A 72,089-nucleotide genomic window follows, 5' to 3' on the forward strand; every position below is an offset into this window, starting at 1 on the left:
GTCAGATTTTAGAGATAAGGTCCCAAGATAGAGTTCTTTCTCTTTTGACTTGAATTACTCTGAAACTATGACAAAGCCTATGTGTTAAAGCAGGCTCTTGGGAAGAGACAGAGCTGGAACAATTTTGAGAAAGCTTTTGATTCTTGCATTTACAAATTTGTGGCAGATCGAGTAGAGCAGAGAGGTACAGCTGTTCTTCATTTCAGAATTATTTCTGTACCATCTCTTTATAACTGACAGAAGAAAATAAACACAAACAAAAATAATTTTTCAAAAATTCCAGAGATCTTAAGTAAAACTTCCTTCATGCCATTTAAATCTAAATGTACTTAGATAATTATTTAAAGCTGTATGAGTCCATTCTTTGCGGCTGCTCTTTAGTTGAAGTCACAATCTGCTGCTCTTTAGTTAAAACATGACTAGTTTTAGTATCTATGGCTGCTTTGATTCCCTCCATGAATTCCTAATACTAAGGACCTCTGAAAAGAAAAACATTTTCCTGTGAAATTCCACATCTGATAAAGGAGAGTCATCTGACTTACTCAGTCGACTGAACCTGGAGATTAAAACATTTTTCATGTTCTGTATAAATCAGTCATCATTCCTTAAACTTCCAGCTACATTGTGTAAGAAGTTCTAGGGTTTGTTTTCTACTTGTGTCTTTAACAATCCACTGTTACTGAAGGTGCTGGCTCTGACTGAGGAGCAGGAATTCAGGCAGGTTTCAGTCAGTGTCAAGCCTTCTACCCTGTCTACACTTTCAGCACAAGAGACTGCAAGCAAATCAGGCCCAACATGTCAAGTCCACTAGGTTTGCATCTGTATTTCTGCTGATTTGAGCAACCTTTAGTAATCTACATTATTGCAGAGGAATGAGGGATGAAAACCCCCACAAATCTCATTTCCCCATCTGCAGCTCCAATGAAACCTAAATTAGCAAGCACTCAATATGTGAAGTGCACTCAAAGAGCAGCCATGGAGCCTGACATTCCAGCCAGCCCTTTCCGGGATGAGCCTTCTGCCAAGCCCTTGGAAAATCTACCACCACATTCATTTTGGCTTTTTTTCAGCTGTTTTCCCATATCTGTTCAGTTCCACTCTGACAAGGCACTTTAGAAGACTAATTTCTTGCAGGATGCAGAAGTGGGTCGGCAACAATATTTACATATGCAAGGACAAAAAGAGAGTAATCTTGCAGAGGATAAGGAGTAGTTGAGTACAAGGATTTTGGCAACTTTCCTAAAGCGTATGCACTAAATGAACTAAGAATAGTTATTATTTTTATAGTATTTAGGAGTTTTTCAGATGTTTCACAGAATAAAGATGTGGGGAAACATCTCAAATGTGGAAAGCTGATGTAAATTTAAGGATAGGGATTATGTGTGCTCTGCATTTCAAGCATGGGTTCAAGCCCACAGATGGAAGCCACTCTCCCACTGATGGGACACATGACTGTACTCAGTCACAAGTTTGAGACGATCTTTAGGAACCATTAGAAAAAATCTTTGGCCTACCTTTAATCCTCCTCTCAGAGGCCAAAGGTGTCCCCACGTGCAGCATGGGTGGCCCAGTAGTGGCCTGCTGACCCCTACCCTGTCTCAGCTGTAGCCCTTCTCTCTGCAGAAGATGACACAGAGGTGACAGAGCCCTTCCCCACAGACAGGAGGCACAAGCAGCATGAATTTAACTCCACAGAAGCAGTGCAGACAACTGCAGCCAGCCTGCTGGCATTCTTCTGGACCAGGGGAGTGATGCCCTGACATTGGGCATTGTTGGCTTCTTGGGCAGGGGCCAAGGAGAATGAATGGGTGGGGAAATCACATGGGTCCTGTTTCCCAAACTGGAGAGGGCACTAGCAAGTGGGATCTGAAGCTGGTAGAGGGAGAAGGCAGAAAAGGAAAGAGTGGCAGCAGTAATTAGGCCTGTGCTGCAGACAGACTGTATTGACCTGCATGGAAGTGATTGCAATGTCATTGTTTGTCTGAACCAAGACGACCCTTTACTGCCTGGACGGAAGCTGAAGAGATGTGGATTCAGAGCAGGAGCACAGAGTGGAAACAAGGTGCCTGGCCTGGACCATCAGGTTAGCATAGATACAACGTGTGCAAACAATACACTGAACAAGGGAACGTGTAGGAGGCAATGCAAGCCAAACAAAAGACAGCCAAATAAATGAGAAACCATACAGTGTGTCAGGTGATGGGTAGAGAAATCATTCATGTCCTTCCATGCATTGCCTTACAAGTCTCAACCCAAACTGTTTTGAACTAAACACAGACCTACCGTCAAAGTAGATATGCATTTTGTATTCTTTAGAAGTGTAAGCCTGCAAAATTTCCTAGTATTTGGTTATTCCTTTTAGAATTGTAGAATAAAGTTTGTTACATTTTGCATTTCCATATCCTGTGTTCTGCACAATGTTTTCCCTGATCAGATCTTTCGTGCAGCTGCTACTCTGTCTCAGAGCTTCCTGAGATTTATTTTCCCCCGCTATAAAGGTACTGGGGAAGTAGCAGTTAGAAAGTAGTATTTTCCATTGAGGCCTAATTAACCTGCAACTGTTGTTCAGTTGTAAAATGTAAAGTAGTGAAAATCATAAGAGGAATTTTTAGCACTTCCCAAAAGTCAGCTACAAAACTCAGTACTGTTACCCCGGCCACATTTGATCTTACTGTCTCTTCTTTGCAGGAAAAGAATTACATTCTTTGCATCCATGTTTTTCCACTGGGAGAACTGCTGGTTGACACAATAAGTATGTATGACTTTTGTCAGTGAAGGCTTGGTGAAGGCTTGGCTTAGGCCAGCTTCCAGACTAGTCAGAGCATGAATTGGATGGTAAGAACAAAAAGCTAATACAGCCCCATTTGTTTGGGGTTTTTTAATTAACTAGGAAAGGATGATGAAAGACACATAACTGGTCTTCATAGGAAATCTGTAAAACAAGCATGGCTTGATCAAAATGAGAAGCTATGAGAAGTTAGCAAAATTAATCTTGCTGCAAGAAATATTATTTTGTCAATTTATCAAAACCATCCTCTCAAGATATATACTTTCTATTTCACTAAGCAACAGACATACAGCCAGCAGGGTCAAGTCTGCTGCTCTGCTAATGGCAGGGGTAAGCATGTCAAAGCTGCCATTGATTTTTTCTAAATGCAGCTAGACTGAACTAAAATTACTTTTAGAATACCAGATACAAAATAACTAATGAAGGTATGGCCAAGCAGCTATGCTGCTAAACCTATTTTGACCTGTCTCAGTCATAACCTATTATATGGTCAGCATAAGCTACTCTTAGATAACTCCTGAAAAAGTTGTTTGTCCTGAAAAGGTATTTTAAAAGTTAAAAAAAAAAAGTGTTGAAAAAGTATTTTAAAAACCTTACTTGTCTAAATTTCCTTATTTGTATACAGGAAGTTGTCTTTTGACCACAATTTGTCCACAAATGGACAAATATGATATAATAGGTCTATCAGACCCTAAGTGAGCGAATATTTGTGATGTCTACTTTCAACATGTAAGCCCCCTCCACCCCCCAACCAGTCCTATTTAAAACAACAGGAGATAACTTTGACTGAATACTAATCTTTTAATGAGGAGGGTTCCTCCTTACATCAGCAGTTCAAAGACTAACAAGGGTTCAGCAAAGACCTCATGGGAGACTTGACAGAAGTGAAAATTATTTTCATATACCCACAGAGCCAGTTCAAATCTTTTATTTCAAATCCCCATTGAATCACTAAAGCCTACAGCTGCAGTCCTTATTCCCATTAAGTAGACCTCACTCAGAGAAGTAGCATTCAGTGAAGTAAATGGGACTATCTGTGTGAAAGACAGATACTCCACAAGATAGGTTGCAGATTCAGGCTGGGAGACAACTGTGAATTATCATGAAAGCAAGAGAAGACTTCTTTTTAGAATATGACTGGCAAGGGCCTTACAAACCTTCTATTGCATGACCCAGTGGTGTGACAAGGCCTAGAGAAATCTGGCTTGGTTCTGATTTTAGCATCCAACCTAGCTGCAGCAGGCAGAAAATCAGACAATCAAATGCATCTTACATATCTTCTTGAAAGCAACTTCTGACAGACAGTCTCTTTTGCAATATTTCTTTTAGGATCTTTCAATTTTGTCACTTTCTGTGATGCAGCCATTAAGCATGACAAGCAGTAAATAAATGTTGGACACGGTGTTCATACCTGCAGAAATCTCCATCTTACTCAGATTCAGCTTTATCTGTGGTATCTTCACGCTGTCTCCATGTTGCTGTCACTTCAAGGCTAGGCTGCATCACCTCTTAGTCTGGAATTGCATCTGGTTCAACACAGATGTTGAACCAATGAGAATGACTTTTATGGACTAGATATAATGAAGATCATGGCTGAAGACACAGTTTCTCTCACAGGCTGGAATCCATGTATTAAGAATAAACTCTTTTTTAGTTCAGAGAAAATTTCTCATGAGACTGATCAAAAACAGTGCTGTGAGCTTCCCCAGGAACTAAGGGCTATTTATATTTCTTGGTACAAGTTACACTAGCAAATAAAACCATGTAAACTGGGTTATAATATTTCTCCTCTATCTGGAACTTACTGAATTCCAACAGAGATAGGAACTTTTGTCAGTGAAATAAATATTTTTTTGTCTGTCACATAGAAATTCATGTTTTGCTTTAATATGGGAAATGAAAGACTGTTTCCAAACGGGTTTAGTGCCATAGACCTGGTTCTTTCACAGAAGCATCTCTCTTATCTACAGAATATTAGTATGGACTTACTAAATTCAGGTTACATCTGCCTACATAATATATTTTATTATATTTATATTCTTCAGGAATTCAGGAGAACAGGGGAGGAAAAAAAAACACAAAAAAGCAACCCTGCATACAATCTTAATCTTAGCTCCCCACTCTCTGTTTCCTTCTGTGACCTTGGAGTTTTTTGTGGTATTGATTTGTAACATTTCCTAAAGTATTAGTTATTTTCTAAAGGTTTTGCTGTCCTTTGGCTATTTTTTTTGGAAAGAAAAAGAAGTTTGTTTTAGTAATAATGAATGATTCATAGGTCCTGCAGATCATTCAGGGACACCATTCATAGTTAATGATTAAAATGCAGTAATAAAACATGAAATGTTTGAAAGCCAACAGTGATGCCTTGGAAGGTAGATCTTTGACAGAAATTGCTGACAGCACCAGAAAATCTCCCTCTATAAATATATATCCAAACATATAAATTTTGCTCTTATTTTTTTTTCTCCTTTTGTCTTCTCTTCCTTTCAGGCACTTTTTAATGTGCAGTTTCAGGTCGATATTTTAGCAAGACAGCAGTTTGTCCATAATTAAATTTAGTATTTTTCTCTCTTCATTTAAATTTTTACTCATTTTTAGCCTGCAATGATGATTTGCATGCAAAGAAATTCTCTTCAAAGTCTATTTTTAGCCTGATAGATCGGATTAGAAATGTAAGCCAATCATCCAATGAGGTTAATTTTAAAGCCTGTGGAAATTGTACCACTCTATTCAGTTTTCTCAGCACTGGCACCCATCTTGTGTGAGGTCATATAACCTTTAACTCCCATGTCAAATGTAATTTCCCACCAAAAGGAGTACATGCAATCCCCTTAAGACAGTAAATTTAGAATTTATAAGAAGACTGAGCAGCAGCCTTTTTTTCTAAGCTGATGAACTGAGGACTGTGATTGTGTTTTAGATTATGCAAAGAATGAACAATAATGTCAAGATAAAAAAGCAGAAACTTGTGCTCATTCTACTTTTCCTACCACAAGCAGTATTCACCAATTCTTACTTAGTTCAGGGTCACCCACCAGCATTGGTAGACCTCCATTTTAGCCAGTGCTGTACTTATTACATTTAGTCAACATTAATATGAGTTAATATTATTTTTAAGTTCTACATCTGCCTTAACTGCTGCTTTCTAGCTCAGTTTGTGCCCATCCTGCCCCTCAAAAAAGCCAAACATTTTGGACTTTTTTTAATAATACTGCGGTTTTCTTGGCAGTGATTGTCTAGGGATGACTATCACATTCATCATCTCCATCAAATCTATTTATATCTATTGGTTAAAATCCAGCTTGTGATCACTGAGCTGCAGATGGAGCTCCCTGAACAGCCAAGGAGTACATGCATCCGTGCCAGGAACACTTGGAGTCACTGTGGAGAAGGGGCTGAGAGGATCTGTCATTACAGTCTTTATCCCATCAGCCTAAGGGAGGTGGCAAAAAAAAGGCAAAGACTGCTACCTTACCTATGTATTAGTGTCGGGACTTTCAGCAGGATTTGGGGCTTTTTTTCAAGGTAACATGAATTTTACAAGTAATTAAAGACAATATAGGGAGTAGATGTGATGTCAAACTTCCAATGAACTATTAACAAAGTATTAAATAGATGTACTTTTAAAGTATGGGAAATGCAAGGTAGGAGTTCTTTTTAAAACATATTTTTCCAGCACAGCTTGTTAAAAGATCAAGGCAGTTCTAACCTATAAACTTCTGGATGATCTGCAACACGGATATTTTTGTTTTCTAGGGCATGAGCTTGCGTGAATATTTCATTCCTCAAAGTGCATGAACAGGATCTGAAGAAAGGGTTTTAGAAAAGAAGGAAGACAGTCAGAATGCTCTCCTTCAAGGCCATGAGCCATAGAGGAGGGTCCCATTCCTGTGCAGAGCTGCACTGGTTTCAAAAGGGCTTCACTCCAGGTGGACATCAGGGTGTCTCCTCATGGAGCGCTGCAGAATTAGGCTAAACCAAACATATTTAATATGATCTCAGAGAGCTAAGCTGCTTATCGCTGTGTGACAGATAATATATTATACAGCTGAGTGGCTAATAGATTAAACAGAGAAAGGCTGATGGCAGGGCATTTTCACTTCCTTTGGCTTACATTCTCCCCCTAGGAACAACTCTGTGAACTTGGAAGGTGCAGGAAAGATTCTCGGCTTCCTCAGTTTCTCCAGAAAACCTGCTTAAAAATATGTATTAATTAAATACTGTCTTCTGTATGTGAAAAAGTGAGCAATCCTTAAAGTCGTGTTCCACAAACCTTGATATGAATGGATCTTACACAGGAATAAGGAATTAGTAAATAGCTAAATGCATTATTACAAATGTTAAGAACTCTTTAGTTTGGTTCTGAAATCTCAGTTTCAAAAAGAGGTTTCAATCTACAAAAGTACAAAGGGAATATCTCTGCTAATTAAAAGATATCTGTATTTAGTTGTACAAGCCACTGATGACCCCTGTCCAGAACACAGCCTGAGAAGGATCAGGATTTCACATTTGTAACTATTGTCATAAATCAGATGAACAGAATGAATGAGCTAACAGCACTTGCACAAAAATAAAGAGGTGATTTTATTTTCTGAATTTCTATTTTAGGAAACTGTGTTTATTAACTCAAACTATTTCAGAACTGTAACTCTGTCTCCTTCCCTGTGAAGATGTGACCACAGCCAGTGCCATGGCATTCGTGGTTCAGCTAGCACTCTCCACAGTGATCCTTGTGTATGCTCTGGGAGGCAGCACAGGCCAGGGCACACTCCTGGCTTGGAAACAGCAACACAGTTTCAGAATCACTGCATTACAGACTAACGTCGTTAGAAGGGACTTCTGGAGGATATCAATCAGACAAGCTGCTCAAAGTAGAGGTAACTATGTAGGGTTGGCTGAGGCTGCATCCAGTTAAGGTCTTAATATCTCCAAAGCTGAAGACTCCAAAACTTTTCCAGGCATCCTTCTTCAGTGTTTGACCACCCTCGTGGCAAACAATGTTTTCCTACCTTCTGGTCAGAATTCCCCGTGTTGCAATGTGCATTCAGCTGCCTCTCATCCTTCCACTGGGCACCTTGAGAAGAGTGGGGATAAATCTTCACGGAATTCACAGAATCACTCGGTTGGAAGAGACCTTCAAGATCATCAAATCCAACCCATGCCCTAACACCTCAACTAGACTATGGCACCAAGTGCCACATCCAGTCTTTTTTTAAACACATCCAGGGATGGTGACTCCACCACTGCCCCGGGCAGACAATTCCAGTACTTTATCACTCTTTCTGTAAAAACCTTTTTCTTAATATCCAACCTCTTTTTCCCTTGACACAACTTGAGACTGTATCCTGTGTTCTCAGTTGCTGCATGGTGAAAGAGACTGACCCCCACCTGACTACAGCCACCTTTCAGGGAGTTGTAGACAGTGATAAGGACACCCCTGAGTCTGCTTTTCTCCAGGCTAAACAACCCCAGCTTCCTCAGTCATTCCTCACAGGGTTTGTGTTCCAAGCCCCTCACCAGCCTCGTTGCCTCCTCTGGACACACTCAAGTGTCTCAATGTCCTTCCTAAACTGAGGGGACAGAACTGGATACAGCACTCAAGGTGTGACCTCACCAGTGTCAAGTACAGGGGAAGAATGACATCCTTGCTCCGGCTGGCCACACCATTCCTGATACAGGCCAGGATGCCATTGGCCTTCTTGGCCACCAAGGCATACATCTTCCCCACACCTTCCCAGCAGGTAACAGCAGATAGCACGAAGTTCACCCTGAAGCATCTCTTCTGCAGGCTGAGCAAACCCAGCAGCCTCAGCCTCCCCTTGAATATCCTGAGTTCCAGATCCTCATTGGCTTGGTGGTCCTTTACAGGATTCAATCCAGGTTTTAAATGTTTGTTATTTTCTTTTGTACTGGAGATCCCAAGGCACATTGCTGAGTCATGTAGCCCTAGGCTCCCAGGGCTTTTTCTGGAGAACTGCATCCTGGCCCATAGTTGCCGCATGGGTTACTCTGTCCCCAAGGGTGACAGTGGGGACTGCAGAGTCCCACTGGCTGAGGCCAGCGCTGCAGCGCCTGCCGAGCCAGCGGGGCCGGGCTGAGGAGGCGATGGGGTCAGCCCAGACCCCGCGGCCACCGGGCTGCCTGTGCATGAGCCTAAGTCCCATCTGCAGGGCACTGCCCTTGGCACAGGACATGCAGCTGAAAGCAGCTGCCGATGGCAAGGGCTGGCCTCCCTGCACGCCCTCCACAGCACTTTGGAGACCTCCCCCGTTCTTGACTGCACAATCACGGAACGAGCCCCCAGCCCAAGAGCCAAACCTCAGGAGAGGGAATATTTACCCAAAGTCCCAACAAACTCCAGCCCTTGGCCAGCTCAATAATAAAGACATTAAACAATACTGGCTCTAACTTCCATCCTTGAGGGATGCCTCTAGTTACTAGCAAGCCCCTGTGAAAAAAAAGGCAATTGGATGAAAGGAAGAGGGGCTAATTTAAAGGCGGGGCTACGCTTTTTCCAGCCCCTCCAGCGCCTTTCAGGACCGCTTTTATTCGCTGCCTCTGCCGGTGCTGAAGCCCCATCTAGAGCATCGCCGCGCTATTGCGCCCGCCGCCCCGCCGGGACCGGGCACCCGCGGCTCCGGACGGGGAGCCAGGGCGAGCCACAAAAACCTTCCGTCGCCTTTAAGGAACTGGAGAAGGGTTAAAAACCCGAAGACAAAATGGCCTGCTCGGCAATGCAGTGCTTCTGCTGTCAGGGCCCTTGGCAATGGCACAGCGGTAATTTGAATTTCAGACCTTGTATAGAAAAAGTTGATGTTGAACCTGCCTTTTCAGGCAATAAATATAATCACTTGGGTAACTACAGACAGCTTCAGCTAGCAAGTGTCATCAAGCAAACGAATAGAAATGCTGATAAGGGATACTAATGAAGGAATTAACGGATTACGGGTTTATTAACGTCAGTCGACACAATTTCCCAGGAACCCAGACTGTCAAACAAATTTGATACTGTTTTAATGAGATTAAGCATTAGACTGATAATGAAGATTGTGGCCGAAATAGTGTCTTTGCCAAATATTTGACATAATCTTGCATTAAAAAACAGCTATAAACAAAATCAATGTAGCATATTACATGCTAATTTTTAAAACTGGTTAACAACTAGGTCATAAAAATACACTATAGCTGAAATGTTTTCATTTCAAGCAATTGCATATTTTTCAAACTTATGGAAGAATCTTTTGGGTATGAATTTTTCCAATACATTTATCAATGCCCTTGATGAGAACTGCATCACAGTACATAAAATTTGCAATATGACACAGAAATTGCTGTTAATGTGAAAAAACAAAAAAGGTAACAGTTCTATTATACAGACTGACTGATCAATTGTTGAGATAAAAAAATCATCCAGTTTTGTTAATTCAGATGTGATCACAAAGGCAAGCTCATGCACCTAAACCAAAACTAGAACCAAATATCTAGCTAGATCTGGGACTGGGTCCTAAAATGCAATGGGGCATGCCAAAAGAAGCTCATAAGAAGTAAAGGGGTTAATCAACAGCAGTTGACTGTTGATGCCACACTAAAAGTCCTAATCAAAACATGCATACATGAGATATGCAAACATGAGGATTTAAATGACACAGTGCCTTAGTAGTAAATGATGCTCAGTAGGACCAGTGTCATCAGCTCCAGCATTCCTTGTCCATAACACGTATTCCACTACTGCAGAACCATAGAATGTCTGAGGTCCCAGGGACCTCTCAATATTGTCTGAGCCAATACCCACCTGCTCAAGCAGGGTCAGCTAGGGACCATGTCAGGACCATGACCAACTGGGATCCAGTTAAAACCATGAGGTTAGCTAATTTCATCCTGCCTCTGAGAACCCCTCCAGCCTGCTTACTTGCAATTATTTCACCAGCTGACAGGTAGTCAGTGTCAACCAAGTTACAGGTTGTACTCTCAGAGCATTGAGGACACAACCCATCAGCTCTGGCAAAACATTATCATTATAAAATTCCCGCTTCCCTGGAACAGCACCTACAGTCACAAGTGAAGATGAGTTTGACTCAAAAAAACAGATTTAGCCCAGAATACCTTAGATACAGCCACTCACCTCCTGTAGGCTCTCATAAGAGCAGGCAGCTGGAGTCTTAAAACTTGACTTAAACATAAAATGACTTAAAACTCCCACATCTCTCCCATTCAATTCATCTGGGTAGAAGCACTTCCTTCCACTACTAAAATATCTGCATTTTCTAGTGTAGTGGTTTTAATTCAGCAATTTGAGATTTTCTTGCTTGGAACTAGTTCCAGCTTCTCACCACTAAGGTTTTGCATCTTTTTACTTCTGGACTAAAAGTCCTCTACCAAGAGGAGCAATAGAGCTCTGCCAAACAATCTCTCAACCTTTATTGGTATTGAATCTTCACTTGGGTATTTCTCCCTGTAACACGGAGTTCTATGGACCCCTGGTGATTCTTGAAGTGTGTTTATGAAGCCTTTTTAGTTTTTCAACACCTTTCTCCAAGTGGGGACACCACAACCGCCTACCTTATTTCAGCTGACAGGTTTCACTTGAGGCACAGAGAGATATGATGCCACTTTTCTCTCCAAACTGTTATCTCCTGGCAGTATCCAGGGAATGAACTGGACTAAATCTACAACAATCAATACTTCTTATCGGTTTTTTATTACTTTAACCATATAGTGACCAGAAAAAGATAAAGCAAGTGAGAATAAAGCCTATTTCACTCCCTTTGTTTGGATGGACACATCTCCTTTTTCACTGATGATATGAGCTGTCAGAGGACTAGACCCTCGAACCCAGCATTAGCTTTTGTAAGCATCCCTAGTGCAGTCCTTCAATCTATCTGAGCAGACTCAGAATTCTCCTTTGACTATATGAAACATCCCTCTCCTGCAGTCCAGGTTAGTTCAGTCACTGTCCTTGCTTTTCTGACAATTACACAGTGACTGATCCCATTAATTACTAGGTTTTAGAAGAGGATGGACAGTTTTGGTTATAAAACAGAAGGGGGGAAAAAAACATCCAGAAAGCAGTCTTCATCAATCTAAGCATGCTTGAAGCAGAGTATGGAACAGTATGGAGGCACAACACGAACAGTATCATATTCTAGCATCTGAGAGGCGGGGAGGAGGAGGCAGGGGAATTAAACTACTTTGAATCCTGAGAAGACAAAAAGGATGTTCATAGAATCATAGAATATCCTGACGTTGGAAGGGACTCACAAGGATGACTGAAGCCAGTGTTATATGGTATTAATAAGAATTCCAGTAAGCTGATGAATACATTGGAAGCGTTTATGCACTGCAAGCTATAAAGGCACCCTACATAGGATTTTAACAAATCAAGGATATGAAGTCAAAAATGCTGTCACCAAGCTGCTGTCCTACTCAGTGGTGCCCAAAGTGCCTAAGGCACATGTTTGGCTCAGAGGCATCTATGCTTTCACGGCAACGGGCAGCTCTGGTCATATATCATGGATAATTTCAGTCTCCCTACACAAATACGTTTGACTTGGGGCACATCCAAAAAGGACCCAAGTTTCAACTCTCTCCTATGAATGGGTTAAAAAATCCCTACCTCCTACTTTCCCAGAGTCTATGATGCACAAGACTGTGGGCTGAGATACTGGGCACTTCTTCCTCATGGAAAGCATTCAGTTTTGCATTAAAAAAAAACCAAAGAAAATGTGATGACATGATTAGGTGTCTAGAAGTGGTGTGAGTTGTTCAGATCTCTTTCTGGGTTAAACACTACTAATTAAGATGTGTCTGCATTCTAAGTAAAGATTTTTTTTTTTAAGGGGACAATTTTTCTGTGTAACTGAAGCAATAAAACTGTTTCCAAAGCAGTTCACAACGAACACTTAGCCAAATTTATTTTGATATAACATCCATTCGTTTTGCTGATATCAAAGATGCATTTGACCTCATTCTTCTACAACATAATGTATATCACAAAACTACAGAAAAAAATTAATTTTCTATCCTAGCAATATAAATTAATTTTGAAGCCAAAAGAGATGGATAGTCAGAAGCAACATACATTGGTTATGATTAAAGAATTTGTCAAAATTATTTGGTCACTGCTTTTTTTTTTTCTTTTTGTCAAAGACTAATATACATATTGTGAATATGAAATGGCAGAATACGAAAAAGGCAGCAGAAACAAGTCCACAGATGTCATGTTTGTCCTTCAAAAAGTGGTCTTCTGGAAAAATGTTACTAAAACCTTCCAAGAACAAATGCAGCATTTAACATAAAACTGCCAGATCCTGAATAATATGTGTGAAATTTTCCTCCCAGTAGCACATGTCTTCCAGAGAAAGATGTCTTTAACTGAAATGTCTCCTTCAAATAGTATTTTTTTCCTAATCAAACATTCAATACTTGTTTGCTCAGCATCTTCGCCACCTTCCCAGGCTTTACTGGGCTTTTATGTAATTTAAATTGCTTATAAAACACTTGTTGCTAGACCATTGGCAATAATTACCTTGTTTTAATTTGTGTCCCTGCTAAAACACATCTATATTCACAACATGAGCAGTTCACATTACAGTAATGGAGCACCTTATTTTATTATGTGGAAGTGTTAACATTGTCATCACATTGTAAATTGTATTCCTGTGATTCACCAACAATCACTTTATGTTATTCATTTAATATTTCTCCACAAGGCAGCTGTGAGCTCAAAATCCAAACAGGTAGACTAACACATAGAATTCTGATAAATTTGTAAAACCTCTGAAATCAACTAGTGCTGTGAAGTATATATAAATGTTTCTTTCATTGCACTATATCTGCCTTTTAATATTTCAATATTTCACAGCCTTGGAAGTTTGTATTGTTAAAAACAAATCCCCATGAACAATGCCCAACGTGCTTCTTTTATACATCCTCAAGTTCAGCTGAGTTCACAGAACCCTTTTCTCTGGCGCCTGTCAGAGACACAAAAGGGGTGTCAGGAGTGCCGAAGCAGCTCCAAAACCACCACAGTCAGAGAATGCTCAAGAAAATCCTCTTGAGGGGGTTGAAAGCAGACACAGTACAAGAAGTGACACCAAAAGACATTCTTTCAAAGAGTTATAACACTAAGTTGTCAAAGGTGAGCTGTTGCTTCTCAGCCGATGACTCAGGAGCACTTGTGAAAAGAAAGAGTGGAGAGGTTTTGGGTCACTTCAGAGCCCAGGACATTGGAGGCAAGCTCTGGAAGTGATCTTGGGCTTTTGATTTCTCCAGGCAGGTGAGCACGCAGTAAGAAAAACAGCTGGCCTCCAACAAAACCACAGCTTATTTTGACACATACATTAAAAAATACAAGGAGACCATGAATATTTATAATGTCAAAGCAGACTGACATTTATTTGCATTACAATTTGAAATATTTTGATTATATGATTGTGGATAGCTGAGAGCAAAGGGAAGTAAGTGCTCATACATAACGTATATTGTCTTGAGGACAATATCCCAACATATATTAAGGAAAAAACCTTCAGTGGGACCCTAGCTATGTCTATTTTCATGCTCTAATACAGAGATCCAAGTCACTTCATAGACCACTTTATAGCAGTGGACAGAGTGAATAAATTATGGGTGTACTTAGTGATCTTAAAGGTCTTTCCCAAGCTAAATGATTCTATGCTCCTATTCCATAAGTATCTCCCTTGCTACTGGACACTGACAAGCACTCCTGACTACCCAGACCTGCTTTGAGCCAAAATCTCTATAGCACAAATCCCTCAATTCAGAACAAAGATGCTTTTTGTAAGTGTGTATGTAAGGTACTACCTTTGGTGTATATGCAAGGAGATGTATATAAAGGTTTATGCATGTACAAGCAGTATCATATGGCCTATTGTAGGGGAAAACACCAGAAGATGTGAAGACTGAAGGAGCCAAAAGGGCTCTTCTTTGGTATTTCATACCTTGTCTGATAGTTTTAACCAGCCTTTGATCTTTTGCAGAAACTGAATGTCTAAGTCTGCATCTCATGATGAATTTTCACATCATTTACTCTGGTTAAAGCAAGCAGCACATCACAGGCTCCCTCATTTGTATGACCATGCATTCTTTAAGTCCCCACTTCTTATAGAAATTCTGGTACTGAAAGCAATACTAAAAAGATATTTCCTTTTCAAATTTGAACATAATCTTTGTTCTGTCGATTCAGGGAATCTGTTTTACCCATCACATTGGGTGCAGTTATTGTAACAGTTCCCACAATGTTTGCCACAGCTATTTCTATGGTGAAGTGGAAATCAATAGCATTTTTTCTATGCATCAGGGATTTCCCATCAATATTTATGTACAACAATTAAATGAGCACAGGTTGCACTCATCTGAATAAGCCTGGTGGCTTTATCCCTTTTGGAACCTCTGGAAGTAGGAAACTGTGACATTATGACCTGATTTAGTGTTTGAAGGTTTCCACCCCCCTTTCTAGAGCATCCCTCCCCTCAGTTAAGCTCCAAGGCTAAGGCTGTTCCTTCTGAGCCTTCTACAGCTCTTGAATTAAACACTCTGTTTAAATGACCTTCCTAACCAAGCAAGCAGTTAAGACATCAGACTTGCTTTACACAGACTGAAGAAAATGGCAAAACTTTATTTCTTGCTCAGGTGATTCAACTATTTGTCCTGTCCAAGGGAATGTGAAATACAGCACCATCAATTATCTGCTGTGTATCAACTCTGAGGTTGTTAGGACAATATCTAAAATCCATCATTTGTAGTTTTTAGACTAACAAATTTCTATCAATTAATCCCTATGCCAATATTTCACAATACCTAAATTTATTCCAGCTCAGCAGCTGATTCAAGTCTGTTGGCATTATTCATTTGAGGGAGAAATCTGATGTCATTTGCTGTGAACAAGAGGACTGTTATCATTTTGACTCAATACCTGTATTCAATACCTGGAATACACATAAACACTGCCTAAATTCAATACCCGTGTTACCCATAACTAACTAGTTCAATAACTAATGATTAGTTAGTCATTAACCAGGCCTCAAATGGTTAGCCATGGCAATTAGTCTATGAATTATCAACAGAAAAAAAAAGGTCTCTCCCACATATTTTAATGCTTTCTCGTGTTTGTTTGTTTTTTAATTGCTGTTTCTGCTTACAGTTTTCCTAGCTGCGGTGGGCATGGAGATGGATTATGAATCCCTTTCATCCTATTTACAGCAGCAACAGCATCTCAGATTCTAGTTTGGCCTGCTGCCAGATACAAGCAATACATTTCCTCCAGTTGCAAGCAATAAAATTATTCCGTCTTTGTCATTCCCTGGATCTTTTTGAAGGACATCAATGATTCTCTGCCAGTGTTGCTGTGATGAATTATATGCTTTTGCTGTTTAGCACAAGGGCGAGCTACACAAAGCCACAGAGGATGAATTTAAAAAAGATCCACATGAGTTTTTATTGTTTATTGAAACCAATTTCATAATAGCAATGCAAGTACAGCAAAAATATTAAGTGCAATTAGGGAGACAATCAAAATTAGAAAATTCACAGACTGGTTGTTGGGGTTTTTTGCATGCTTCATGCCTGTTTTCTTAGATATTAGGATCAAAAAATGAAAAGCTCCATTCATCTTGGGAGACTCCATGTCAGGTTTATGCTGAACAGCTACGTCTGTGCTTCTGAAATACCAGTATACATCTCCTCTCCTTTAACAGGAGTTTATGCTGACATGTTTCTGATTGCATTCTAGCCTACTCACTAAATTACATTTTCCAGTAATTTAATTAAATATATTCAGAGTTCTTGTGCACAATACACATAATTTTTGAGAATCTCTCAAGTCTTTAATAAGGGTTTAATGTTTGGGGGTTTTTTTTCCTCTTAAAATTTATAGTCAGAGAGGAGAGGATGGCAATATTTTAATTTCAAGTGCATTAAAACTGTATTTTCCTCACATATTTCCTTATTTTCATTGTGAAGTGACAGGCTGTGCCTGAAAATATTCCCTTGGTAAACAAAATCAAAACTTTGTCCTATTTCCTCAATTTTTATAATTTTCATTTAATGGTCACTGAGCATTCATTTTGAACATTCAGAATTGTGGAGACACAGTTCTGCCAAGGGCAAATATGTCTGCCTCTCAAGAATGTCCCATTTATGCTTTCCCATACAGGCAGGTTATAATCTTCATCTGAAATGTTCTACTTTATCCTGCTCCACCCAAATTCTTGTGTCACTTTCATCACTGTGCTATCATAACACACTCCATCAGCAAGTGGAGCAAGCACTGTTTCCTTTTCCCTTCCTCTCTTCAGAAAGAAATTTGCTTAACTATATTTGCTAATAAAGATTAGCATTAGGGGAACAAAATAGCAGTAACTTGAAGTAATAAAAGCCAAGGTTTAGAAATCTTCTTGTTTCTTTGTGGAATAAACCACAACAACCTCATTATATTGTGGCTACCTTTGAATTCAAGCCTTTTTGCCAGCTTTAGGCAATACTTTCATCCTTTTGTCAGTACAATCCATTCCTGCTCTCCCCATTTGCTCTCATCCTTGACCCGTGCTTATCCCCAGGTGTCCCCTGGCCCAAAGCCTTGTGTTCAAACTGGCAATGCCAGGACGTGCCCAAGGCTCCCCAAAGGCTCCTTAGTCCCACTGCCCGGAGGGGTTGTGAGGGGACACGATGGGTCCCAGCACTGTGACGGGCTGCTCTGCTACCCTTGTACTCCTGGGCAGCTCTCTGAACAGAATCACAGAAATAATTAGGTTGGAAAAGACCTGTGAGATAATCAAGTCCAACCTGTAACCAAACACCACCATGTTAATTAGGCCATGGCACTGAGTGCCACATCCAGTCCTTCCTTAAACGCTCCTGGGATGATGACTCTGCCACCTCCCTGGGCAGTCCATTCCAATGTCTTACATGCCTTTCTGTGAAGAAATGTCTCCTAATGTCCAATCTAAACCTCCCCTGGAGCAGCTTGAAGGAATCTATGTCCTCTTGTCCTGTCATTAGCTGCCTGTAAGAAAAGGCTACAACATCCTTCCAGGGAGTTGTAGAGAGCCAAAATGTCTCCCCTGAGACACTTTTTCTCCAGCATAAACACCTTCAGCTCCCTCAGCTGTTCCTCACAAGACTTGCACTGCAGACCCTTTCACTTCTCTGGACTCACTCCAGCGCCTCAACGTCCTTCTTGTACCGAGGGGCCCAGAACTGGACACAGCACTCAAGGTGTGGCCTTTGCAGTGCTGAGCACAGGGGCACAATCACCGCCCTGGTCCTGCTCATACAGGCCAGGATGGCACTGGCCTTCTTGGCCACCTGAGCACAGCTGGCTCATGTTTACCCAGCTGTCAATCAGCACCCCAGGTGCTTTTCCATGGGCTGCTTTCCTTGCAGGACAGGGCGGGCAAGGACAAGGCAAGGCAGGGTTTCGGAGCCAGCCGGTCTCGGGGCACAGCGCCGGGGCCGCCGAGGCCGCCGTCCCTCGGGCTGCAGCTCGGCGGAGCTCACCCGGCCCGCAGCGCCCCCTGCAGGCGCGCCGGGGCACCGCGGCGCGGAGAGGCGGCGATGCTGGGTTCAGCCTCTCCACATCCCCCCCTTTAGCAGCGCCTCAGCCAATCAGCAGTCGGGGCTCAGCCTCCCGCCAATGGGAAGAGCGGCTGTCGCCGAGCTGGCAGGGCAGACAGCCAATGGCTGACGAGGAGAGCCCGCCCCCGCCCCTCCGCCCGTTGCCAGGCAGCCGCTGTCAATGGCCGCCGCGCGGCCCCTTTAAGCGTAACGCGGCAACCGCCGGCGCGTCCTCCGGGCGGGCCGAGGGCCGGCAGGTACCGCCGGGACGGGCCGGGGGTGCCGGGGACATCGCGGACATCGCGGGGCGGAGGGAGCGGCACGGGGGGGTTGACAGGACCGCCGCGAGGCCGTGTTTTCCTGCGGGGTGTGGGAGCTGGGAACGGGCCCGGGCCTAGGCCTGGAGTTGGCCTCCGAAAGGTCTGGGGCCGCTGGTGTTCAGTTCCTTTCCTTCGAAGTCATTTAGTGTATGTGGGTTTCGGTGATTGCATTTAAAATGTGCCATTGCGAAGTGCTGCTGGAAAATAACATTCGGTCTGCTCTTTAAGGAGGTCTCCGCTGAGTGAAGGAAAGCTGCCTGGTTGCGCTGCGGGAAGCGGAGGGTTGCTCCCGGGGGTGGCAGAGCTGAACTAGGTAAGCCCGCACGCACCGGGATATGGGTGGCAATATGAGCGGCCTCCGTGATGCTGTCTGATTTAGAAACATAATCTCTTCTCCCGGTTGTAGGACTGGCCTGCATGTGCTCTGTTTTAAGTGCCATCTCCTCATTTCTGACCTGGGATTTACAGCAGATTCTTCGTTTTGAGATCTGACACAAGTAACCTTGTGGTTTGCTGGGACAGAGTCAGGTAAATGTAACATTGGCTTTTAAAACCATACAGCGTTTTATTTCAGCTAATGCAGGGCAAGACAACAGTTTTAAGGTGTGACAGGGGAGATTTATGTTGGTCATCAGGAGCAATTTCTTAAACAGAAAGGGTGACTAAACATCGGAATGGGCTGCTCAGAGTGGTGGAGTCATCATCCCTGGAGGTGTTTAGGGAAAGACTCGACATGGCACTTTGTGCTCTTATTTTATTGACGTGCTGATATCCAGTCATAGGTTGAACTTGATGATCTCAGAGGTCTTTTCCAACATAATTGATCCTGTGATTTTGTAAAAAGCTAGTAAACCTAGAAAAACTGCGTAAGTTAAGTCAGTGGCTGCAGTACCTAATGATGTTATACTTAGTCTTCACTAAGGTTCGTCACTCAGTATGTTTTGATGTCATAAAAGTAAATTATTTTGCTCTGCTCTCTTCTGGAAAACCTACAGTATTTGGATATGAAAAAGATGGGTGCAGGGAGAGGAGGGAGAGGAAATTCTTTTGAAATTATTCTTTGCTCTTAAGTTCAGCACGTCAGTAACTTGGATTGATGCTTTTGTATTTGTTTGAAGCTGGCTTCCTAGCACTGTCCGTGTCTCAGAATAGGTGGAAGAACAGAGCGGGCCATTAGAGGTCAGTGTTTGTACGGGGGAAGTGCCATTCGGTGACCAGCAAAAGTACTGAGCTTCCCCTGCTCTGGGAAAGGTGTTAATACTGAAAAGGACATTAAAAGTTTTATGAGTCTTGCACTACAGAACTAAGTTCTGGGTACACTGGATGAGAAGCATTGCTAAGTAATTTTCCTTTCTGTCTATTGCATAATACCTGTAGTCCCGCTGTTCAGTTTCTGATTGTGTGATTTACTTAGGAGTAATAGGGAATCTCCTGTCACCGTTGCAGTTGTTTTGTGATTTCTGTTTTGTCCATCATGTGCTTTGCGGTGACCTGGTGATTGATTGCTTTTTGTAATGATGAACATGTTTTTAATACAAAATATGTAAATAATAGCAATATGTAGAAGTAGCAGAAGTGAAGAAGTATGAAATCCTGGATACAAAACTCTTTCTAAAGTTTGTGCAAGTCCTAGATTTCCTTCAGCCACTCAGTATGGATGTGATCTCAATTCATTAGGCTTCTAAAAGCATGCCTTGAGCTTTTGAGGTGAGAGGATTGGGATTTTGATGTTGATGGTAGAGCTTAGTAGACCCACTGCTAATCCACGACGTTTCACTCCTTACAACTTATTAAACATACAGGGGAAAATAGATATCTTTGTGGATCTTATTCACATGAGTTAAACTTACTTTATAATAAACTCAAACTAGGTTGTAACAATTGGAAAGTCAGGGAACCAAAACATTTCTTAATTACACAGTCCTTAGGCTCAGTGAAGTAAAACTCAAATATCCTAGTTATTATTTTGTTCTCAAGATAAACTATGCATTCTTTTGTTAATCCAATTGTATTATAAACTGTTGGAAAAATTAATTTGGCAAGGCTTGACAGATTAAGATTTTTTTGTTTTGTATGGAAAACATGATAATATGAGCAGTTTATAAAGCTGAAAACCATTTGAAGATCCTAAAGATGTTTTTGGGGATTCCTCAAGGGACCTTTCTTTGTTTTACCTTTTTCAATTTGTTTTCATTTCATTGTTTTTCAAGTACTTCCAGAATGCATTGAAAATTCCTGTTCGTTTATGTTGCTGTATGTCAAAATGATTCTGAGCAAAATATTCTCAGGAGTGGGGAATATCCAGTATAGGAGTGGTGGATAATTCTAATCCTCCAGTTCTCACAATTTGTTTGTTTTAAATACACTGAGTTATGAAAAGCATTCTTCAAAACGATTATTGCCTCTTCAGTGAACTCTTGTGAGGCTGTGAAATAACTGATCAGCTTTGTCGGTACGTGAAAGTGAGTGCTCTTGTTTTATATATATAATTAGACATGAACTGTAGGCATTTATGCTTCCTCTAAATGTAAGAATATGAGGTCTCTGCCTCCAGAGTACTATTTTTATATCTCATATTATTTTACTACTTTCACATAAATATATTAGTTTATATTCTTTTGTATTCCCTGAAATTCTGTCCTGTGGAGACAGACCTGATGCAGTCTTGCCTGTGCATCCTCTAGAGAACAGATTGTCCTGAAAACGCTGCCTGTTTAGGCTTGTTTTGCTCTTCAAGGAGAAAAATAACATCCATGCTGCATAGGTGTTTGTGTGGCCAGGAGTTAGGAAAGGAAGTGTTTGGGAATAGGGAAGCACCCAGATATGTTCTAATATTCTTACATAATCTTAGTTACAGTTATGATTAGGTACATCCTTTTGAAATAATTTTAATAACTCCATTATCTTGTAAGGAAAAAGAACATTTGTTCTTGATTATTTGAATGTTCACAATAATGATACCTTCCAGACTGTGTTTAGCAATATCTAGGACAGGTGATTTCAAGCATAGCTTATTTAACTTTCTAGGCTTTGCAGTGAAAATTTTAGTTTTCCTCGGAATCTTCTGACATAAGTTTCTGGCATCTAATTTTTTTGGATTACTTTGAAAATATTTAGAGTTTAAAAAACATTATTTTGGAAAGTTACTTCCTAAGTAATGAAAAATACTATTTTCCAGGTAATTCAGTATTAATTTCCAAGCATCTTCCCAGTTAAGAAACCTGATGGGATATTTATTCCCCTAATTCCTTCTGTATAGATTATGAGGCCAAATGGATTCCAGCCACTGGAGACAGAGTTGTGCTAACAGTGAACTGAGCCAGAAAGCTTGAATTTGTAATGAAAACTGTCTTGGCAGCTGACATTTCTGTTCTGCTTGGCTCTGCAATAATGCATGTATAGGCAGTGAAGGCTGAGAAGCAGGCCAAGTTTATTTTATTGGGAAATAATATAGTGAAAAATTTACAGCTCATTTACAGGTATGTTGAATGTCCTGCAGCGTAGAGCAGTTTTGACTGAAAGCAGTTGAAGTTTTTGGTGTGTAATTTACTTTGCCATTTAGAAATCAGCTAGGAGGTTATGTCATTCAACAGGTGGAACTGATGACTCTGATGCTGGTCCTATTTATTCACCTGCTAGAGGCTTGATATCTCAAAGTTGGATTGGAAAGAAAGAGATGGTGAAATTAACCTTGAAAGCTGCCAAGAGTGGTGAGAGACGCAAAAGACAAGGAAAGCTGATTGTAGTCAGTAAAACACTTCCTAAACTGTTGAGAAAATTATTTTGACTGAGAAGGTGAAGAAAATTTTGAATATATTTGCTTCATTACATTCTCAGGAAGTGTCTCCAAATGGGATGATTTCACCTTGAGATTATGGGATTGTTCAGTTTGCATGAAGCTGCAGGAGTAGCCCTTCTTATTTTATACCTGCTGCAGGTGTAATGTTTATCATGTACTGGTGGTGTGATCTCCCTTATCCGATATAAAAATACAGATATAGATATATAAATACGCATGACACAAATGTGTGTGCTCTGGCCAGTCCTTGAAGGCTTGAAGCACCCGATGTTGTAGGGTATGGGAGTACTTTTCAGGGTGAAGATTGGGATAAGTAGGTACAGTCTCATGGGAGTTGTGTGTATTCCACACAAATGGGACAATTGGTTTTCAAGCCTATTATTTAACATCATTGGAAAGTCAAAAATTGAGAAATTGAAGATTTAGTCAAATTCTACAAATATCTCAATTCTAGGCACGCAAATAAGTTGTTAATTAATTCGGTTAAAAAGTTTAAAAATATGTCTAAATTAGTTTCCTGAATATCAACAGACTTTCACTTGTGTTCAGTTTTGTTTTCTAAATTCTTCTTTTCCCTTCTCTAACCTGGGAGTAGTTTCTTATTCTAGATTCAGCTGTGTTAATATTCTGATTTCTCTTTTAGGATTGAAATACCTCAGACTATTGAATGTAATACTAGTAGCATTCCTAGAGTGATGCCTGTCACATGTAATACAAATAATTAATACAAATAGAATTACTAATATAAACAAGATCTAGGTAGCACAGTGTGTGGTATAAGATTATAGGACTAGTTTTACAGCTTTTTTACCTTTCTTTCTTAAACAACATTCTTTTTTAGCAAAATCATTCTCACTGTTTTTTCTCTCTCTCTAAATTGTTACAGAAATATGCATTCTGAATGATAACTACTGCTTGCTAAACTGAACTGAACTGCAGAGATCTCGTGCTTGGAGATGAAGATGATAAACCCAAGGAAATAATCCAACTGCTGCCATTGTGACAACTAAAAGATCCTTTGTGCCAAAATGAGCAGTCTTTGAGAAAAAAGTGGAAAGCTGTTAAATCTGAAAAATGGGAGAAAGAGTAAGGAGCCCAGATTCTGAACAGGAGAGGAAATCAGATGAGGATAAAAATAGTGACTCCTATTATTCAGATGAAGGTAATGCATCTCGTTCATCCAGCCAGTCACCAGCACTAAGCTCTCCATCTACAAGCCAAGAAAAAAGACATCACAAAACACAGACTTCAAACAGCCTGCTACACTACCAAGGTAGGTAGCAGAAATTGCTCCTTTGTAACTTCTCCAAAGAGTAAACTATCTTTGAAAACTCAAAAAAGAGAAACTAGCATTATGAGCATCCACAAATACAGTTCATGTGAATTATGCTACAGATAGCAGGTAGACATTGAAAACTGAAATTAACCTACTCCTGCATAAGGAAGAGTTCTAGTGATTTTCAGAATTCTTCATAGTTTTCTTAGGAAGTGAATATGGCTTTTATACTAGCCTGCTGTTGAATCATGCTAATGCTTTCCTTTGTCATTGACAAAAAGCCCAAGGCCAAAACCCAAGGCAAGTCCTTGCTATGCAGTCTGTAAAAAGGAGACAATTGTTAAAATTTCCCTACCAAATAACCTACAGATACCTGTCTTGTGGAAGTCTAGTTGACTAAGTTTTACAGGATATTTTTCCTGCTTCTTCTCTGAGGGTAAAATATTTCCGATTGGAGATTACACAATTCCACTTTGAGCTCCCTCACAGACATAGGCTGCTTTTTTGATAGAGTTTGTAGGGAGGTGAGCATCCCTGCAAAGAAGAGTAGAATGGTTATGCAGGCCCTCAGCTGAAGTAGGGCTGTCAAGGATTTCTGCCACACTTTTCATAGCTTGTTCTAATTGTATACATTTTTTGGTGAAGTCACACCATGCCCTACCTTTGCTGGGGAGATGTTTTTGTTCATTGGTAACTGCTTGATACTATGTGAATCATTTGGTCTCTGTTACAATCTAGGCTGTACCAGAAGGTCTGACCTTAAGTGTTTAATTGGCTCAAGGAATGTGTCTCTTCAGATCCTTGACAGTGTGGGTATCCTGGTGGAGCTGGTGTTTCGCTGAGCTTCTTTGTGCTCAGAAGTGGCATCTCTTCCATGGCGGTCCTGAGTTATCTCTCTGGGAACCAAAAACTGCAGTTCCACCATGCTATTTAATTTAGAGGGGCAAATGTGTGACCAGTTCTTTGTTTACATAGCCAGAATTGAATATAATTATTACATGAAGGTATTGTGAATGTCATATTACACTGTCTTGAAATACACTGTTCTCCAATGTAACTATATGATCAAAAGTACAATGTTGGTAGTGGAATTTTATGTGTGCCCTAAATAAGGAGAAATTCTTACAGGGGCTGCAAGTCTAGTGTTAATGGGAACTCACTTAGTTGGTGATAGGAGTGGCATCATTCCTGCAGTGCATGTATTAGATAATCTTTTCACACCTGAATGTGACATAAGTCTTCTTTGTAAAGGAAAAAAACACACCTCCTTTTGTTTGCCCAGGCTGTGGAAAAAATGAGCACCGAACAGAAAACGAACGAGTGTTTTTGCAAAATGTCTAGAGGAAATTATAAGGAGGTATTTTTAAGCTGTTATTTTTGCTTATAAGTATTCTCAGTAGAATAGAAACATGGTGAGTGGCAAAGGGGAGGAAGAATTTGCTGTTGCACACAGTGTCCGTGTGCAGGTAACTGGACTATTGCTGTATCCCAGCCTTCAAGCCAGAATTACAAACTGCAGCTCAGTGTACTTCTTTTGAACACTAATGTACCTTTAGGAATTATGCACTCTATTAATTCAGTTGTTTTAAGAGATATTTTTAGTGGATTATATGATTCATTCTTTGAGCTTGGCGTGAGAGGCACATAAGACAGAAACAAAACATTCAGCTTTTATGTGTGGGGATGACAATAATAATAAGAGTAACAAATAGGAATTCAGGCGGTGCATACAAGTAATCAAATAAGAGTACTGTGTGGAAAATAACTTGTGATACGAGCATAAATTATTTAGGGAGAACTGAATTTTCATGGGATTTATTAGTTTTGCTTTGGAGGCTTTTTGCATTGAGCCTTTGAAATCTGCTGTTTTGTCTGTAAGCATGGCAGCTGGATTTGAAAATACTACTGCATTTGTCTGGGAGAATTACATCTTGCATAATACATAACTAGCTAATGTTCAGCTAATTGTTGCCATTTCAAAAGCATGTGATAATTTTGTATGCATTTAGAGTATAGTATTTCTAAACCATTTTAATAAACAGTATAAAATATTAACAAAATATGACTCTTATTTCTTATACGATTTGCAGATGATTACTTTACAAGGGTCCTATATTAATGGCTGCAGATATTACCTCCTACAGTAGATCACAGACATAAATCTCCATTTTTCAGCTATCAAAAGGAGCATAACTCTAGCGTATATATGCCTTTTATTGTCTGATTTGAAAGCTGCCATCTCTGCTAGATACTGTATGATTGTTTCAGACAGAGCATGGTTCCAAGGATGTCTGAATAGACAAACTTCATTGTCTAATAGTAAACATGCTTTTTATTTTTCCTCTCTCAGCCACAAAGAAATTGGATTCCAAATATGCACCAAGCAAAAGAGGAACACGGTGGGGTTTCCGTTCTCAGAGCCTCACTAGGGATTCTCCTGCAAAAGATATAGATCTTGTTACAAAAAGAGTTCTTTCTGCTAGGCTGCTGAAAATCAATGAGCTCCGAAATGAACTGACTGAACTCCACATCAAACTGGATGAGCTGCAGAAGGAAAACAGGGCACTGAAGAGGCTTCAGCACAGGCAGGAGAAAGCCTTGAATAAGTTTGAAGATACAGAAAACGAAATCTCTCAGCTCCTTGCTCGGCACAACAATGAGATTAGAATATTAAGGGAGCGCCTACGAAAATCTCAGGAGAGGGAACGTGCAGCTGAGAGACGGCTGAAAGATACGGAAGATGAACTGTACAGGAAAAAAACTGTCTTGCAGAAACTGAAAAAACTGTCTGCAGATAAGCACCTTGCTGAAAGAGATGACCTGGCAAAGAAACTAGCCTTAGCAGAGAGCAAGCTGGAGGACAGGGAAAAAAGAATTAAGGTGGGATGACTTTCTTTTTGTAAGAAATTCTGGTACAGATATTTCTTTCCACGGTGACTTGTAATTTTACACAGCTGTGGAACAAATAGAAAACCAGTATTTTTTCGTTTTACACATAAGTAGAATCAAGTAAATTATTTCTGAGGTGATTATATAGTTACATATGAGGTAGTTGTGCATTCAAATTTCTATTTACAAATTAAGCATATTTTGTCAGAATATATCCTGTGGATTTGTGCTTTTAAATGTTTTTATACCTAGCAATAGCATTTCAGAAGTGCAGGCAGATGTAATACAACTTTATGCAATCTAGTTTCTCCTTTTGGAGAGAAACAATCTGTAAAATTGTCTAGGTATTTAGGGAACTTTACAGTAAAATTCCAAACAAAAAAAAATATAATAATTCTTCTTCAATTTTTGAAGAGCATTCATACAGTCTTGAATAGAATATTGAATAGAACTGATTGTCCACTATTCTGCCCATGTAAGAGCTCAGCTGGATGAAATTACATCATGGTTTTTAAATACTGAAACAATCTTCAGACCTTTTGGTGGGTATCCATGATAAGAAATTTGCTCAATATATTTTAATTTCATCCAGCAAAAATGTTTATGTTTTTTGTAAACATATCTCATCATGTCTACACTGCAAATATGTCTATAAAATCATTTTATTTAAAAATTATGTTAACACTAATGAATCTGGTGGTAGCTGTACTATTTTGATAGTAGATGTATTTTATATATAGTATATAAATTTTATACTATTCTTAGCTTAAATTATGTTATTGAGATGGAGTTAAGGTTTGGTGTCTATATTAGTAATTAAACCAAAATTACATTACAGAGATAATACATCTGGAAATCCCAGGATTAAGCTGGAAACTAAGCTTTCATAAAATAAATCCCAAAGTACCAAGATATAAATGGCTGAGTTAGTCAAACCACTTCATCCTGTAGTGTCACCATCTGTCATCTGTACTTTTATGATTAGGTATTTCAGCATTTGTAATACTGGGTCCTGTTAAAATGAATCTTGTTTTAAAAATAAGGGATTTTCTTCTAGTTTTTTTTCCTGCTTTCGTCAACACAGTTTCACTTAAAACAGCTATTACAAGATGAGGGCATGTAAATGAGATCATAATCACAAGCTAGTTTCTAGTAGAAAGATTAAAAATTCCTTCTTGTTTTCTTCCTTTTGATGCTGCACTTTCAGGGAAGGATTCTCTCTCTTACCCGTCAGTAGGAGATTTGTCTTAGAGATTTGGAGATCCACTGTGGCAAAAGCCTTGCAGAAAGTAGTGTGAGTTTCTATTATGTCCTCAAATCACCTCTCAGTACTCAAAAGGATGAGCTGCAGCATCTGCAGGTGCTTTGCCCCCTCAAAGTTAGGATTAATGATTTAAATGTTTTCAGTGTTACAGCAATGGTTGAGCCCATATCTAAACTCAAGGCACTGGTTTACTGTAATTTTATTTAAGTAATTTGACTATAAAAATTACTTCAGTTATTAAAAAATATTATTTTGTTTTAATTGAAGGATCTGGAAAAAAACCTTGAATTAAGTGGTAGCAGTTTTCAACGAGAGTTACAGTCAAAGAAAAAAAAGTTGTACGAGGCTCAAGAAGAAAACAGAGTTCTCCAAGAAGAGATTAAAGAGCTAAATCAGAAGCTGAAGGTAAAATGTGAAAGGAATAGAAGTTGCTAACCATGTTCTGGGATTTTATCTTTGGAAGTATCTGTAATCAGGTTTGAATAGTTTACAGTGGCTGCACTCTCTAATGTGTACTTAATTATATACCACATGTGAGTTCTTTTCTTGCAATAAATTGAAATGTTCTGTGCTCTGACCCTGCAGTGTTTATAACAGGAATGTCTCTGTGTTAATCATTATCGTTAGCACTAGTTAAGAAAAGCGGGATCAAATACATAGCCAAGCGTTGAGAATAAACTACAAAATCTACGGAAAATCAGGATTTGAAGGCTTGAATTTAAAATTAAATCTGCAGTTGTAAATAGTGCTTTGTTACTAATAAACTTGCATGAAGATTAATGTAATGTATTTGTGATATCCTCATGTGTTGATGAATTTGTGCAAATGTTTATTTAGACCCCACACCACCATCATTCTTGTCCAAATTCTCAATAAAAGTACTTAAAATATTGTCATGTTCTACTTAGTTACCTTTAGGAAAAAAAAAAAAAGTAAGACTCAAGCTAAATTACTTAGTTTCTGGGAGAATTTTCCTGAAACTGCGCGTCTCAATATGTTGGAGATGCACCAGTTCATCACGCTCCCAGCTATCCAGCAAGTAGCAGTAGTGTTGGTAGCTCTAAAATGTTTACAGTAAGGGTTTTAAGCCTGATTTGTTAGTGGAGAGTTTACAGTTTGAAAACATTTTTATTGTCAGATGAATTCTGATAACTCACTGTTCATTTCTGTATTTTATTTAGTAAACATGCTAAAAGAAAAGTATGCCTCTATGATGCAATGGGTCTCTGCTAGCTGATATTGACATGCCCTGTGACAAGTATCATTGCTTGCTTTGAAATGTTTAACTCTTCACAACACTTAAAATTCAGTTGTGCAATCTATACACATGGTGTAAGTCTTGTTCATGTTTATGGAAGCACTGGCATTTAGTTTTATTTTCATTGCAGAGATTTATTTTTTCCCTCCATAATATTTTGCTAAGGAGTACTTTAGGGGGAGAAAGTTGTCTGATTTCTCACGGCATAAACAGAGTTAGGAATGTGATTGTTATCCTTGAAACAGTGGATGAAACAATTGTTTATTCTGTTTCTATTTACCATATCTATTTTAAATTTAATTTACAGCTTTGCTAGTAACCAGTAAATGAAATACTAGTAACTCATTCTTATACCTACCTCTTTCATTCACAGGAAAAAGAAAGAGAACTTGAAACAAAAAATATATATGCTAATCGTATGTTGAAGTCATCACCTAGAAAAGACACGGATATTGTACAAAGAAAAAAAGGTAACTTGTATAAAGCAATAAAAGCAGAAAAATTATTAGCATCACTTTGAAATGTCTCAGCTGGGTTATACCTTTCATGCCACTCAATGCTCAACCCTGATGCTGCTTGTTCAAGCACATTGACCTTTTTGCACTTCTTTCAACACAGCACTGGTTACAAAGCATTGGTTTTTTGACTGTTCTGTAACTACAGCAGAGCCAAACCACAGAACTTCACTAAACAGCAGTTTTAACTCCTTTCATACCAAAAGTTCCTGGGTAAAGGAGGAGGGGAACGTTGGTAGTAAAATTTCCAATAGATGATAGTTAATATTTACTTGACAATAAACCAGAGAAGATTTAAAAATGCGTTTCTTCACTGCTAAGAATACTTTGGTGATCAGTTTTATTTATTTTTCATTAATCCAAAATGTATTGTCTGTCAGATGAACTGCACTCATTTTTTCCTCAGAGTATATGTGTCCCAGAACATAATCTTCTAAAAGTATCAGTACAGTGATTTCTTCTGGTGTGACAAGACAGTGCCAAACCTTATCCTACCCACATAAATATGTGTGTCTCTGTGTGTGCTTAGACTATTTTCACTGGATCAGTGGAATCTACTTGTCAGAAGAAGCAGAAATTTATGGGACTCTTTTAAATATTTAATGCCAGTATTTCAAACAGTTTGTCTGCTGCTCATTTTATTGTAGATGCTCTACCATTATTCCATTTTAGATTCAGATTTTTTAAAATGTCATTCCATAGAGATAAGTATCTGTGTTTCAAAGATTCAAGTAAGTGAATTTTAATTTTATGAGTTTGATTCTGTGACAAGCAGTAAGATGAGTGAGATATTTTGTGGGGCTTTTTAGCTAATATTCAGTGCACTGTAATGACCCTATAAGTAGCATTAAAGTGGGGTTTAAATTATTTTGTCAGTAGAATTTTTGCATGCATATTTTTTATGATTAGGTTTTGCAATGCCGAAAACAACTATGTGAAACTCATCAATACTTTCCACTTCCACCCACTTCAATACAGTCTTTTGTTTGCTGCAAATCATGAAAAATGAGAAACAGGTATACAGTGGGATATTTTCAAGTGAAAACACAATTTAATTAGTTTGTATTTTCTACAGCCAACAACCAAAATATTAAAAAGGGACCACAGCTCACAAAAGGTGTACAAACCAGCAGATGCTTCTCACCTGCAGAACTTCTTCCAGAATCAGAACTTGCCAGTGGTGACATAGCAAACAAGAAAGAAGGAATTCTTCCTAAAATAGTGAGTTCCATAAAAATTTGAGACCCTGTCCAGACAATTCACCTATCAGATTGTAAAATGTGGAGCTTATATTTTAGAAAATATGTAAATATACATGTGTAAATATATAGAAAATACAATTTCAAAAACATTCTGTTCTTTAAGACAGTATCTACCTTTGTAGAGATATACTCCATTTTTTGGAGAGTTTATCATATCCTCTGTCTGAGAGCCATTAGCTCAATTTATTTTTTTTTCTGCCACTGTTACTTCTTTGAAGATTTTAAGACTTCATTTTCACCCTTTTTCTTTGTTTCCAATGCTTATTTAAACAATCTGTTAAACAGTGATGGCTGCCTTCTCTCTGTTTTCTCTTTGGTCTTAATTATGGTTTCTTTTACTCTCCAGAATGATTTCACAATGCATAAATCTAACACTTCCTCTTATTGTCACAGTGCTGGTATTTCTTCTGGTTTTCCAGCTTTGTCAATACGCTCGGGTTTTTTTTTGTTTTTCCATTTCCCTTTTTAGTACAAAATAGTACCAATTAGAAGTATTGCTAACACTTTTGTGACCCCAGGCTAAAATCGGAGATTTGCAACATATTACAAATCAGAGTGACACAGATTCTGGTACAAATTGTATGAATTCTGCTTGCATGAGGCTAGAACCTTTTTTCAGAAATAATGCTCTGAGGATGGTCTTGGCTGGCTTCCTGTTATGGCTGAGGGTTTTTCATGGCAGTTTCATTTGTATTTTCTCTCTTCCCAAACCTTTTCTGTAACTATGGATGTAGTTTAATGTATTCTTCCAGTATGTACTTGGGTGTGTGAATTACAGAACTACACAGTTGGTACAAGTGCAGCTCATGGAGTCCAGCTCTGTGTTCTCTATATGGCTGTTGCTTTAAATAATGTAAATTAGATTTGGGTAGTCTATGCTTTAATCAGTTTTTAAAGTCAAACATTTTAAATACCTGGCCACCATCTCCTTATGTAGTTTATATTTTTTAATATAACAATGATAACCTTGTACATGAAGGAAAAATACTTGAAGGTCTTTTGGCTAACAGTCGTCTCTTCTTTGTTCATTAAGTAGTAGCTATTTCTCTTAGAAGGGTATTTTTAATCTAGAAGTTTATTTTGTTCTAAAATAAGTACAACCAACAAAGTTCACTCCCATGTGTTGGGCTATGCTGACTTTTCACTTTATTGGCACTACTTTTCTGTGTTAGTGATTTTTACTGCTGATGTTAATAACTTTTCTGCAGGTTCTTGCCTTTTACATATGTATGTATAGTCACTAGCTACATTTGTCATCTGAGGTTAAACCTTTCTCTTTGATTGTTTGTTACTTAATACTCCATAAATTTAAGTACCAAAATGAAATTGTCTGAATCTACAGCCCACTCGCTTGAGTAAAAGGTCAGATTGTGCAAGTAGATGGCAACTAATTGCTTGCTTCTTAGAGAATATGATGGTGGTATGTGGCTCCTTGAAGAAGACAACTTCTGGTTTCTAAGAAGAATCACCCTGAGAGATAATTTTGCTTTCTGGCATTGGAGCTGCAACTTCCCTGAAATGTGCAATACAAAATAGAGTTAATTGTCTATTCATTTTGTTTCAGGTGTATCAAAGTGTACTAGAGGTGATAATGTTTTGGGGGCAAACCCTTGGGTCGTCAAAGCTGATTTGGTTTAAGGTGACTTACTCATTTTATGTTTAGCAGTAAGAATGTGGTTTCAGAATGACATAGAAGTTCTTACAATTTTGTTAAGTTGTCTGTTTTATTGACTGTTTTTCCCCATCAGCTTCAATTTTCTATTAATTTATTTCAGGAAAAAGAAGCTCAAGACACAGGACGGAAAGAACAAACAGAACTAAGACCAGATCAAGACAGGGAGAAGGAAGAGAAACTGAAACATTTTCAGGAAATCCAGTCCTTAGAGGAGAGGGTTCCAAAACTTCCTGACGGTAAGGAAATGGGCAGCTGAAGGCTGAAAAATGCACCATAGAATACTAATCAAGTGAGGCTGCTGGTTTCTGGTGAGAAGAGCAAAATGATTTTGCAGAGATCACTACAGTGGAAAATTATTTTCAGTTATATTATGCAAAGAAGAATCAGAAAGAAATACAGGATATAGAATAATCCGTGCCCTGTACTCAGCTGTGATTAAGTATGCAGCAGCAAAAAATGCTGTCCACAAAAAAGTATTGGAATCTGAGAGATTATGCTTTACAAAACAAGAATGACATAGAAGGTAAATGCTGATGTTATCTCTGACTTGCTAAATGTTATTGAGGTAGGAAGTAGATTTTTACTATTGTAGAACAAATCTGTTTTCCTTAATATAGCCTTTTTTTCTGTACTTTCTACTGCCTTATGTAACTTGAAATTTTAGTTTCTCTTTTCAGCTCTGGTTATCGGAATCATTTGGTGTGGCTATTTGAGAAATGTCAGTTTCCATCATTATATATTAACAGTGCTTTTTCATTTGTTTGGTTGTCACAGCATCTTAATGACTTAAATGCACAAGTCAACCTCAAGTATTTTAGATGGACTGCACCCTGTCATGTTAAAGAACTTTTGCAGTGATTGCAGTTAATGAACAGTAGTACTTATTCTATATGATAAGAATTCTAAAAATCTATAGCTGCTTTCAGAGGTAAAATCTGTGAAAAATCTTTTATCACAACTTACATAAGCCAAGAATCTGATCTTGTCTCTGAATAAGATGATTTAACTACCTTACCTATCATATGGTATAAGATGGTATTTCCCCCCCTTACAGACAGAAGCATGGCTCTTTACTTAACTTGTATAATGATCTGCTATTGAAAAAACATCTATGTTAAATATACTAACTGAACTATGGCAGTTGTTTCTGAAAGCCTGAGCCCAAGTACAGTAGATAACATGGAACTTTGTGAAAGCCTAAGTCAGAAATTTGAGTGAAGTGTTCAAAGGAGAATGCCACTATGTTGGAGGGGCCAAGTAGTCCTATTCAATTTTTGGCCAAATACACATCTGTTATCTTGGGGGAAAAGTATTTTGAAGAGAGAAATATTTGAGAAGCTTCCTCCTCCTTCTACACATAAGCATTTCCAGGTTCTGTCCATAAGCTGCTGTTTTGTACCTTTGGTGTCCCCTCATAGCTGTGCACAGTCACTCTGAGTCCATGCAGTGATGCACAGAAAACTCATGCAAAGGTCTTTTCTGTATGCAGCTGATACAGGTATTTTAAATCATTCTGTGCTTGGAACAGGTGATGACTCATGGCTTTGATGCTTGATAGCTTCACAGAAATAGTTCCCTTTATGATACAAAAAGAACCCTCACATATATCCCAGGACTGTCTTAATGTAAGTGGTGATGACAAATAAAAGTAAAGTACTATGGAAGTCAGAACTGTTAAAATCAGTAATGTTATATTAATTTTCATTGAAACTCAGGAAATGGGAAGGCAATTGGGAGAAATCAAATTGCTTTGAAAATTCTAAAACATGGGTAATTTCCTAATGCCTTTGGAAGATGACAATAAACTTTTATATCTTATCAAAGAACCAGGAGTGGATTTAGTTGCAATTTTTGAAGAATTTATTTTTGCAGCAGGAAAATAACATTGTGCATAGAAGAGCATGTTAAAAACTCAATGGCTTTTGCTTGCATTGTTTTCAAAATCTTGTAAGGGTGTTTTAAAATTAGAACATTTTAAATACTGTTCAAAAATTTTTTGCAGACTGGCAAAGGAAAGAATATGACAAAATTAAAAAAGAAAGCAACTTTTTGTTGGATAAAGAAGAGAAAATAAAGATGGAGACAGAAATCCACAAACCTGAAGTAGAGAGAGAAAGCACTGAAACATTGGAAGAGCGGCGAAAAAGAGAATTCCTACTTGCTAAAATGCAAGAAATTGATAGAGAAATTCAAAATACATCAAACACAAAACCAACTTCCAACCAAGCACCACTCATGAATACAGCAAGAAAATCCGATTCACTGGAGAAAAAAGAGAAAATGAATCCGTTCTTTGAGATTCCTGGGAAGGTTACGAATGGATTTCCTGTAAAGGACAGCCAGGATGATGGCACAAGGGCACAAGGGCAGAAGCAACGAAATGTAAGGACTGTAGATTTTAGTGAGTTAGCATTTGGTAGTTATGTACCTTCCTTTGGGAAGGGATCAGGGAGACCAAGTTGGCTCACTCAAAAAAGTGACAAATTTGAAGAAAATGTTAAGGAAAATGCAGATTTCGATAGTAAGAAAGAAAAGAAGTCTAATTTAATGGAACAACTCTTTGGAAGCAGTGCCAGTACCATTCTTCTTTCTAAAAATAACAATACACCACCTTGGGACATAGACTGGGACTCTAGTAATAAGCCTTTCATTGATCAAAACAATAAAGTCAAAGTAAAAGAAGATAATGTGCATTTTGGTGAAGGAAGAAGCCTAAACAGACACCGTGTGCAGTACACTACAAACAAGCCAGGAGTTACTACCCTTGGTTCTTTAGAAGATGAAATTGAAGAAGTAGTCTTACAGTGATCGTGTTTTATATGTTTTATATGTTTCATATGTAAATACTGAAAAAATATTTTCTTGTAATATTTATTAGATATAGATTTTAAATATTTCAGATTTATTGTAAAGCCTTATGAAGGAATAATTTACATAAATGGGTATGTGTATAGAGGAGAGATGCAGAGGAGAGATGCTTATGGATTTTTTACCTGTAGGCTGCTCATTGTATACTGCTTTTCATTTGGAGTATTCTTTTTTGGCCTCTGATACTTTCTTTCTCAGGCATTTGGAGAACCTCTTAACTGTGCCAGGAGAAGTCATGAAATGAGTAGAAGAGACATTCTTAGCACTAATTCTCTTAGAAAGAGAATATTTTATGCTGCTGTCATGGTATCTCAGATGAATATCAACAGAAGCACAATTAACTCAGGAACAGCTGCTCTCTCCTTTTGCATAGGTTTTTTGTGGACCTTACTACCAAATGTGTCTAACTCTTCTCATATACTCAGATTATATTTGTTATACAATGCCATCTTTTGTAATTTCTGAATTTTCTATGTAAAATTCCAATCATTACTAAGTAATTTTTTAACAAAATTGTTTTATTAAATGAGTTGAGTAAATTTCTTGTGTGTAGATCATCTTTAACACAAAGTTCTGACTTTTTTATCAAATTATTGATATTGGGTGGGAGTTGGTTGCAGCTTTGCTTGTGATGTTACTGTGATGTTATTGTGGTGCTGTGTACACAAATTAAAAAGATAGGCAATGAAGAATTTAGCAGAAGTGTTCCAGGAAATAAGCTGAAGGTCATTCCTTAAGCTGAAGGTCATTCCTTGCTAGAAACACGTCTCTGATACACTCCCTCTGAGCCTGATTCAAAACACTAAAATACAGAGAATTCTTACAATTTAAACATTCATTGAGTCAAGATTTTTCTGAACATAGTGGCTCTTCTGAAGAGTAAGACTGGTGTCTTCATCATGCAGTAACTCTCTTTGCTCCTCCCATTCAGAAATAAAATTAATCACAGATCCAGGGTGTGGGACAGTTCTCACCAGGTGCTCTGTAGTGAAGAGCAGCTCATGTTCACCTGCTTGCTTACAATCCCAATTATATTCATTGTAATACTACAGAACTTATCTGGCTCATTTTGCCTGCAGATGGTCAGAATATCAGAAAAATTTTAACCAACAGCAGTGAATTTAACTGTGTGTTACTTTCCTGCAGTGACTTTTTGGAGTGAATGCTGTGGTGTAAGAGGTAGGAGAGGGCTGTGGGTATAAACACTGTGGGTGTTTGTGACTGGGTAGTTACTTATCTTGTCCTACCTGTGGGTGGTGCTGCCCTTCTGAAAGCAGGTACTTTGCTCCTGAAGATGACATTGAGGTGGATTGTTTATTTCCTGTGGTTGAAGATTCTAAGGCATAAAACAATAATGTATTTGCTGCAGTTATTAAGGATGATGTAGTGTGTGGAGGGGACTATTGGCTTTGTTTCTTTGCAAGTCAACTCATTAGCATCTGGCAAATTCCAACTATTGTGCTGAACTGATGTGCCCTGCTGTTTCAATTACAAATTTATCGTTTCTAAGCTGTTTTTTATTATCAGCCCCTTCTTAAGTTCACAAATATTCACATCCTGTTACCAGCCTCTTCCTAAAGCAAATACTGTGGTGACTCACACCAAAAATAAAGGGTGTATCTGCATTAGGAGGTGAAAATAAATTGATCTGCTGGAAACAGTGTCACAGGTATAATTTCCCTTTTCCTCTCATGGCTGTCCATCTCTACAGCTTATTCTTTTCTGTTGCTACACTTTCTAGTTTTAGAGTCAGTGACACAAATACCATTGCAGATAAAACGTGTGAAAGCAGAGGTAATCTTCTGATTGTGGGAGGAAACGTTTGTCTCCTTGTAATAACATCTGTAAGCAGCATTTCTGCTGTGGAGTAACAGCTTTCTACTCACTGGAAGAAACTTTTGCAAGGTCTTAAAAGGCTCTGTAGACCTCACAAAGAGGCACATTGATACCCTGTAGTCCTCTGGACCCCTGGTCCTAGCTGCTATAGCTGGACAGTCTGCATGTTGCTTTTAGTGGTGACAGTGTCTTAACAGCACTTGATCAACTACAAAAAAATCCTGCTTTTGCAGTAAAAAGTAGGTCACAACAGTTTTGATGACAACGTGTGTATGATTTGATGTTTTTGTCCAGTTGTTCTGTTTGATGTTTAGACCAAATGGCTATTGCATCTGTTCTTTCTTTCCTTCCAAACCACCAAAGGTGGTGAAAGAAATTCCTCCATTCCAACAAGGAAGGATCATTAAAGTTTGATTAACAGTTTTAGTGGAATATTCAGAGACATTATTACTGCTCTGGGAAAAATGGTCTTACAATTCTAATCCCCAAGAGAGTGGTCATCAAACAAAAGTATCTGAGGAGCATCTGATGAGGGTGATCAGGTGTCAGGGCTCAGCTGACTGAGAAAACAGGAAGTTGTAAGACGGAATGTTCTTCTCTTGGAAAGAGGAGATGAACTGTTGAGTATGTCAGGGGAGTATAATAGATGTTCTGTAATCCAGAAGAAACGTAAACTGCTGGAGGAGAACTTGGGAGACGCTTCAGAACTCTGAACTGAAGCCTCTCAGCTGAGGTAAGAAAAGGGAAGTGGGAAATGCTTAAACATCTTGAATATTTTTCCCAGATCTGTGGGGAAAAGTTAGGGGAAGGGAGGGAAGTAATTTTCCATACCCTTATGGGATCCTATGTTTGTGATTTTTCTTTTTCTATTGCACCCGTGCCTAAAGAGGTGAATTGCAAATCTATGATCCTTCCAAAATGAGGACACTTAGAGAGGATGAACTTGGGCTACTTAGTAGCCTCAGGTTCATTGCTGGTCCCAAGACAGCAGATTTTATGCAGCCAGGCCTGAGCCTATTTGCACTGTCAGATCACTGTATCACAGAGTAACTAGGTTGGAAGAGACCTCCAAGATCATCAAGTCCAACTCACACCCTAACACCTCAACTAAACCATGGCACCAAGTGCCACATCCAGTCTTTTTTTAAACACATCCAGGGATCATGACTCCATCACTTCCCCAGGTAAAGCATTCCAACACTTTATTATTATTTCCATAAAAAACTTCTTCCTAATATCCAACCCATATCTCTCATGGTGCAGCTTGAGATGTGACAGAATATCTAATCTGGCATGTTAGGAGTATGAATTTGGTTTTGGGGCAGGTGGCTACAAGAGCATCAGTAGGGCTTTCACTGGTACTTGTGCTCTAGAAAGTGCTTTGGGTGAACCTTTACTATTCAAGAGAACAGTAATAAATTCTGCATAATGCTCTGAAGCAGAGACCAGCACAAGCCAGTTTGGCAGACACAAGTGCCTTCAGGAGAGTCATGGTTGCAGGAAGGGAGATTTTGTTCCCACTGTTGCACAGCTTCGCTGAGCCTGACCTACTCTTGTTCCAAGATGACAACTTTAAGCATAAGAGATGCCCCGGGTGACATTGCTCATTTATAAAATTCCCTTTTGTTGGATCAGATTTAACGTAGTCTCCTGTTTCGAATTATCTCTTTGATTAGCTGCAAAGTTTTGATGTCTGCAGGAGGAGAACAATTGCATCAGTGTGCACTGTCAGCCGGGACTCGTGGCTGCTGGGGAGTTGCTAGGATACCTCTCTAAAAGGTACGATTCACTTGATTAACCACCAACCCAGTTTGCATGAGAAATATTTTTCCTATCTTTGTTTTGTGCCTGCATCAACTGTGCATTAGATGTGCATGTGTGTTTAGAGCAAGCTACAGGTTGATTTTCATGTGTGTGTTCGTTTCCTCCTTTTGATGTGCAATAAAACCCTCTCTGCTTCATAGCAAAGAATCCAGGGCAGTTATAGCAGCAGTTCCAATAATCTGTAAAATGAGCAATACTTCCAGAGGGGAACATCAACCTAGAGAACCAAGGGAAGGTTTGACTTTAGATATGCATTTTTGGTATTATAACTAAAGCTTCACTTTCTATCTGTGAAGATGCAAGGGAATTTTTATCTATATAACTATTTTCCTTCCCCACTCTGAGCAGGGCGTTGGACCAGATGACCTGCCAAGGTCCCAACCAGAACTATTCTATGATTCTGTCATCCTTGCCACATTCCTCTGGTATTAATGCTCCCTTCCTGTGGAATTTCCTCGCACAAAGCTGCTTCGTTCTACTTGCACAAAGTTGTCTCAGAGCACCTCCTGTGTGCCCGCCTATTCCTGACTATGGGAGCATTGTATTCAGGATGCAAACCCTAACTCAAGTCTCTCCCCAGTAGCTGCTTCCTACGTGCTTATCTTTCCAATGCCTCCTTTTCACCTCCATTTTCCTGTTTCCTGAAACATTTTACTCAAACTTCAGAACATCTTGCCATCATTTCTGTGAATCCTCTTTTGTCCCACAACTCTCTTTCTGCCCTTTCCCTCAGGCTTCCATAAACTCCTTTTGCTGTTTCCATCATGTCTTTCCTCCGATGGAGCATCGTTCCTTCCTTCTGTCTGAGCAGACTTCTGCTTTCCATCCCCTAGGCATGACAGTTATCCTCTCCCTACGTTCCCTTTATCTCCTCTTCCACGGTTTCGTTCCTCACCGTCAAGCTCCCTACCAGCTGTGTTGTGCTGTGTTCCTTCTCACCTGTGGGTGGAAGTAGTGTTGCGAGAGGATAGGACAGATGTCGGAAAGGGATGTGACCTTACTTTGGAACTGAGTTGCCCACACATGAGCACTAAGATGCAGGTGCTGGAGAGCTCTGTCCAGCGAGCAGGCACCAAGATATGTGTGCCCAGCTGGCCTGGGTACCCAGAGCACAAGGCTTGCCTGCTCAGAAGTTCTCCTCGATTTTCTGTTCACTCTTTTAACCGGGGAGAGTGGCTGGCTTTGGACGTGCCATTTGTGTCCTTTAGGAGCTACCCGTCTTATCTCACCTCTGCAAGTCATTAGGATTTCCTCACTGCTCTTTCTCTCCTCCTTGAAACTGCCAAGTTTCAAGGCTCCAGGCTGTTCTTCCCAACATCCTCCCTCAATGTCATGTCTGTTTTAGTCTGGGTATAGATCACCTTTGCTATTCCAAGTAACCTAAAAAGCTGCACATTGCTGTGCTAGGATCTTGATGACCTGCTAATCTGAGTGCCTCTGGCAGCCCTGATGCCGATCCTCCTGCTGCTCCCACATCCCAGCCTTCCCAGTCTTTTTCCCTTTATGCAGTCTTCTTGTTTGCACTGCTGTTCTCTATGCTGTGATATATTGGGAGTCATGGGACTTGGGCTATGTGCTGCTGTGTTGTGCAGAGCTTCTAACGAGCTGTGAGCTTCACAGTTTGCTGCTTAATAATTCTCATGGTACCAAGGATGGATAACGCAGGTGCTGTTATTCACTAGAGATCACTTAATTACTAGTACTCAGCATGAAAAAATCGTGTTCAGATTGGCAAAGGGCACATACTGAACTCCCATACCTGACCTTCCTCTTGCTGTAAAGCTAACTCTGGCTTTGAATTCTCAGTTGAAACATCTTAAACTGCCTGTGTGAATCAAGCACTTGAGCCTTGGGGAATGATCTTTGTTTAACAAGTGAGCATTAGTTTGACTGGTACATGGTTTGCCTTGTCTCATAACCCATCATGTACAGTAACAGCAACAGCACCTGGGTTTCAGAGACATTTTTGACTCAACATGCTCAGTAAACCTTCAGGTCTCATACCACCCATGTGGAAACCCTGAGGAAATGAGAGGTGAAAGTGGCCTTCTCCAAGTCACAATGGCCGATGGTGGAAGTTTGACTAGGAATTTCCACATTGTCATGCATTATGAGGCACTGTCCCCAATTTTGTTCCTGTATGGGCATCCTCTATCCAAGTCTCAGATATGGTGCAGCTCTGGAATGAGTTGTGTGCAATTTTTTTGTTGCAGAAAAGCATAAATCTAAATGAAAACGTTCCCAGGATTATTCTAATGTCTTCTGAAATTAATGGCTTTCTGATATTCTGTTTGTTTCTAGTGACTACACCACAAATGCTGTAAGTAACATTTGTGACCAAAGGATGTAGATTCACCTTATCTGGTAAATCACAGCATCCTCCTGATACTATACCTGCAATCCAGCGGGGGAAAAAAAAGTATGGCTAAAGCTTGAGCATGAGCAACATTTACAAGATTCACTGGTAATACTTAATTTTAAGCAATATTAATATTTTTATCTTCCCATCAGTTACAAATTGTGCTCAGGGTCTAGAGTTTCTCCAAAATGTAATCAAGTAAATCCTGATTTTAATGAGTGGCAATCACTAAACCTGGGAATAATTGTCCTGACTTTCTTAGTAGCAAAGCATTGCAGCGCCTCTTGAATTCAACACAAGATTAATCTTCCTGGGGAAGCACACTCTTGTCCTGGAATAATGTATACCCAAGTATAAGATCTGTACATCAGTACATTGGGGATCGATAGCTCTTCTCCTGATTTGGCCAAATGATGGTGCAATCAGCCAGAGCTCAACTGGAAGATTGAAATAAAGTGTGTGTTGTTGTTCAAGGTACTTGGTACTTTTTGGAAGGGAACATGTTGAATTTTATAAGTGAATCACAAAGTAATTGCAGGCTCCTAATGGCTAAGGCTGAGACAAAGCACTGCTTACAGTGCTCTGGTTGCTCTCTGGTGTTTATTCACTCACATGCTTCATTTCTGAGTAGCTGCTGTAATCACTGTCAGTGCACCTGCTGCTGTGCTGTGTTATCATACACTCACACAATGGGCAAGGTTGGAAGGCACCACAGTGGGTCACCTGGCCCAACCTCCCTGCTCAGGCTGGGTCATCCTACCCCACACTGCACACGATTGCATACAGATGGTTCTCGAGGAAGGCTCCATAATCTCTCTGTGCAAGAATTATTTAGCTCAGATTGAAGTTTTGTGAGATTATCATGGCCCACTTTCACTTGTGCAGACTCCTGCTAATTCGATGTACCCTTCTTTCCTTAGCCATGATCTGATGAGGTCTTGGTCCCAAAATTTATGTTGTTTGGGACAAGGATGCTTTCTCACCATAACCAATAAATGTTTGAAAAAAAACGTTCCACAGGCTTCCTTCCCAAATTCAGAAGAGATATTAATGACTCTGCATTTTATCATCTTACGGATTATTAATGTTGTTACACATAGACTCTTGCTGGGTGTTCCATGGCTGCTTGGGCAGTGGGTCCCACAGCTGTGAAGCTTTCCAGTGTATCACACGAGTTCCCTTTAGAGGGCACCATTGACTTCCCTGAAGCCCACATTGATGCTTGTTCTTGCTGTTAATGAGGCTTGCTACCCCTCTGAGGTACATTTCAGCATTTTTTTGCTCTAAACATTTGGGATGCTCTAGGCTACTGCACATTATCTACTGTGTGCAAATAATTGAGATAAAATGCACCTTATAATAGACTTCTAAGGCCTTGGCTATGACCATTTTCTCAGCCACCAAGCAAAATTCTGGAAGGAACATACACTCCAGGATGCTGAACTGTGTCTTCTCACAAAGGCTTTAAGAGGACTGAAAGGCTCAGCTTCAAAACATAGAGGCCAGCACAAAACTGAATCTTCGCTTCTACTGTGTAGTCTGGAAGATGCAGGTTCTCCCATCCTGTGTGACTGGATCTGCAGAGTTGTAGTGGATTCTCCTTCCCTACAAATATAGCTGTTTTACAGCAGACAGGATGTTTCTGCAGTCAGATGTTTCATTTCATCTTCCTCTCTCCCACGCTCAATTTCTTTCTTTGTGTGCTGTCCCCAAGGAGAGCAGCACGTGGCTGCATGGTCATCTTACTTCATAAAGTGGTACCAAATGAGCACAGCTTTAGGAGGTTCTTTGTGACATGAGCTACTTTCTAGAAGTATGTTGATGTTGAAGGAAGTTGCTTTTAGATTTTTTAATCTACACTTCTGCTTCTTATCTTTAATGAAGAAGTATAGATATCAGGGAGGTACAGAAAGTGCCTACTGTAGTCCCACAGCTTCAGGCAATGCACAGTTCAAGGGAAGTCCACAGTGATGTAAGCAGGATAATTGTGAAAATAAATGTCTGCTCTGCAACAAAAAATGATATTTCATTTTAGAATTGAACACTCAAAAAGATGTAACTCATTTTTCCAGACAATTATTGTAATTTCATGAAGAACATCCAACAAAATAGTCATTCAGATGCTTACCTGGTCTCTCACTCCTTATCATTGCTTATATCCTCTTCAGTGCAATTGCATCAACATGTTCCTCAAATGTGGGTTTGTATTTTCTATTTATGCAGTTAATTAACTGCAGGGCTGCCTGAGCCTCTCTCTAATATTGCAGATGACTGGGGACTGTTCAGGGTTTGCAGCATCTGAGTCAGATTTTTGACCGTGTTCGTAATGTTGTCTAAGGTGCCCATGGCCCACAGTGGGAGCAGGGACAGGTACAGCCAGAGGGACAGGACTGGGATGAAGGATGGAGAAAATCCCAGGTGAGGATGTAAAAGCCATCATTTGGAGGATGCAAGGGGGTATGGCAAGCACCACGGAGCTCTCATAGGGCAGAAGCAGTAGCTGGAAGGCAGCCCAGAGGATGTCCCTAGGTGTGTTATCCTGTGAATCTCACCAACCCATCACTTACCTCTTCTTCCATCTCTGTCACGGGTGATTTTCATAATACTCAGCGGGTTAAACCTCTATTCAGCAAACTCAGCATAAATTTATCTTGTGTTAGTGGCATTTACTGTTACACTGTTGCACCTCTATCCCCAAAAGCTTCTCAATTTTGCTCTTGCAACACACTGAAAATATCAAATCTCTTCTGAAATGTTAAAAAATGTCTTTTTTCTTTTTTCCTAGTTAAATCAGCAGACCCAAGTTGGAAGAAAAATCTAGTTCTACCAAACTTCTAGTTTATTTATGTAGTCATTGATGGCGGGCATGTTTACATCTCTGTGATCCTAAACCTTAGGGAATTGCATTTCATTTCAGGGCTGCTGGGTCTGAACATCCCATGAGATTTTAAACTTTGATTTAAAAATAAACAGGGTGGGTTTTTTCCTATGGTTTTGGAGCAAACCTCAAAAGATAGAAGTTGGAGACCTCAAAGAAAAAGATAAGAAAGAACATTTAAGAGATAAAAATATGTGACTAAATAATAGAAGTTTCCAAGTGCATATTTCATCTTGTGCCTTTAAAAAAAAATTATTTTCGTGACAGAAGGTGACAATTCATGATTTTGGATTTCCTTAGAAAAATATTTCTTAAAGTCCCCGTCAAGATGACCACGAGTTTCAGGCTGGAATACACCATTACACTGAATGCTGTGTTCCTCCTATGTAAGAGAGGATGTATCCAATTAAATAAATATATATTCTTAATCTCTCCATCTTACAGAAGGAGAACAAATACATAGAATCTGACTCTTCCACAGCTCCTGGCTCCCAGATACCTTAAGGGAACCATGCAGTTACTACACCCACTTTGTCCAGTTTCAGACTTGATGGGCCATATTTAAATTCTTGGCTCATATGGGAGCCAGTGGGGTTGGTGACAACCTTTCGGAAATCAGACAGTCCTTTGTACATTTATTCCTCCCTCTTCAAAAATGTAAGAGCAGTGGTGTGTCTCAAAGTGTTACCAGTTAACTTAGGAGTAACTGTAATCCTTTCTGAGATCTTCCTCCTCTCACAGTTCAATGGTCTGAGACACCTCAGAGCTGAAAGCATTCCAGTTTGTACAATCCAAATTTGAATGAAATCAGTTACCTGGTGATCTCAGATGTTTCACCTGCTCTGTTTCAAAATCATTTATAAAACCCTTGAATCAAACCAAGAGCACTCAGGCACCTGATCTGCAGGGAAAGCAGTGGACAGTAGGTCCTGAAACACCCTTGAGGCCACAAGTGGAGCCCCTCTGAGTGAGAAGAGCCCAGCAGGCTGCAGCAGCGTGTGGGTGGAGCACGGATGCTGTATGTGATATCTTGTGTTTGTCTCATTAGCTTGCTGGCATGAGCTGGTTCCCAGCTGTCAAAAAACAGAACTAGCAAAACAGAAGGTGGCCACAGACACAAACTAAACCTCAGCCTGGTGTTGATTCTTGTCCTTTCTGAGCAGTTCCCTGCCACAGGTTCAGTTATAGCATAAAAAAGAAAATTACTTGGCACCCCAGATGCCTTGTAGGCTCCAAATTTACCTTTCTACCGTGAAATTGCATAGGTAATTCTAGTCCTCAAGTGAGTTCACATAGCAGCTGATAGAGAGGCTTTCAGCAGCAGAGGAGGATGTTTCTCTTCTCACAAGTACACTCTTGGCTCTCATCTTTCTGGAGGCTTGTCCCAAACTGAGCAGCATTTCACTTGCCTCAGCCTGAGAGGTTTCTACAAAGTTGTGTTCTCTCTTCTCTTCCTCTTCTGAAGGTCAGTTACGCTCAGTGCTGCCCCTGGATGATCTGCAGCCATTGATGCAAAAATTATGAAATTGTTCCTCTGTCATTACGTCTATAATGGATTCTGCTTCAATTTTAAGCTAGACTTACCTTTCCAAAACACAATCGGCTACTCCCTGAAAAGTCCAAATTCAGCAATATTTTCTTAATTTAAATGGAGACTGTAGTTAATACAGCAATAGAGTTGCATCTTTCACTTTTTTCTAAAGATCTTCTTCTTACGCCATTTTATGGTCTTCTATAACTTTCATGCAATGTTTAGATGACCAATACCTAAGCCTCTATTTCAGTATAACAGCAGAGAAGCAGAAGGCTCCTCTTTATCATAAAACCCAGCCCTGCAATCAGACAAAGGAACATGTCATCTGTCCTTAGCTTAAGCTGAATTATCTAAGACTGACTTGTCTCTGTTGCCTGTGCTTTCTTTTAGAAAGTTATTCTCACAGCTTTAGTTAAAAGAAAGTTCTGATTTTTAAAATTACTTAAATGATACTCCTCTGTTTTCCCATTGACTCTAAGATATTCCTGAAAGAAGCTACTCTTGCTTTGCTTTGTGATGTTAAATAAGTCAGGTTCCTGTTATCTCCTCTGGAAACACGGCTGTAAACCCTTTACTGTCCATATACCCTCCAAATTTGTATGAAGTCCTTTCCCCATGAAAGGACTTTCCCCATGAGCTTCTCAGGCAGAGGTAAATTGATGCAGGTGTCTGTTAGAATCATTATTAATTATTATTTTGAGTCTAATTTGATACATGGATGTCACCAGCTTCAAAACTAAGGGAGTTGACACCCAGGCATGTGATCTGTGCTTCATCTCTTAATAATGAATAATTATTATGTATTACTGATTTCCTATCAGTTATTGCAGTTTACAGTATTTTGCTCAAAACACTAATGAAAATGGGGCTGCAGCTATATTAAAATTCTGTGACAGTTATTCAAATATGATGAAATTTGTCATCCAATGTATTGCTGATAACTGATGGGACCTACACAATCCCTGTAATTTTCAGCTTTGTGGGCTAACTGCCTTTCACACCTAGCAAACACAAAGACAAAGGACAGTTGTGATGAGGGACAATTTCCCTTTGTTTCTGTTGAGGACAGGAATGTTATTATTTAAGGAACTGGTGTTAAATACAAAAGACATAGAAGCTTTTGGTCCTATTCAGTGTGTCATGCCTTATACATTTAAAGATGGTGTTAATCTTTTAAACCATCACTTTTCACTGAAGCTTCAGGATTAGCTCGCCATCTAGTATGACTCCTCAATTTCTTTTCCTTTCCCCAGGATGCAATCTCTGATCCCATAAGCACAAATGTTCTTTTTCCAAATATGCAACTATTTGGCTTCACTGTAAATTAATTCTCTCTGCTTGTTTGTGCTCAGTTTATTTCATCTGCTAGAGGGAACACCAGTCCTTTTGTTGGTTTGGTTAAATAATCCTCCTGGTTTTGTTTTATGTACAAACTTTATCAACAGTATTATATATGCTGCCAGTTCATTTATACAAGTTAAATAACTGGAAGACACAGGGCAATGCATTAAAAACATGCTTCCTCAGAAAGGATTTCCCAGGAATACTTATCTTTGAGATCAGTCAGTGACTGGTTTTATCATCTACTGCCTGAGTGATGATTCAGCAAAGATGTAAACTACAATAATCACAATTTCCTATATATATACATGCATTTGATACATTGGTTTGGCATTTAGACACTTATCAACCAATTCTGTGACATAACTTAAAGGATATTGAGTTGCTTTGGAAAAAGATTGTTTTCTTTTTTTCTTACTGCTATTAATTGTACGCCTCTCCTGTAATTTGTTTAAAAATGAAATCCTGTATATACTGTTCTGTTAAATTTGCTAGAACTGATATTAGGTTGATAGAAGAATGGTTAATTTGGTAATCCTTTCAATGCTTTTGATATACAATAACACATTGAGAGCAGCCCTGTGGAGAAAGATTTAGTGGTTCCCATGAATGAAAAACAGGACACAAGTCAGCAGTGTGGACTTGCACCCCAGAAAGCCAACCACATCCTGGCTGCATTGAAAGAGGGATGGCCAGCTGATCAAGGGAGGTGATTCTCCCTCTCTGCTTTTGAGACCCTACCTGGAATGCTGCATCCAGGTTTGAAATCCTCAGCACAAGACAGACATGGACCTGTTAGAGCAGGTTCATAGAAGGGCCACAAGGATGCTCAGAGGAATGGAACTTCTGTGCAGACAGGTTGAGAGATCTGGGACTGTTTGGCCTTGAAAAGACAAGGTTTCAGGGACATCTTATAGCAGCCTCTCAGTACCTAAAGAGGGCTTATAAAAAAGACTGAGCAGGCAGTTTTTGTTTTTTGGATTTTTTTGGGTTTTTTTTACACAGGCAGTTAATGATAGGACAAATAGGAAAAGTTTTAAACTGAAAGAGAAGAGATTTAGATTAGATGTGGGAAAGAAGTTCTTGACTGTGGGTGTAATGAGGCACAGGAACAGGTTGTCCAGTGGAGCTGTGAATGCCCCATCCCTGTAAGTGTTCAAGGCCAGATTGGACAGAGCTTAGAGCAATTGGTCTGGAATCAGATGACCTTTGAGGTCCCTCCGAGCCCAGACCATTATATGATTCTGTGACACATTCTTGTGTCATTCTTGTATGTAGCTACTTTTTTTTTTCTTGCTTGTCTTAGGCAAAAAATATATCTCAATATATAATTGCTGTTGAAATAAACCAGCGTATTTCCTATTGCCTTCTTTTCAGTTTGAGGCAGGATGAGACTGTCCAAGTGTTTTTCTAAAATCAGACTCAAAAACATGACTGAATCATCCAGAAGAGAAAGAGCAATATGTATGTGTATACTAAGTCCATCTATTTCCAGGGAGCACCCTTTAGTGATGAGAGAATTAATTCCTTTTGCTTCTTTTCGTCTTCTGGATACAGTTGTTGCTGCTGTGCTTCTACACTGATGTTTCTCCACCGTGACACACTCTTCTTTCTTCATTAACTTCAGGTGACTGCTGCTCTTGTCTCTGTTCTCAGCATCTTTTGTAGCTATTTACAGACTAGGAAGGTTAGTTTGCTCTCTTTAGACTTGCTTTGGCAAGACCCCAGATTTATTTAACTGAGGAAGAGGTTGGGATCTCATTGCTTTTCTCATCAAACCATAGTGAGGTTTCTCTTTCACCTATAAATGTCTCAGACACTTGAGAAGCTGAGAGCTAGAGATGGGTAGAAGACAGTTTTCCCTTGCTGCAAAATTATTTCAGATTTCAAAAGCTGTCCTACCCTATTCTGGGAAAAATATTTTCCCAGATACTTTATGTTTACAGACAGGTTGAGAAAGCTGGAGGGGTTTGGGGTATGGCACATGTGTGCAGACTCTGCCACCCTCATCCAGGGCAGGAATTTGGTCTGTCCTCTGCAAGGCCCACAGGGCAGCTCTGAGGGGAAGAAGATATAGTTAAGAAACCTAAGTTTGGGAATCTGACTGTAGGTTGTAGAAGCATATCAGACATTTGAGCTTCTTCAGCTGGTGGGTATCAATGGAGCCAGCTCAACTCCTTCTGAAGCAGGTGCCCTGTGCCAAGTCAGACAAACTGTGTTGATCCACTGCTTGATTCAGTCACCTGTACATGGGGCTTTGAAATGCTCTATGTTGCCTTACCTGGCTTTGCAAAGTGCACATCTCTCCTAATTCCTGTGTCAGGTCGACGAGCTCTGTGTAACCCTTGATTTAAATAAACATCCCCAGGTGGCATGGGACAGGGACTTTGACTTGAATCCATCATCTCTAAGTCAAGTAAAGAACAGATTTCTTTGTCTGGTTGGTAGATACATTATTTATACAAAATGGAACAGCCTGGATAGCTGAGGATAATTTGTTAAAGTAGGAGAAGAAGAAGTATCAGAGTGAGCAATGCCTGGATCCCAAAAGTTACTGAATATTGCCAGAGGAGCCATTGCCATAGTTATTAATATTTTGGAAAAAAAATGTTTCATAGCAGACACATTCCAGAAAACAAACAAACAAAACCCCACCACATGGAAAATTCATGACCTGATGTTCCTAATCAACACACTTGGAGAACAATTCATGCTCAGAGCAGTGCTGAGAGTCTGGTTTCCTTTCAGTCCTTTCAGCCACCTGGCGGTTCTCATGGCATGTGAGGTTGAAGATCTGCGTTCGCATTTATCTGCCTGCCTGGACTGCAGCTCTGCCTTTGGAGGAATTGCTGAGCTGTATCCCTTCGTGCCTCTATCCACTGCAGCTGGCCCAGCAGCAGGAAGATCTCCTGCAGAGGAGTCCCTCCAGGCAGGCAGCACTTAACCTCCACAAGGAAAGATACAGGCAGTGGAGGATGATGAGGTGAGTCTGCTGTGGCACACAGGTGCTCTGCCAAGGAGATAAGAAGGCTCCTTTTGAAAGAAAAAGTTGAACTGCTCATCCTTGTGTCCCTACAGCTCCATGGCTGGCACCTTTGCAGAGACCATTTGAAGCCTCTCTGTGCTTTCTGTCTCCATTTTACTGCTTATGATGGAATTTTGGAGATAAGTGTTATACTTCTAAAATACCACTTCATGTATTATCATCCTTAGAAATGTAGGTGGGTTTTTTTGGTCTTAATTACACTATGAAATGCACTTCTCCTCCCATCCTCTTACCAAGCATGATTTTTTTTAAGGGACAAGGAGAAAATGCAAATACTTCGCCTGCATTGACAGGGTGTTCAAGTGTTCTCAGATTTTCTCTGTTGTGGTTCTTTATTAATAAAACAGCGGTTTCTGCATGTGATTCCTCAAGTTCAACATGATTTTTCACCCCCTGTTGAAATTACTCTGCTTTTGAGGCTTCTGAGTCCAAAATGGTCAGGGTGTTGCAGGTTAGAATCCACCTTTTTTCTGCTTTTTTTCCCTCCTCTCCTTTCTTGTTGTCTGGGATGAAAATCTTTGGATAAAAATGTCTAGGAAGTTATCAGCCCAAATACACTGCTATTATATATCCACCTACTACAGTGCAAGTCCTTTCAATGGTACTACTTGGCTTAAGTTCTCTGATAACTATAAGGACATAAGGACAGTTTTGGTTTTGTGTTTTTGAGGATAGAATAAACTCGTCATCTTCCTACATCTATCCCCCAGCAAATCTGGAGATTTCCACTTTCAGAAATTCTTTTGAGGTATCTTGGCTAACAAAACAGCCTAATTTTTGATTTTATTAACAGGGAATATTTACAGAATGCCAGCTCTCTTCCGAGGTCCTTCATTGAGGTTTCTCTTTAATATTGGGGCTTGGAAAGCTTCATGTGCTCCAGGTCACCCAGTGTTCAGAGTAATTTATAGCCTTTGAAAAGTAGAAATTTAGGATCTGTCGGTCAGTGTTTCTAACAGAAGTCTGAGCATCTTTTCATGCACAGACACTGCTTGTTAAAATGGTTCCTAGGAGGTATTCTCTTTTGGGTTGTGGGTGGCTGACAAAAAGGTACCATGGTTTTGGCAACTGTTTTCTGCATGCCATTTTCCCCCCTCTCATTTAAGAAGTATGCTATCTAGATCTAGCCTAAGGGCATATCCTCTGTACTGAAAAGAGCTGATCCCATCCTATATACACTTTATCTTAAGGGCAGTAACCATCTGGACTCTCCTCTATTGGTGGAGCCAGTCTATAATGACAAGGATAGACCAGCATTCCTGCAGAACCACTGGGAAAAGGGAGAATTGTATATTTGAGTCAGGCACAAATACCTGAAAGCTGATTCAGCAGCTTCAGGACCCAAACAACTCTCTTTGCAGAACAAATACTTCCTTCTACAGAGAGAGAGAGATACTTTTCTTGTTCTCTCCCACCTTCCAGACCTATTCCTAACTGCGTCTCCATCTGTTTCTCAAAAATCTTAGCATAATTTCAGGCTGTCTTCTTCACCCACTTCTTTTTCTGGGATGCCCCAATGGAACTCCACTTCAGCTTCTTTTCTCTCCTTGTGTAACTGCTGGCTGATGCCTTATACAGCAAATATCTCTATGCAGGTGATGGAGGAGGTTTAACTTCTGCAACTCTCTCCTCTGTTCAATCCTGTCCTGCTGGCAGGTCTTGAATAATTATCAGGTCCCAGAGTGACTAACACAGATCTCAGCCAAGCCTTCTCCCAGGCTCCTTTCTCTGTGGGGGAAGATTGTGGTGGTCATTCCATGCTACTGGCATTAAGGCCCCTAGAACCAGGGATATGCTTTAAGTCAGCCTCTCATCTTCAGACTCTATGTGACTTTCATAAATATAGATGTGCACACGCCAAACATCATTTGCATCAAATATATTTATGTATGGCTTTACACTTTTAGGACATGCAGTTTCACTGTCCACCAGCTGGTAGAGAAGTCACAAGCAGGTGCCAAATGTGACTGCCCTTTCTTCCTAAGACCATTACAGACAACCAGATACCTTGGTGGTTTTTTACCACTTACAAACACTGTGCAAGGAGCTGGCAGTGGCATGTACCAGGCAAGGCTGAGAGATGCTCACTGCTCTTCAAGGGTAGGGAGGCTGTGAGATCAGGGGCAGGAGGAGGAGCTGGGGACTGACAGCACTGATTCCACACAGACATTGCAAGGTCAGTTTGAACACTCATTGGAAAGCCTGACTGGTCAAACAGCATTGCCCGAGTTTTGGAAAGGTGAAAATTCAAAGCTCTACCCAAGCCATGCCACTAACAATCGCTGATTTGTAACAATTAATGGCCTTTTTGTTCTGGCTTTGTGCATCATGCCATGAGATCATGATCCATGACTACAAGTCCTGTGCAATAGAATACTATTACTACTACTACTACTACTACTACTACTACTACTACTACTACTACTAAATAATGAGTTGAGTTTCATTATGTGTCTTGCACTGCTTAAAATCCCCTGTGAGCAGTTACTGCCAGTGAGAATATTTAATGTCTTGATGCAATTTGAAAATGCAGTGCAAATGGCAGTGTAATAAAACAAAGAACTTCATCAACTTCTAATTGAAATTAATGAGGATTGAACTCCTACTTTGTGCATAAAAGAAGAGACTTTTCCCCTGGCCTTAAAAGCTGTTGGCTCCAGGAGTAGCATGACTCCATTTTAATTATCTTATTTTTCTACCTCAAAAAGATTATACTGCAGAAAACCGGTCTTATTTCAGACAACCAGTAAATATCATGTGGATTAAAAAGTTAGACTTTTCTCTCAATTCCTGCAGAAATGTTTTCCCTATATATTAGTAGGTCTGTAAGAAATCATGTCCACCTGTATTTTGTGAGACAAGGAGCTGAAAATATATTCCTTATCTAAGAGACTATTTTCTACAATACTATTTCAGAAATTTATACATAGACCAAACAAAAAAGACTCTGTTATTTCAAGGTCATTTTAAACCTCTGTGGCAAAGGCATGAAGATTAGAAACTTCATCAGGCAAAAGCACAGTGCACTGAGGCATGCCAGCATGTTTGTCAAAATGGCTGTGGAATCCCTTTTCCCACACCCTTGGCTGCAGAAGGGAATAACAGAGATGGCTGGAAATGGCCATTGCATTTTATTACCATGCAATAAGACAGGCAAATATAATTCTCAATGCTAACATTTGGCACTGGTACGATTTCACAGACCCCTAATGACTGCAGTGAAGTTCAAGCCACTCAGCTTCAGGTAAGCAAAGTGTTCTTTGTTTCCCAAGTTATATGTAGTGTTTACTTTTCTTGTAACTTTTTTTGTTATAAAATCTGCTAAATCAAGAATTAATATCTTATTTTTCTTTTTTTTTCCTTTACTATTTTGCACAGCTTTGCAGAGCTTTAAGAATGTCTAAATTTCTGCAAGCTTTAGCACAGCCATTTAGATCATTCCACATTGCTATACTGCAGCTGTTTGCATTACGTCTTGTGGGTCACTTGTGAAGGGAAGAGTTGTTGTGATGTACTGTACTTGCCAACAGCAGGCACAAATCAGGAGAATTGTACTTGGAGGCATATCATTAAATTTCAACAAACAGATTTACTGGAGAAGTCATTCTTCCTGTGAGATCACTAAAGCTGCCATTGTCCATAAACTATTTAGAAGACCTGAATAAAGGGCTACTTGGAGTCTTCAGCTGATAAGGCTTAATGCTGTGTTTTCTCAATCTTTTGTTTATGATTCTCTTACTTACCAACAGTTTCTTCTAAGTGCCTGAGTAATTTGTGTTCACTGGCACCTACTTCCAGGATTGTTGGAAAGATAGGATATTTAAATACTACCTCCATCTAGTATGTACAGAGAGACCTAAAGGTCTGTAAGTTTTTTGATGCCACAACATAAATGGATGGTTAGCTTGTGATAAAAGCATGCCATACAAGCCTCTAAGAAGGAGAGTTCAAGTGACAGTTTTCACCTCAGATACTGTTGGTTTATTTCTTCTCATAGCAGCTATATACGCTGCTTCTAAAAATAAATTTTTTTCATATACCATCAGCCTGCACTCTGGGTCTAACTCAAAGACTGTGAAGAAAATGAAGATTATTCTAAGCAAAGATTTAAAAAATCTCTATAAATAGGATAGAACTTGTGATATTTTGCTCTATTTTACTTTAACCAAATGTGAAGATATAAAACTAAAACTTCTGTTTTCTGAAAATGTGATTAGTCTGCACCTTCCAGAAACACAAGAAGCAGTGCCCAAAATCCACAAACTCTTCTCTAAAATGGTTACCCTCTTGGAACAAGAAACAGCTTGTCAAAATCCCATCTTTCATAATGGAATTTGCTACTTCTTGATGGAGAAGGATGCTTTCTGCAGCAGTATGATACACTTACAAGGCATGAATCAATTTACATTTTAATCAGGGGGGGCCCATACCATCAATTGGTGAGAGTGCTTTTAATTTACCTGAACTAAGTCATTGGGTTGATCCCAGCAGATTTGCTTCTACGGCAACACCTGCTTTTATCATGACATCTCTTGAGTATTCAGCCTCCATAAAAATAAATAAATTCTCCTGAAACTGTGCTAAATTCCTTACCAATGAATCTTCTTTCACTATATGAAATTCTAAATAAAAAAGGACAGGTTTATTTTAAGCTTTTAACAGACTGTTGTAGTTAATCGTGTATATCAGGCAAGAGGCTCGGTTGCTAAGAAAATCTTTGGCATGTTTCCATGGGATTTGTGTGTTATTGACAGAAAAAGTACCAAATGATAGGAAATGCATCTGCTAATTTGAATAGTGAAACAACAAAGAAAAAAAAAATAGAACATTTTTCTGCCCAACTTTTGAGTTAATGCAAGCTCAGGCCAAAAATAACATACTTCACATCAATTTACAGAGAAGATTTTTGGCTTCAAAGACTTGATTAAGATTATAAAAAAATAAAATCCCCATTTCTATGTGGGTAGAACATATGGATCTCTGGTTGTCAGTGGTTGCCCTTACACTGCTGCACAGAGATCCCTAGGATGAGCTCAAAGCTAGAACATGTTCTAGAGGTGACTTGGCGTGCTTGTTACTTCCAGAAGAAATATCAGGTGTATTTACATTGAATGTTCTCCCATGTCCAGTTGTCTGCCATGTGATCAGACAGACCTTTCTCCATATTTTTTTCAGCTGTCCCAGTTATCATGGTCCAGTAGAGAGGGAGAAAAATGTCTGGAGATGGGGAAGACAGAGTGGGGCCTCCTTTGAAAATCCCTGACAGTGCTTGCCTCACGAAAGGACACAGCAGTAGGCACCCAGGGCTTTAGCTGAACAAAGCCTGCCTAGAGGAACAGATGCTGGGTCATAGCCTGGAGCTCAAAATGCTGCCAGAGAAGTTTTGCCAGGTACTGGAGCAGCCAGTGGCAGAGAAAGCCAACAACCCCAGTGTGGAGATGGAGCCCTGCACAGGCCAAGTTTTAAAGACTGGCTGACCAGGAAAAACATACTTATTCCACTTCAAAACCTTTTCTTTTTTGTATTTAAATATAGGCCGGAGTCACCTGGAAGTCAAGAATCAAGCAATGGGGTTAGATCTTATTGATATATTCTCAGAAGCCATCATTTTAGGTGCTCTGTATTTAGACTCTTGGCTACACTCCATCATCAGTGCATGACCCCATAATTTACGATTTTGGAAAAGGAATGAGTCCCTCAGGTCTACAAGCCAAATAAAACAGTGGATGTATTGTGGGAGGATATATTGTTTAGCAGGATAACATAGTTCAACAAAGTAGTGTGGCCAAGGATCCTACTCATAGAACAAAGTTCCTGGGCACACTGAGAACATTGATCTACAGTGCAAAGTTTGTAAAACCTTGTGGAAAATCAGTTATTATGTGGGATGATAATTCTATTTTGACCTCATGAATTCCTGTTGCTTTTAGACATCATTTTGTATCCCTGGACAAGGAAAATCAACTGTACAGTTGAAGCCTATAGCCACATAAGGCATGTGGGGGCTCGGTAGTTGCCTTCTACAGTGTTCTTCTACCTCGCGAAAGAAACCTGGACTTTTTGGTTCTTTCTCATTTAAACAATTGTTTCTTATTTCAATTTAAACATGGGAAGATTTTAAAAGCCAAGGAAAAGGGTTCCTGCCTCTGATTGCCATTCAGCTAATTAATCAGCAAAGCAGTACTAGACAATGAGGGAATCCTATGGAGGCAAGAAAATTGAGAATATAAGACTTTCTGTTACAATTCAGTAATAGCACTGGGGAAAATTATTCATTTGTTGTGGAAGATAAGCCAGGGATCTTTTCTGTTTTCTTTCTTCTTCTCCTTTTTTATCCATTCTGTGACTTTGGGCAAATCCTCCCAACTTCTTGGTCCCTCAGTTTTCCCCTTCTGCAAAACAACAAATCAAACTACTTTGCTAGAATTTTGGAGGAATTGATGTAGTGCTTTATAAATATGTAATGAGTTCTATTTTTGCTAGGAGGCAAAATGGACTAATATATATATAATTTTAATGTTTTCCACAGGGTTTGGAATTTTTTCAAGACATGCCAATAAGAGAATAGACTTAGAAGCTACTCTGATGTATCTCATTGAGTGTCAAAGGTTTCCATCAAATATTTGATTCGAGCTTCCCTATGAGTCTGTTTTTAAAACAGCACAGAGACAAGGCACATTTGCTTAGCCTGCATATCCCTAGAAAGAAATGAGATATACATTTTTAAACCATCTTAATTTACTTATGAGAAGAATATCTATTTGCAATACTTCATGTATAAAATGCTTCATGCTCGCATAACATATGCACATAGCATATGTTTTAATTTTAGTTCAGTACAATATTTCAAATTTAAACAAATTAGCCCAAGGCATAAAGTACTACCAACCATTTTTTTCTCTTTTTAATGCAAGCCAGATTGTAGAGAAGCATTACTAATGAAAACAGCAATCATAAACCTGAGCATCTTTTACTTACCCCTCATTAATAACACAATATACCTATTTTTTTAAATTTAGATTTTCATATACTGAAAGAAAATTAATTGGTAATGACCTTATCTTGTTATTTCTTCACAAATTTTGTCATCACTGTTTTAAGGACTTCTTGAGTTGATGGTACCATTAAAACATTGTTATTCAGGGCTATCTGCCTTCACCGTTCAGTTTCCATGCTCGGTAACCAGGGAACATGGACACCATGATCTCTGAACTACTTCTAAGATAACTGGTAATGATAACTAGGAAAAGCACATCAGAAGGTTTCAATTTACTGTTCAGGAGTCCACATTTTTAATCCTGAGAAATGGTATCTATTCTGTATATTGAACACGTATTCCAGTAAATCCTCTTTCTCCCACAGAAGGCTTAGCTTAACAAATGAGATGCTATTTTTCCAGTTACAAATATTCTATGGCAACACCATAGGTAGTTGTAGTGCTAGTTATATAAAATTTTGTGGTGAAGCCTCTTTAACTTCATTCAGGAGTCAGAAGTACCCTCTTGAGAATCCTCTCACTGAAGAGAAATTCAATAGTTAATATTATTGTATGTTATCGAATATTCAGCTATTTCAAACAATTGTGTTAAGTCATTTGAATAGAGGTAATGAATAGACTGCTTTTTTTTTCCTATGCAGCAAATGGGCCATTGTTACAAAAAAGGTTAAAGACCAGGTTTAAAGTCCACTTAACGCAATACATTTAAGTCTCCTACCAAAATTCATTTGGATGTTCTCTCCTTCTGTTCACAAATCTTTCATCAGACAAGGCTTCCCACAGGACCCTCATTTATGGCATGGGTCTATCTGACTTGCTCATATGAACCCTCCTCATTGGGCTTAAGTGAAATTGTTTGGGATGGCTTGAGCGAAATTCATTTAGGTCTTTGACACCTTCTCAGGAATGACTTATAAGCAGCTCAGCTGGGAGGCTGAGGTGGATGGAGATCTCTGGTGCAAAGGCAGAGAAAAGGAGAGAAAGGGAGATATGTCTGTATGGAGAGGGCACCCAGAGGGGAATGAGGATAGAAGTGGAGTGAAAACTCTCCAGTTGGCTCAGCTAGAACTGGAGGAAGATGTGCCCATGGCAGGGTGGGTCAGAAAGGGATGAACTTGGTGGACTTTGCTTTCAGGCACTCAAAGTTGTCACCAGCTGCACTAGCAGACAAAGAGTACAGCATGTGCAGCTGTGATCCCACCCTGACTGGTTCCCATCCACACACAGAGATGAATGCACCCACAGATAACCCTCTGCAGGGAGATTCCTACACCTCTTACACTCACAATTCTCTCCGTTTCTCACCCAGAAAGGAGAAGGTTGAAGGACTCATTTTTTACAGTTGTCTTAGAGAGAGAAACCTAAACTAAGGTCTGGTTCCAGATCTCTCTCCAGCTTGAGAACATTTAAACTCCAGTCTCTCCATGAGGAGTTTCCAGCCCTCTATGGATAAAGAAATATTTTAACTTGATGTGCTATTTTCTGGAAATCTTGTTTTTTTCTTTATAGCAGCACCTAAGTACCACCCCAAAGGGCTTATGTTTCAACAGTGAGTACAGTGGGGCTCTGTAGGGAGCCCAGTCTTGTCAGTATGCATCCCATGTGTACTGATGATGCCAGCCAGACACACTCCCCCTTGGGGACAAACTGCCTCTTTCCTGGACAGTCCTATTGTTGAACAGACACCAGACTACTCAGCCTTGTTTAAAGTAGGGCTGCCCTAAAACAGGAGTGTGGTTTAGGTGTATAAGGAATGGAAAAGCATTCCCAGGATTAGACAGAACAGGTTCAGATTCTAATTTCTGTATGAATCTTGGTTTAATTTCCCTTTTTTTCGCTCTTTGAGATCTGGTCCTAAAAGTCTTGCCTGGCAATATATAAAGATGCTGCAATAGAGCAAGAAGTGGAATTCTATGTCCAGCTCTCAGAATACTGAAATACCTAATTTGTGTTTCAGCACAGCCACAAGTATTCATTTATTTATTGAGAGATGCACCAGTGCAACAAAATAAACTTTTCACATGAGCTCCCACAGACCTAGTCTTGATTTATGGCATTATACTAGAAGCTCAGTCAAGCTAATTTTGTTCACCAGATATCAAGGGAAAAAATTTTAAGTGCTCTGTTGAAGCGCTTTTCTAGTTTGAATTTTATGTGAAAACCAACAGAGTCTCCTTTGACTTACTTCAGTGCAGATGAGAAGAAACTCCGCTGCAACTATGGTACATGAAAAGCAGCCTGTGCTCAAATAGTTATTTCTTACCGTGGTAGTCACTTTCTCATTTCTCTTTGTTTCTTGATTATAATTAATCTTTAAAAGAAGAATGGTTCAAAATTTAAATTAACTGTAAAATCTATAAGAATATAAAATGAAGTATCTGAACCCAGGCCTTTGACAATTACATTTATTACTGCACACTGACTGAACAAGATTCTGCATTAGATACAGAAGGACAATTGACATCAAGCAGGCTCTCAACATAAAGTGCAACAATATGTATTAGAGAAGGAAGGCATTTGTGAGGCATTTGATTAACGTATTTTTAATTGGACTTTCGTGCCTCATTGGTTTTTATTCTTTCAATTTAGTTCAAGCTGCTCAAATACGTAAATAGGCAAAGCACCTACTATAATTAACACAACACACTGTTTGCAAATTACCATATTTCTCAGATTGTGTATACACAAACAGGATATTGTGCAAATAATGCTGAACTCCTACAGAAATATAAACAGGCAAGGAAAGTCCATTACTGACCAGAAATAAAACTCAAACAACCAAAGAAAAATAATACCAGCACTCTCCTCTTTGAAAGCTATTTGGATCCACTTGATCTTTGTGATTTGTTTTAAACTGCAATTTTAACTTTAGTTCTATATTTCAGTAAAAATTAATAGGATGTTCTGCCAATACCATTCAAGCTTGAATTTGAGTGTACTTATACTTTGTTCCCCATGTGATATTCTCTAATCAGATAAAGAATGTGTGAGACTATACTTGTATAACCAAATTCGAGAAAGAACACTGAAAAACAAGCATATACTGCAGAAAGGATGCCTAGAGCATAGAAAACCAACAGAAAATTCTGTCTTATTGCTATTTATAACGCTGAAAATATTCCAGATTTTTTAACATTATAGCATATAGTAGGTGCTATTAATCTAGGATGTAATTTAAAAGAGAATATTTAAATTGCACAATTGCCAATAAAACACACTGAACATTTAACAACTGACAATCATAGAGGTAATTTGGATTTGATACTTACATTCTCAGAAAATGTGAATGGCATCTGGGCAATAAAGCACATGGACAGAAATTCCATGGCCAGGATATAAGCTGAGTGAATTTGTTGTGTGAATAAATGGAAGAAAAAGAGCAGACTGAAAACTGTACATATTCCATGTTTGTTTGAGTGGTCATCTAGCTTTACATGATTAAAAAAATAGAGTTACTATAATATTTGATATATTTTTAGAGGTTTTACACTTTAAATAGTATATAGTTGTCATTTTAAAAACCCCAGAGTTCTCTTTCCCCAATAAACACTATCTAATTTTCATTTTTGACTATGATTTACCTTGGGAACACCTCCTACTGTTGAACACCTACAAGTACAGTGTGCAGGGGGGACACCTACAAAATTGATGGTTCTGGTGAAATACACCTTAGAAAAACACACAGAGTTTCATTTAAAATAAACATAGAAAATTAAAGGTACAAGTTCCAAAAGTTACCTGTATATTATACGAGCCTATAGGGAAAGATATGATTCTTTTCCTCACACAGATTAGGTAAACTTAGCTCAGGAGAAATCAAATACTGGATTTATTTTATATTTACCATTCTCCATTGCTTCTTTGCTAAACTTGGTCACATAAAAATGTAAAATTATTATTTGCTTTTTCTTTATGAATTTTTTACCATCTCACCCACAAATTCAATCAAATTGACTAGTTATTAAAATTAATATAGTTTCCCTCAATAAGTACTCACAAATTATTTTACAAACATTATTTGAGTCCTTATATGTTCTTTACTTACAGTTATGAAAATCTAATAGTGTGTAAGATGTTACCATTTTCTCATTGGCAAGGAGGATTTTTGAACTTATACTCAGTTTGTGGTGCACCTAGGTATTTCTGGGGAATACCTAGGCATCTTGGAGACTGACAGGACACTGGCTGCTCATTATTGCCCCAAAACAAAAGGTTCTGTAATGTACACACTTAGCTAAAGAATTCATTTTATGGGGGAAGGAATTTAAATTGAATCTCCCTATCTGTGCTGCAATCTTTTGCACTGAGCAAAAGAGTAGCAAAGCAAAGTAAATGTCCATTAGGAGGTAATGGCTGGAGTATGCTCCACTACTGCTGTTTCTGCAGTGATTATGTAAAACAGCTGTCAGTCAGGAAATTCCTTTGGGAAAACTGCACTTCCTTCTTTCCAAATTAATTACATTAAATGTGGTGAATTACATTAGGGAATGGGATCATGCAGGAATGGCTGTAGGAAGTTTGCTTCCATGCTATCAGAAAGTTTCAATCTTCTGTTTTCATGGAGGTTCACAATGTAACTGAACTGTCCATCAGTTTCTTCTCCAGGTGGGATAAATATAGAACAGACTTGGAGTTTTTATTTTAAATGCATGCACTGTTGCTTTATTTTGAAGAGAAAAATCCTCACCTGCTTCCTTCTCATAAGCCATGTGTAATGATATATATTTATGAATAATTTTCTTTAATATGTTTCCAACACACATATCAGAATTTATGTTCCTCTTATTTGTATTTAAAACTTCTTCAGACTCAGTCTTTCAACAGAATTGCTTCCATACCTCTAAGAAATATGCTTCTCAACAGTATCCTTTTTAACTGAGGACAACAACAAATTGATACAACTGTTGACAAAATGTTTTAATATCTAAATGCTGATGAACGGCTCTCTTATCTCTAGCTGTCTTTAGGAAATAAAAAAGCTTCCTTTAATATTCTCTGTCCTCTTTAGTTCCACATCTTGTGTCTGAGACACAAGGAAGGTGTTATAGGTTAGTTTTACTTGTGTCTACAAAATTTTCCAAACAGATTCTCAAAGCCTTCTAAAAACCACATCATTATGATAGCTTAGATGTGGAGTTCATGTGGAGTTCTTTTCAATGTACACATTTATTTTGAATTCAGATTGGCATAACTATTTTCTATTACCAATAATCACTTTTATCACTAAACCTTCTCATTAATTTACTTGCTGCTTCACTTTGTGGTACAAGTAGTTAAATAACTACTGAACAATAATAGCTGAATAACTCTAATTGCAATTTTTTTAAGTTAGCCATTATTTTCTGATCTATGAATGGCAAGAAGCTGGATGTAAAGATGTAATTGAAACGTGTGTCACTGTAGCTTTTTAAAAATATCATTGTAGCATGGTCTCCATATGTGGGTTGAATTAACTCAGTCAAGTTTGAGGCCAAAATGAGTAGAATTTCACAATGTTTATCACTATTGTTTAGCTTCATCATTCTCCCAGTCAGTCATTCCAAGCTATGGATTTCCTAAAGTTATGGACTTAAGCTAATGTCATGAGTTTTTCTTCTGAAGTTAATGAATATTCAAGAGAAGAAATGGAATTAAATATTTCAAATATACTTTCAATACATTTAGAACAGTCTGGAATCAGACTCTGCCTGCTAAAAGAGTTTTTTATAGCATTCTAACACTAACAGTTTTCTTGACAACCCTGAGCAAGCTCTGCAAATATTCCCTTGTTAGAGATCTCCAGTTTCTCCACATATAGGTCCCACTCTGCAAGTACAAACAAGGATTACTACTCTGTTCAGTGTCATTATCCAATGTTCTAAAATTCAGAAGTGGAAAGAGTGGATGAAAATTTACCTTCACTGAAGATAAATGTATTGACATCAGCAAGACAGGATTTCACTCAAAATGCAAGAAATAGAGGGTTTTCACTTTTTCATTATATGGTTTCTGCACCTGCAGTATCCTTGAGGAAAAGCAACACTCTAACCTTAGAGCTAATTTAAGTAATCAGAAATGTTTAAAGAAAATTACTGTTTCAGCTAGTGAATTGTAATAACTGTACACAGCTGTTAAAATTGCTTATGCTGCACACCACCATCAAACTCACAAAGCATCTGTGATGAGAGATCAATCATTTCCTGGTATTTATCAAGACATAGCCAATTAGAACAATAAATAGGATCCCACACATTTTCATGTTGTATCATCAATTCATCTTTTACAATACATAGCTTTGATTGTAAGTAATATTTGTTTTGCTGAATTCTGTCTAAATGCTCTCTCGGCTTCTCCATTCAAAACTCCTTTAATGCATTTCTTCTACAAATGTTCTAGTTTACCTTTTTCCACTGCTAAACTCACTCAAGCCCTTGAAAATAATTTGCAGCATATTAGCTTCTGTAATACATTATATTTGTCCTTCATGTCATACGGTGAGTGCTTATGGTACAAAGTGTATTAATTTCAATATTGTAAGTTCTTTCGGTCTGAAAGGTCACAGACAGCTCCAAGGAACACAGACAACCACTTCAAACCATTTTAACGAGTATTGTCATTTTATCTTGACTAGAAAGAAATCTTAATCAACTTCAGTGCCAAATAGTCCAATCACCGTTCACACTCAAAAGGATTTGTGGTGTCTAAATATATCTAAAATTCTGGCTATCAAAGAGGCTTAATTTTTTTCAGTTTTAGCTCTCTAATAGAAGGAAGAGGCTTAGTCTGTGCTAGTTCCCAGATTTCATCTTCTCTCAGTGAAGAGAGATGGGCTCTTCCAGAACCTCTTTGATCCTCTCTGTCTCAGAAATGTGCTCTATGTCCATGCAGAGTCCAGCACTGCGGAGGCTACTGAGGGTAAAAGAGATTCACTCCACAAAGAGCAAGCAGATGAAGGCACATTATAGAAACACTATTTCTACAGAAGTAAAATCAAGAAATCAAGAGACTACGCAATGCAGCAATGCTGCTTGAGCTTTCTCACTAGTTTGCACCATCTGTTACAACTGGCTACAATCAGACTTTGCAGTTATATTTTTCCCACAAACTTCTATTCACAACCACTGCCCAACATGACAGATTCCTCCATTCTCAAGCATTCCCTACATTTCTTTTGTCCCACAGATGTACAGTTTCCCTCAGACTGTCCTGAAGTGCATGTTCAGCACACTTAAGGAGCAATCCATGCTGCTGTCTGCCTCATTCTCTCTGTTACTTACTGCTTTCACACCCTCTTGTGTCATCTTCAAATAGCATTAGCATCAGAATTTTGTTGCAAGTCTGGGCCCCTCAGCTGAATCCTGTGGGAACACTTAGAAGCACCAGGCCTTTGATGAGTCCAAGACACTGTCAGTGAAAGTTTATCCTTCTTTTACTCCATATCAAATACATATCAGTTAACTTTATATGTGTGTATATTTTTGTTGTGATGTGTCAGGTCATGCATTCTTTACTCACTCTATTATCTTTACAGATTAAACATGAAATGTAATTTTTAAAAAATCAACACAGTAGGATTAAATCTATTTCCAGTTAAGTCTTGTTAGCTGGTATTCATTGTATTCCCTGCTTTTAATTCTTGATGAATCAAGTCCCATATCAGTCATTCCATTAATTTGTCCAGGATTGATATCAGGATGTCAGAACTATAATTATCTGGGTCATCCTGTTTGGTTTTAGTGTAAAAACTAGTCATACTCTTCTCAAGTTGTCATAACTAGATTATGTCCACTCTCTTCAATTGAAAAAAATTCATTAGCTATGTGATTATTGCTGTAAATCAGAATTTCTTCAAAGTAATCTTCCAAAGCAGAGCTGTATATTGTTAAAGTATCACATTAACTCACAATTTTCTTGTGTTCAAGTGAAGCATTCAGGAAGGATGTTCTCCATGCTTAGACTGACAAGGACTTGGCTCTAGCTTCCCTTCACAGCCTTTCTAAACATAATCACTTGTGGCTATTTGTGAAGCTGTTAAGGCAACCTCATCAAGCACAGAGACTTGTCTCCTCAGCCTAATGAGAGAAGGGACAATCTCCCCAGGCACATTTCCAAACTGCAATCCAGCTGCTGCCCCAGCTATCCTTGGCTGCCAAGTAGAAATTAGAAGTTACTTCAGACTTGTGGTCTTGAATGGACAATGCTTACAAGATCATAGAATCATTGAACTATTTAGATTGGAAAGACTTTTAAGGCATCAAGCCCAACTGCTAACCCAGTCCAACACTAAAGCATGTCTCCAAGTTTCTTTTAAATACCTCCAGGGACGGAGGTAATCTGCATAATCCAGACTTGTATCATGAGGTACATCCCTATTCCTTTTCTTTACTATCTGAATCATCGAGTCATGGAATTATAGAATCATGATCTGGCTCTCAGATTTTTGGCCTTAATTTGTCCAGCCTCATTTGAAGCTGCTAATACCATCTGCTCCCACAGTCCCCTGCAGCAACACAAATTCACTACTCAAATGTGTAAAGATGTACTTTTTGTATACGGGCTTTAAGATACTCTATCACTTATTTCAGTGGATTTCCCTAGTTCTAGTATTTGAAGGTTTCAGTGATTAGCAGTTCAGCTTAACTAACACCTACAAGATTTTTTAAATCCACCTGCGTTTTCTCCTCTCAGAAGAGTCCTGTATTTTCACAGTATCTTTAGTCTCTGGAAAGGGAAGAATGGGAGATTTTAAGCCTGTCACTCTTTATTTTGTCCCACTTCCCACTCTAGGATGGTCATCCTTTCCTCTTATTCCATGTATGATGGAAAACCAGATAGCACCAAAGCTACTGGGGGAAGTGGGAGGAAGGGGCTGATAAAAGAGGTTTGACTTTGCCTGCAGCTGCGGGACAGCTCCCAGCCTTGTTATGTGCAAGAACCTTGTTGTTGACAAGGCTCCTGTGTATATCCCAAGCTCTGTACCTAATCCCTGCAGACAACTATCCCCACAGGACTGCTGCTCTCACAGGATTTGTGAAAAGGTGGTTCATTAAACCCAGAATTTTGACATATGAATGTATGAATGAGAGCCTCAGTGCACTCATTCCCCTTCCCCACTCTGACTGCTGGGGCAGGAAGCTGCTCATGATGGTGCTGGTGTAAAGCAGCTTCTTCTAGGGTGATAAGTGGGCCTCCTCACAATAGATTATCCTTTGAAAGTCCATCAGTTGAAGACAGATACGCCTCTTTGTCTTTTCTTTTAAACTGCTACTGCTTCTGTCTAGCATGTGCTTCATAATATATTTTTGGCCAATTTTCCACTTGCCAGTCTGGAAAATCAGCGTACAGCCATCTTTCAATATTGAGTTTTGTACACAGCTAATGTTAATGGAAAACAGGGGACTGTTAACAAAGAAAAAGAGCATGAGCTGACATTATTTCCTTCAAGCTTCATTCAGCAGGAATGCCCTGTCAAGTGGAGCACATTATTCCTGAAAGCATTTTGAGAATGGGTGGGTGAACATCCTCTATCATTCTGTAATACTTGTCAAATATCAACGGTGGTGCTGGGAGGGATATAAAACATTAAGGGTGTGGCTAAAAAACTGACACTCCTGAGCAAAGACCTGCACAATACCTATAATTTTTTTGTTAGCTCGTTGTAAAATAAAGAAAGAATCATTTCAGTGAGTGAAAAGTTGAACAGAGACTGGCTCAAGTTTACAGCTGAAAAGTATGCACAGGGAAAATAGAGGACAGAGTCTCTGTAAGAAAAATTATCTGCCCGTATTTGTCTTTGGATCTCCAGTACATCGTTTACAAAAGCAAGGGTCTTACAAATGTTTCCTTAATGGTTTCCTAATTATTCTAATTAACGAGTGTCTAGTAAGTTCCATCAGTCATTGGTGAACTCATGTGATGTGTTTCTATGGCTGCCTTGTCTTCAGAAATTCTGTAAAATAAGTAGTCAAGAATACAAAACGGTGATGAGGAATGATCCAGTGTCTAGAACTTGACAGAAAATAATAAATAAAAATAATTATCATGATTCAAAATGTAGGTTCAGTGCTGGAAAAAGGCAAAACCAGAGTGGAAATGGTTTACTGTCTTACTAACAGTCATGATTAGTTGTGTTGTGGATTTCTTCCTTTTTTTGCTGGTCAAAGTGACAACAGAACAAAGACTTGACAGAGCCTTTTCATTCTGTATATATTAAGCTATAATCTCACATTTTGAAAACAGCAGAGAATAATGTATTACTTGGCAATCTAATATCAAATGATGAGCAAACAATTCAGGAATAAATTAAAGTCCCACTGAATTCAAATTGCTGCTTAAGCTGAACAAGCTATGAAAACATAATTATGTTTTGGGAGTTCATCTTGTCTTTCTGAGTAACTCTAAATATGTATTTCACAAATCGGTTCATAGATTGTTCTATTTTTCTTCTTTTTTTAAACTCTCCCAAGTCAGTTAATGCAATAGAACATGAAAATATGGACAGTATAACAGTACCATGACACAGAGACACAAATTCATGGGTTTTTTCTTAATGTCACTCTAGAAGGAATACTCTAGCATGTTATAGATTAGTGGGGCACCATTGCTTTGCCATGAAATCCTGGTTGTCTGAATGAGTTAGGTGACATCAAGGATTTCCAGCTAAATGCAAATCAGTACAAAAGGGGAAGATGATAGTGGAAGAAGTAGTTTGTTAGAGGGAGAAGTTTGGGTCACAGGTTTTCAGATCCTGAGAGTCTATTGAATTAATCTTCATCTTCCCAATGCAAAGCAGGAATCTGCTGTAAAATGATATCACCCATTTTTTCTTTAGGAAGAAAAGTATTCATGGTAGGAGTCAAAAGAAGCAGAGAAGTCAATAGGATATGCTAACAAGGTGGTTCAACAGGATCTATTCAGAACAAACCACCAGATTTTTTTTTTGCTTGAAAAGAGAAATGCATTTTTCCTACTGACAACATCTGAATCCTGGAAAATCATAGAACCTAATTATACAATCTGATCCATATTAACAGTGTTATATGAATGAAATATGCTCCTGAAATTCATGATGTTGGCAAGGGTCCGTTATGCTGATCACCTTAGAGAACCTGGTCACCAAAGTTAATTTCCAATTGATCAGTTTAGGCATGAAAAAAGACATGATTATATCTGCAGTCAGCCTGAAACATTAGCAGCACCAGTGCCATTAATTCAAAATGAAGCTATTTGTAAACAAAAATAGAGTCTCTATGATCTGATCACTGGTGTCAAGAGGACACAATAAGCATAGCTGAAATTTTAGAGCAGGCAATAGCTCTGTACAGCTCACTAGCTGAATTATTTTCCTTTTAATGTCAAACCTGACATGCTGCTAGAGGATGCTCAACACAGCAACACCTAGGATTGCATTAAGGCTTTGCTTAGCAAAGGCTGAGCTTCCCAAGAAAGGTGGATAGCAATAGCCAAGAGGTAGAAATTCATCCCAGTGAAATCTTTCAGTCTGTTTCTCTCCACTTCAGCAAGAGCTTTTGAATTTTAATCACTTGGCCTGAATTTAACACACTTCTGTTTTAGATTTAGTGCAGGACATGCAGTATGCAGGCTGCACATGGCTCCTTCTGGACCTCAGATATAATCCATGGTCTTAGATCCCCCTGCCAGTTTTCATTTCTCTTTTCCTTCCTTAAATACCAGCAAAACAAGACAGTGATCCTAGGAGTAAACAGAATAAAGCACTTCATTTCTGCAAGAGCACAGAAGGAAACACTCAACAATCTCTTATCCTCTTCTCGGGCTTATATGCACCCATTGCCAAAGCTGAAGAATTTCTGGGAGGCACCATCTTCTAGGACTGCATTGAGATGCTACAGTTCTTTTTTCCTTTTTTTTTTTTAATTTTTGTTTGTTTGGTTGTTTTTTTGTTTCTGTAATGTACATTTCTTATATTTGTACAGTTTCTGCTCTTGAAAACTAGACCTGATTACATCTAGTCATTCTAGAAGCCATAAATGTTTTTTTTAATTAATCTCTGAATGCCTCAGACTGGGAAACTTTTACATATATTTGGTTAGAATTAATTACAGCTTAAATGTATGATTCTTGTTCCACATAATTACTTCAAAAAGGTTCCCTAAATCCTCAGACCTCTCCCGTCCACACTGGTGAGGTCGCTGCAGACAGAAACTTTTTAAGATAATACTGGAAAATTTTCTCATAGCCAAAAATGCTAAAACTGATTCTACAAAAATCAAAACCAAGGAGGGAAAGGCACATCCTGTATCTCCAAGTTCAACACAGAGAACGGGCTGATACACATGGGTTTGTTAAGCAGAAGGAGGACTTAGGGGACGACCAGGGGTTATAGAGAAGACAGAGTTTTCTTCATCATAGTCAGAAATAAAGATGAGAGGCAACAAGTACAAAGAGCTACAGAGAAAATCTGACTGAATAAAAGGAGGAAAAACCCCAAACAATTCACAGGAGAATGGTCAAGTGCAAAACGAACTTGCCCAAAGTGGCTGTTGAATCTCATTTCCTGGAGATACTTTCAATTGAAGTGGACAAAAACCTGAGCAACTTAATCTAACTTTGAATTTAGGTCTGTCTTTGAGAAGGAGGTTGAACTGAGTGACCACCAGAGATCTATTCCAATCTGAATAATGGTACATTTCTTCTTATTTTGCTAAGCTACCCAAGCCATAATTTTTTTCCCCTCTCATAAAAAAGAACCTCAAACTCATTATTATCTACCATCAAAATGGTAGATAATATTCTTTTCCTTTGTGGGTCAAGAATTTGTAAAGAATGGGGTGTATTAAATGCATATAAATGCTTGTAAGAAGTACATTATCCTATTTGCAGGTTGATATAAAATAGAAGCTCAGTAGATGGAGATACTTCACACTGAAATGTATGCAACAGAGTCATGACAAAGGAAGATGTTTTACTATACATGAAGTCAAAGTTAGCCTACTATGGATGACATCTGCTCTGGCAGTCTGATCCAACCTTGAAAAGGTAAATCTGTTCATAAATCAACAGGATGATCAACAAAGATAATCTCTTGTAAAACTAAGTAATTTTTGGTTGGGATTTCTGAATCTGAATGGATTCCCTGGAAACTTTTAAAGAAACAGTGGCTGCAGGAGTTAGGATGGTGTACTAGTAGGTGGTTCCCACTGTGGAACACAACAGCTGTGTATTGTGGAACACAATATGTGAGAAGAGCAAAGAGAAAGAGTCAGTGAAGAGAGGGGTAAATCTATGCTTCTATGCTTGTAAAAAACAGAGATCTGTGACCAGTGCTTGACCTTGTGGATAGATATTATGGATTAGCAAAAGAGCAAAGGTCCCCAGTGTTTAGGTCCAGTCCCCTCTAGAGAAATTGATCATGTACTAACTAGAGACTGCTTGGCATTGAGTCTCTTCTGTATCTTACATAGTGCCCACAAGGTCCTATGACATAATTATTATCTTTTGTCTTTTTAAAATTTTAGTCATAAAGTCTCCGAAATATCTTCAGGACTATATGACTATATGTCAGCCTGTCCCTTCCATGTCATTGGAGTATGAAACTGGAGGGTTTGTATTATGTTCTCTAGGAAGCAAAAGGATACAAAGCCTATTAGAGGACTTTCTGGGAGTTAAACCTGATAGTCTCATCCTAAGTGACTGCTAGATTGATTTCTGGGTGGAGTTACTCCCAAAACTGTGTCTGGGTTTTCATCATATAGAGAATAAGATAGAGTGGTCAAATGCAGAGCCTGGGGTAAGCTGACAAACAACTGCATATCCACATAGGCACCTTCCCCTTCGTTTCCCTAAAACTTTTAACAGGACAGCCATGGGGTTTAGAGTTAAAGAACAGCCTCTGGCCCTGTGTATTTGCCAGAGTCGAGGTGTGTTTACGAGACTCAGTATGTCTCCAAAGCAGACTGTAGACAAGAGATTTTTTTTCTTAGATGTTGACTTGGTACCAGTGGATTAGACAGTTGTTTTTTGTTTCTGTATACCCTTGCAATTGTGACACCTACTTTACAATTGGAACTAATAATTTATCTATTTCTTTTGACTTAAGTATGATATCAAAGTAACTGGCTAAAAGTCAGTAGTCCCACACCTCTTTTATTTAGCAAGACATTCCTTTAGATTGGTAATGGGGCAACTGTTGGGGTAAATTGTTTACTTAGGATTTCAGCAACTGTCCCACTTGCCTAGGATAGCCAAAGGAAAAAGGGCTGTATCCCCACAGTAGCTGCAAGAGCTGCTTTGACAGTTTGCATTACTGTGCCAGTACTGTGCAGCCACAGAGGAAGCCTGTAGCAGCTCCTCACAGAGAATCACTTCTGTGGCTGAATTTTTCCCCTCTTCACCAAAAATCAATTAAAGCAGAACCATTTACAAAGCAAAAACATTTACAAAGATCAGGAAAGGAATTAGTGTGCTCCAGCCACAGCTAGAAAAGTTGTCTAGGTCATAGCAGGTATGTCCACGGGCAGCTTGTGTCTGCAGGCATCCTCCCAGAGAACCTTCAGATCAGCAGTGCAGAGCATCCACGATGCCTCCTCAAGGAGGTGAAACCTCCTCAAGCACAGGCTGCTCGTGCACACACTGCACAGTACTGGGGCTGGGTCTCCCTGGGGACAGCACAGTAACATTGTGAGTCTAAAACATTGCCTCTGTGTGTGTGTGTCTCTGTGTCTGTAGTGGGATGAGGTTTTAGTGCCAAGTCTAAGAATCATGTTGAATAGAGCCCACCAGAGTTTTGATTTTATAACAGGATTGAGAAAGTACCTATTGCCTGTTCTGGGA

General features: G+C 39.1%; 1 protein-coding gene and 1 long non-coding RNA gene across 4 annotated transcripts; both read left to right on the forward strand.

The window, feature by feature from the left end:
• Positions 1-18,489: 18,489 nt before the first annotated feature.
• LCA5 (lebercilin LCA5) lies at positions 18,490-36,023 on the forward strand. Of its 3 annotated transcripts, XM_088162129.1 has the most exons (10): positions 18,562-18,615; positions 18,907-18,991; positions 19,085-19,206; positions 23,364-23,750; positions 26,104-26,633; positions 28,174-28,311; positions 29,538-29,634; positions 30,755-30,900; positions 32,717-32,852; positions 34,619-36,023. In XM_088162129.1, the coding sequence occupies exons 4-10, from the start codon at positions 23,552-23,554 to the stop codon at positions 35,422-35,424; spliced, it is 2,052 nt and encodes a 683-aa protein (XP_088018255.1). In that variant the 5' UTR covers positions 18,562-18,615; positions 18,907-18,991; positions 19,085-19,206; positions 23,364-23,551; the 3' UTR covers positions 35,425-36,023. The 3 variants fall into 3 exon arrangements, with proteins under 3 accessions (XP_088018256.1, XP_088018255.1, XP_014725678.1); XM_088162130.1 differs by lacking the exon at positions 19,085-19,206 and having other exon boundaries at positions 18,490-18,615; XM_014870192.2 differs by lacking the exon at positions 18,562-18,615 and having other exon boundaries at positions 18,811-18,991.
• Positions 36,024-38,876: 2,853 nt separating this feature from the next.
• LOC148224453 (uncharacterized) lies at positions 38,877-53,936 on the forward strand. Its single transcript, XR_015802649.1, has 3 exons — positions 38,877-39,099; positions 53,505-53,546; positions 53,681-53,936. It is a non-coding gene; the product is annotated as an uncharacterized LOC148224453 (long non-coding RNA).
• The last annotated feature ends 18,153 nt before the right edge of the window (positions 53,937-72,089 follow it).

This window comes from Sturnus vulgaris, chromosome 3 (assembly GCF_052056855.1).
Source record: "Sturnus vulgaris isolate bStuVul1 chromosome 3, bStuVul1.hap1, whole genome shotgun sequence".
Classification (NCBI taxonomy): Eukaryota; Metazoa; Chordata; class Aves; order Passeriformes; family Sturnidae; genus Sturnus; species Sturnus vulgaris.

Bases quoted from the DNA above. Each gene is read 5' to 3' on its own strand.
- LCA5 (XM_088162130.1), top strand. From the start codon at position 23,552: ATGGGAGAAAGAGTAAGGAGCCCAGATTCTGAACAGGAGAGGAAATCA. The intron at 28,312-29,537 runs GTAAAATGTGAA...TTTCATTCACAG, and splicing joins AGCTAAATCAGAAGCTGAAG to GAAAAAGAAAGAGAACTTGA. The intron at 32,853-34,618 runs GTAAGGAAATGG...AATTTTTTGCAG, and splicing joins GGTTCCAAAACTTCCTGACG to ACTGGCAAAGGAAAGAATAT.